This window comes from Rattus norvegicus, chromosome 8, assembly GCF_036323735.1.
Source record: "Rattus norvegicus strain BN/NHsdMcwi chromosome 8, GRCr8, whole genome shotgun sequence".
Classification (NCBI taxonomy): domain Eukaryota; kingdom Metazoa; phylum Chordata; class Mammalia; order Rodentia; family Muridae; genus Rattus; species Rattus norvegicus.
The window spans coordinates 3,052,561-3,124,649 of record NC_086026.1 but is presented as its reverse complement, the minus strand read 5'-3'; positions in this window follow the sequence as shown (position 1 = coordinate 3,124,649).

The window sequence follows — 72,089 nt, the reverse complement described above, 5'->3', positions numbered from 1 at the left end:
TGAATTCACAAAGAAATAGTGTTTCAGTTCGTTAAAACTTTGCTCAATCTTGAATAACAAGCTTATTACATGCGAATCCTAGTGGGAACCTACTTAATTCACCTTGATACTTAGATACCGTTCCTTCAAATTTTGCTCTATATTGAAAAGCACACTCATACAATCATTTCCCATTGGGAACTCACTGAATTCGCCCAGAAATTTTGATTCCATTCGTGAAAATTTTGCTATATCCTGAACAGTCCACTTACTATTACTGCGGCCTTATGGGAATTAAACCGATTTCACCATGTTACTCAGATTCGGCTCACAAAATTCTGATAAATCTTTAAAGTACACATATTAAAAGAGCCTGCTACTGGGAACTAACTGAATTCACAAAGAACAGTGTTTCAGTTCGTTAAAACGTTGCTCTATCTTGAATAACAAGCTTATTCCATGCGAATACTATTGGGAACCTACTAAATTCACCATGATACTTAAATTCCGTTCCTTAAAATGTTGCTATATATTGAAAAGCACACTCGTACAAGCATGTCCATTGTGAACCCACTGAATTCGACTAGAAATTTTGAATCCATTCGTGAAAATTTTTCTATATCCCGAACAGGCCTCTTATTACTACTGCGGATTTATGGGAGGTAACCGATTTCACATTGTTACTCAGATTCGGCTTACTAAATTCTGATAATCTTTAAAGTACACATATTACAAGAGCCTGTTACTGGGAACTAACTGAATTCACAAAGAAACAGTGTTTCAGTTCGTTAAAACGTTGCTCTATCTTGAATAACAAGCTTATTACAGGGGAATCCTATTGGGAGCCTACAAAATTCACCATGATACTTAGATTCCGTTCCTTAAAATGTTGCTCTATATTGAAAAGCCCACTCATACAAGCATATCCCATTGGTAACTATCTGAATTCGCATAGAAATTTTGATTCCATTCGTGAAATTTTTTATACCCGAACAGTCCACTTATTAGTACTACGGCCTATTGGGTACTAACCAAATGCACCATGTTACTCAGAATCGGCTCACCAAATTTTGATAAGTCTTTAAATTACACATATTACAAGAGCCTGCTACTGGGAACTAACTGAATTCACAAAGAAACAGTGTTTCAGTTTGTGAAAACGTTGCTCTATCTTGAAAAACTAGCTTATAACCTGGGAATCCTATTGGGAAACTACTGAATTCACGATGATACTTAGATTCCGTTCCTAAAAATGTTCTTCTATATTGAAAAGCAAACTCATACAAGCATGTCCCATTCGGAACTCACTGAATTCGCCTAGAAATTTTGATTCCATTCGTGAAAATTTTTCTATATCCCGAACAGTCCTCTTATTACTAATGCGGCCCATTGGGAACTAACCGAATTCACAATTTATTCAGATTCGGCTCAACATATTTTGATAAGTCGTTAAAAGTACACATATTGCAAGAGCAGGCTACTGGGAACTAACTGAATTCACAAAGAAACAGTGGTTCAGTTCGTTAAAACGTTGCTCTATCTTGAATAACAAGCTTATTACATGCGAATCCTATTCGGAACCTACTGAATTCACCATGATACTAAGGTTCCGTTCCTTAAAGTGTTGCTCTATATTGAAAAGAAAACTCATACAAGCATGTCCCATTGGGATATCACTGAATTCGCCTAGAAATTTGGATTCCATTCGTAAAAATTTTTCTATATCCCGAACAGTCCACTTATTACTACTGCGGCCCATTGGGAACTAACCGAATTCACCATGTTACTCAGATTCGGCTCAGGAAATTTTGATAAATCTTTAAAAGTACACATATTACTAGAGCCTGCTACTGGGAACTAACTAATTCACAAAGAAACAGTGTTTCAGTTCGTTAAAACGTTGCTCTATCTTGAATAACAAGCTTATTACATGTGAATCCTATTGGGAACATACTGAATTCACCATGATACTTAGATTCCTTTCTTTAAAATGTTGTTCTATATTGAAAAACACACTCATACAAGCATGTCCCATTGGGAACTATCTGAATTCGCCTAGAAATTTTGATTCCATTCGTGAAATTTTTTCTATATCCCGAGAAGTCCACTTATTAGTACTGCGGCCTACTGGGAACTAACCGAATGCACCATGTTACTCTGATTCGGCTCTCCAAATTTTGATAAATCTTTAAAAGTATACATATTACAAGAGCCTGCTCCTGGAACTAACTAATTCACAAAGAAACAATGTTTCAGTTCGTTAAAACGTTGCTCTATCGTGAATAACAAGGTTATTACATGCGAATCCTATTGGGAACAAAGTGAATTCACCATGATACTTAGATTCCTTTCTTTAAAATGTTGATCTGTATTGAAAAACACACTCATACAAGCATGTCCCATTGGGAACTCACTGAATTCGCCTGGAAATCTAGATTACATTCATGAAAATTTTTCTATATCCCGAGAAGTCCACTTATTAGTACTGCGGCCTATTGGGAACTAACCGAATTCACCAAGTTACTGAGATTCGGCTCTCCAAATTTTTATAAATCTTTAGAAGTACACATATTACAAGAGCCTGCTACTGGGAACAAACTGAATTCACAAAGAAACAGTGTTTCCGTTCGTTAAAACTTTGCTCTCTCTTGAATAACAAACTTATTACATGGGAATCATATTGGGAATCTACTGAATTTACCATGATACTTATATTCCGTTCCTTAAAATGATGCTCTTTATTGAAAAGCACACTCATACAAACATGTCCCATTGGGAACTCACTAAATTCGCCTAGAAATTTTGATTCCATTCGTGAAAATTTTTCTATATCCCGAACAGTCCACCTATTACTACTGCGGCCTATTTGGAACTAACCGAATTCACCATGTTACTCAGATTCAGCTCAAGAAATTTTGATAAATCTTTAAAAGTACACATATTACAAGAACCTGCTACTGGGAACTAACTGAATTCACAAAGAAACAGTGTTTCAGTTCGTTAAAACGTTACTCTATCATGAATAACAAGCTTATTACATGGGAATCCTTTTGGGAGTCTACTGAATTCACCATGATACTTAGATTCCATTCCTTAAAATGTTGCTCTATATAGAAAAGCACACTCATACAAGCATGTCCCATGGGGAACTATGTGAATTTGCCTAGATATTTTGATTCAATTCGTGAAATTTTTCTATATCCCGAACAGTCCAATTATTACTACTGCGGCCAATTTGGAAATAACCGAATTCACCATGTTACTAAGATTCGGCTCAGGATAATTTGATAAATCTTTAGAGTACGCATATTACAAGAGTCTGCTACTGGGAACTAACTGAATTCACAGAGAAACAGTGTTTCAGTACGTTAAAACGTTGCTCTATCTTGAATAACAAGCTTATTACATGGGAATCCTTTTGGGAAACTACTGAATTCACCATGATACTTTGATTCCCTTCCTTAAAATGTTCCTATATATTGAAAAGCACACTCAAACAAGCATGTCCCATTGGGAACTCACTGAATTCGCCTAGAAATTTTGAAACCATTCCTGAAACTTTTTCTATATCCCGAACACTTCACGTATACTTCTGCGGCCTATTGGGAACTAACCGAATTCACCAAGTTACTGAGATTTGGCTGACCAATATTGATAAATCTTTAAAAGTACACATATTACAAGAGCCTGCTACTGGGAACTAATTGAATTCACAGAGAAACAGTATTTCAGTACGTTAAAACGTTGCTCTATCTTGAATAACAAGCTTATTACATGCGAATCCTATTGGAAACCTACTGAATTCACCATGATACTTAGATTCCGTTCCTTAAAATGTTGCTCTACATTGAAAAGCACACTCATACATTCATGTCCCATTGGGACCTCACTGAATTCGCGTAGAAATTTTGATTCCATTCGTGAAAATTATTCTATATCCTGAACAGTCCACATATTACTACTGCGGCATATTGGGACTAACCGAATTCACCAAGTTACTGAGATTTGGCTTACCAAATTTTGATAAATCTTTAAAAGTACACATATTACAAGAGCGTGCTACTGGGAACTAACTGAATTCAGAAAGACACAGTGTTTCAGTTCGTTAAAACGTTGCTCTATCTTGAATAACAAGCTTATAACATGCGAATCCTATTGGGAACCTACTGAATTCACCATGATACTGAGATTCCGATCCTTAAAATGTTGCTAAATATTGAAAAGCACACTCATACAAGCATTTCCCACTGGGAACCCACTGAATTCGCCTAGAAATTTTGATTCCATTCGTGAAAATTTTTCTATATCCCGAACAGGCCTATTATTACTACTGCGGATTTATGGGAGGTAACCGATTTCACATTGTTGCTCAGATTCGGCTTACTAAATTCTGATAAATCTTTAAAGTACACATATTACAAGAGCCTGTTACTGGGAACTAACTGAATTCACAAAGAAACAGTGTTTCAGTTCGTTAAAACGTTGTTCTATCTTGAATAACAAGCTTATTACATGGTAATCCTACTGGGAGCTTACAAAATTCACGATGATACTTAGATTCCGTTCCTTAAATGTTGCTCTATATTGAAAAGCACAGTCATACAAGTATGTCCCATTGGGAATTATCTGAATTCGCCTAGAAATTTTGATTCCATTCGTGAAATTTTTTTATACCCGAACAGTCCACTTATTAGTACTACGGCCTATTGGGAACTAACCGAATGCACCATGTTACTAAGATTCGGCTCACCAAATTTTGATAAATCTTTAAATTACACATATTACAAGAGCCTGCTACTGGGAACTAACTGAATTCACAAAGAAACAGAGTTTCAGTTTGTGAAAGCGTTGCTCTATCTTGAATAACTAGCTAATAACATGAGAATCCTATTGGGAAACTACTGAATTCACGATGACACTTAGATTCCGTTCCTTAAAATGTTGCTCTATATTGAAAAGCAAACTCATACAAGCATGTCCCATTCGGAACTCACTGAATTCGCCTAGAAATTTTGATTCCATTCGTGAAAAATTTTATATATCCCGAACACTCCACGTATACTTCTGCGGCCTATTGGGAACTAAACGAATTCACCAAGTTACTGAGATTTGGCTGACCAATATTGAAAAATCTTTAAAAGTACACAAATTACAAGAGCCTGCTACTGGGAACTAACTGAATTCACAGAGAAACAGTATTTCAGTACGTTAAAACGTGGCTCTATCTTGAATAACAAGCTTATTACATGCGAATCCTATTGGAAACCTACTGAATTCACCATGATACTTAGATTCCGTTCCTTAAAATGTTGCTCTACATTGAAAAGCACACTCATACATTCATGTCCCATTGGGAACTCACTGAATTCGCATAGAAATTTTGATTCCATTCGTGAAAATTTTTCTATATCCCGAACAGTCAACGTATTACTACTGCGGCATATTGGGACCTAACCGAATTCACAAAGTTACTGAGATTCGGCTTACCAAATTTTGATAAATATTTAAATTACACGTATTCCAAGAGCCTGCTACTGGGAACTAACTGAATTCAGAAAGACACAGTGTTTCAGTTCGTTAAAACGTTGCTCTATCTTGAATAACAAGCTTATAACGTGCGAATCCTATTGGGAACCTACTGAATTCACCATGATACTTAGAATCCGATCCTTAAAATGTTGCTAAATATTGAAAAGCACACTCATACAAGCATTTCCCATTGGGAACCCACTGAATTCGCCTAGAAATTTTGATTCCATTAGTGAAAAATTTTCTATATCCCGAACAGGCCTCTTATTACTACTGAGGCCTATTGGGAACTAACCGAATTCACCATGTTACTCAGATTCGGCTCTGGAAATTTTGATAAATCTTTAAAAGTACACATATTAGAAGAGCCTGCTACTGGGAACTAACTGAATTCACAAAGAAACAGTGTTTCAGTTTGTGAAAACGTTGCTCTATCTTGAATAACAAGCTTATAACATGTGAAACCTATTGGGAAACTACTGATTTCACAATGATACTTAGATTCCATTCCTTAAAATGTTGCTCTATATTGAAAAGCAAACTCATACATGCATGTCCCATTGGGAATTCACTGAATTCGCCTAGAAATTTTGTTTCCATTCGTGAATATTTTCGATATCCCGAACAGTCCTCTTATTACTACTGCGGCCCATTCGGAACTAACCGAATTCACAATTTATAAAGATTCGGCTTAACAAATTTTGATAAATCGTTAAAAGTACACATATTACAAGAGCAGGCTACTGGGAACTAACTGAATTCATAAAGAAAGAGTGGGTCACTTCGTTAAAACGTTGCTCTATCTTGAATAACAAGCTTATTGCATGCGAATCCTATTGGGAACTTACTGAATTCACCATGATACTTAGATTCCTTTCTTTCAAATGTTGATCTATATTGAAAAACACACTCATACAAGCATGTCCCATTTGGAACTCACTGAATTCGCCTGGAAATCTTGATTACATTCATGAAAATTTTTTTATATCCCGAGAAGTCCACGTATTAGTACTGCGGCCTATTGGGAACTAACCGAATTCACAAAGTTACTGAGATTCGGATCTCCAAATTTTTATAAATCTTTAGAGTACGCATGTTACAAGAGCCTGCTACTGGGAACTAACTGAATTCACAGAGAAACAGTGTTTCAGTACGTTAAAACGTTGCTCTATCTTGAATAACAAGCTTATTACATGCGAATCCTATTGGAAACCTACTGAATTCACCATGATACTTAGATTCCGTTCCTTAAAATGTTGCTCTACATTGAAAGCACACTCATACGTTCATGTCCCATTGGGAACTCACTGAATTCGCCTAGAAATTTTGATTCCATTCGTGAAAATTATTCTATATCCCGAACAGTCCACATATTACTACTGGGGCATATTGGGACCTAACCGAATTCACCAAGTTACTGAGATTCGGCTTACCAAATTTTGAGAAATCTTTAAAAGTACACATATTACTAGAGCCTGCTACTGGGAAGTAACTGAATTCACAAAGAAACAGTGTTTCAGTTCGTTAAAACGTTGCTCTATCTTGAATAACAAGCTTATAACATGCGAATCCTATTGGGAACCCACTGAATTCACCATGACACTTAGATTCCGATCCTTAAAATGTTGCTAAATATTGAAAAGCACACTCATACAGCATTTCCCATTGGGAACCCACTGAATTCGCCTAGAAATTTTGATTCCATTCGTGAAATTTTTTCTATATCCCGAACAGGCCTCTTATTACTACTGCGGATTTATGGGAAGTAACCGATTTCACCATGTTACTCAGATTCGGCTCACTAAATTCTGATAAATCTTTAATGTACACATATTACAGGAGCCTGTTACTGGGAACTAACTGAATTCACAAAGAAACATTGTTTCAGTTCGTTAAAACGTTGCCCTATCTTGATTAACAAACTTATTACATGGGAATCCTATTGGGAGCATACACAATTCACCATGATACTTAGATTCCGTTGCTCTATATTGAAAAGCACACTCAAAGAAACATATTCCATTGGGATCTATCTGAATTCGCATAGAAATTTTGATTCCATTCGTGAATTTTTTTATACCCGAACAGTCCACTTATTAGTACTACGGCCTATTGGGAACTAACCGAATGCACCATGTTACTCAGATTCAGCTCACCAAATTTTGATAAATCTTTAAATTACACATATTACAAGAGCCTGCTACTGGGAACTAACTGAATTCACAAAGAAACAGTGTTTCAGTTGTGAAAACGTTGCTCTATCTTGAATAACAAGCTTATAACATGCGAATCCTATTGGGAACTACAGAATTGACGATGATACTTAGATTCCGTTCCTTAAAATGTTTCTCTATATTGAAAAGCAAACTCATACAAGCATGTCCCATTGGGAACTCACTGAATTCGCCTAGAAATTTTGATTTCATTCGTGAAAATTTTTCGATATCCCGAACAGTCCTCTTATTACTACTGCGGCCCATTCGGAACTAACCGAATTCACAATTTATTAAGATTCGGCTCAACAAATTTTGATAAATCGTTAAAAGTACACATATTACAAGAGCAGGCTACTGGGAACTAACTGAATTCACAAAGAAACAGTGGGTCAGTTCGTTAAAACGTTGCTCTATCTTGAATAACAAGTTTATTGCATGCGAATCCTACTGGGAACTTACTGAATTCACAATTATACTTAGATTCCGTTCTTTAAAATGATGCTCTTTATTGAAAAGCACACTCATACAAGCATGTCCCATTGGGAACTCACTAAATTCGCCTAGAAATTTTGATTCCATTCGTGAAAAATTTTCTATATCCCGTACAGTCCACTTATTACTACTGCGGCCTATTTGGAATTAACCGAATTCACGATGTTACTCAGATTCGCCTCAAGAAATTTTGGTAAATCTTTAAAAGTACACATATTACAAGAGCCTGCTACTGGGAACTAACTGAATTCACAAAGAAACAGTGTTTCAGTTCGTTAAAACGTTGCTCTATCATGAATAACAAGCTTATTACATGGGAATCCTATTGGGAGCCTACAAAATTCACCATGATACTTAGATTCCGTTCCTTAAAATGTTGCTCTATATTGAAAAGCACACTCAAACAAGCATATCCCATTGGGAACTATCTGAATTCGCATAGAAATTTTGATTCCATTCGTGAATTTTTTTATACCCGAACAGTCCACTTATTAGTACTACGGCCTATTGGGAACTAACCGAATGCACCATGTTACTCAGATTCAGCTCACCAAATTTTGATAAATCTTTAAATTACACATATTACAAGAGCCTGCTACTGGGAACTAACTGAATTCACAAAGAAACAGTGTTTCAGTTGTGAAAACGTTGCTCTATCTTGAATAACAAGCTTATAACATGCGAATCCTATTGGGAACTACAGAATTGACGATGATACTTAGATTCCGTTCCTTAAAATGTTTCTCTATATTGAAAAGCAAACTCATACAAGCATGTCCCATTGGGAACTCACTGAATTCGCCTAGAAATTTTGATTCCATTCGTGAAAATTTTTCGATATCCCGAACAGTCCTCTTATTACTACTGCGGCCCATTCGGAACTAACCGAATTCACAATTTATTAAGATTCGGCTCAACAAATTTTGATAAATCGTTAAAAGTACACATATTACAAGAGCAGGCTACTGGGAACTAACTGAATTCACAAAGAAACAGTGGGTCAGTTCGTTAAAACGTTGCTCTATCTTGAATAACAAGTTTATTGCATGCGAATCCTATTGGGAACTTACTGAATTCACAATTATACTTAGATTCCGTTCTTTAAAATGATGCTCTTTATTGAAAAGCACACTCATACAAGCATGTCCCATTGGGAACTCACTAAATTCGCCTAGAAATTTTGATTCCATTCGTGAAAAATTTTCTATATCCCGTACAGTCCACTTATTACTACTGCGGCCTATTTGGAATTAACCGAATTCACGATGTTACTCAGATTCGCCTCAAGAAATTTTGGTAAATCTTTAAAAGTACACATATTACAAGAGCCTGCTACTGGGAACTAACTGAATTCACAAAGAAACAGTGTTTCAGTTCGTTAAAACGTTGCTCTATCATGAATAACAAGCTTATTACATGGGAATCCTATTGGGAGCCTACAAAATTCACCATGATACTTAGATTCCGTTCCTTAAAATGTTGCTCTATATTGAAAAGCACACTCAAACAAGCATATCCCATTGGGAACTATCTGAATTCGCATAGAAATTTTGATTCCATTCGTGAATTTTTTTATACCCGAACAGTCCACTTATTAGTACTACGGCCTATTGGGAACTAACCGAATGCACCATGTTACTCAGATTCAGCTCACCAAATTTTGATAAATCTTTAAATTACACATATTACAAGAGCCTGCTACTGGGAACTAACTGAATTCACAAAGAAACAGTGTTTCAGTTGTGAAAACGTTGCTCTATCTTGAATAACAAGCTTATAACATGCGAATCCTATTGGGAACTACAGAATTGACGATGATACTTAGATTCCGTTCCTTAAAATGTTTCTCTATATTGAAAAGCAAACTCATACAAGCATGTCCCATTGGGAACTCACTGAATTCGCCTAGAAATTTTGATTCCATTCGTGAAAATTTTTCGATATCCCGAACAGTCCTCTTATTACTACTGCGGCCCATTCGGAACTAACCGAATTCACAATTTATTAAGATTCGGCTCAACAAATTTTGATAAATCGTTAAAAGTACACATATTACAAGAGCAGGCTACTGGGAACTAACTGAATTCACAAAGAAACAGTGGGTCAGCTCGTTAAAACGTTGCTCTATCTTGAATAACAAGCTTATTGCATGCGAATCCTATTGGGAACTTACTGAATTCACAATTATACTTAGATTCCGTTCTTTAAAATGATGCTCTTTATTGAAAAGCACACTCATACAAGCATGTCCCATTGGGAACTCACTAAATTCGCCTAGAAATTTTGATTCCATTCGTGAAAAATTTTCTATATCCCGAACAGTCCACTTATTACTACTGCGGCCTATTTGGAATTAACCGAATTCACGATGTTACTCAGATTCGCCTCAAGAAATTTTGGTAAATCTTTAAAAGTACACATATTACAAGAGCCTGCTACTGGGAACTAACTGAATTCACAAAGAAACAGTGTTTCAGTTCGTTAAAACGTTGCTCTATCATGAATAACAAGCTTATTACATGGGAATCCTATTGGGAGCCTACAAAATTCACCATGATACTTAGATTCCGTTCCTTAAAATGTTGCTCTATACTGAAAAGCACATTCAAACAAGCATATCCCATTGGGGACTATCTGAATTCGCATAGAAATTTTGATTCCATTCGTGAAATTTTTTTATACCCGAACAGTCCACTTATTAGTACTACGGCCTATTGGGAACTAACCGAATGCACCATGTTACTGAGATTCAGCTCACCAAATTTTGATAAATTTTAAATTACACATATTACAAGAGCCTGCTACTGTGAACTCGCTGAATTCTCAAAGAAACAGTGTTTCAGTTTGTGAAAACGTTGCTCTATCTTGAATAACAAGCTTATAACATGCGAATCCTATTGGGAAACTACTGAATTCACCATGATACTTTGATTCCCTTCCTTAAAATGTTCCTATATATTGAAATGCACACTCAAACAAGCATGTCCCATTGGGAACTCACTGAATTCGCCTAGAAATTTTGAAACCATTCGTGAAAATTTTTCTATATCCCGAACAGTCCACCTATTACTTCTGCGGCCTATTGGGAACTAACCGAATTCACCAAGTTACAGAGATTCGGCTGAACAATATTGATAAATCTTTAAAAGTATACATATTACAAGAGCCTGCTACTGGGAACTAACTGAATTCACAAAGAAACAGTGTTTCAGTTCTATAAAACGTTGCTCATTCGTGAATAAAAAGCTGATTACATGCGAATCCTATTGGGAACCTACTGAATTCACCATGATACTTAATTTCCGTTCCTTAAGATGATGCTCTATATTGAAAAGCACACTCATACAAGCATGTCCCATTGGCAACTCACTGAATTCGCCTAGAAATTTTGATTCCATTCGTGAAAATTTTTCTATATCCCGAACAGTCCACTTATTGCTACTGCGGCCCATTAGGAACTAACCGAATTCACAATTTATTCAGATTCGGCTCAACAAACTTTGATAAATCGTTAAAAGTACACTTATTACAAGAGCAGGCTACTGGGAACTAACTGAATTCACAAAGAAACAGTGGTTCAGTTCGTTAAAACATTGCAATATCTTGAATAACAAGCTTATTGCATGCGAATCCTATTGGGAACTTACTGAATTCACCATGATACTTAGATTCCGTTCCTTAAAATGATGCTCTTTATTGAAAAGCACACTCATACAAGCATGTCCCATTGGGAACTCACTAAATTCGCCTAGAAATTTTGATTCCATTCGTGAAAATTTTTCTATATCCCGAACAGTCCACTTATTACTACTGCGGCCTATTTGGAACTAACCGAATTCACGATGTTACTTAGATTCGGCTCAAGAAATTTTGATAAATCTTTAAATGTACACATATTACAAGAGCCTGCTACTGGGAACTAACTGAATTCACAAAGAAACAGTGTTTCAGTTCGTTAAAACGTTACTCTATCATGAATAACAAGGTTATACATGGGAATCATATTGGGAGCATACGGAATTCACCATGATACTTAGACTCTGTTCCTTAAAATGTTGCTCTATATTGAAAAGCACACTCATACAAGCATGTCCCATGGGGAACTATCTGAATTCGCCAAGATATTTTGATTCCATTCATGAAAATTTTTCTATATACCGAACAGTCCAATTATTACTACTGCGGCCAATTGGGAACTAACTAAATTCACCATGTTACAGAGATTCGGCTCAGTATAATTTGATAAATCTTTAGAGTACGCATATTACAAGAGCCCGCTACTGGGAACTAACTGAATTCACAGAGAAACAGTGTTTCAGTACGTTAAAACGTTGCTCTATCTTGAATAACAAGCTTATTACATGCGAATCCTATTGGAAACCTACTGAATTCACCATGATACTTAGATTACGTTCCTTAAAATGTTGCTCTACATTGAGAAGCACACTCATACATTCATGTCCCATTGGGAACTCACTGAATTCGCCTAGAAATTTTGATTACGTTAGTGAAAATTTTTCTATATCCCGAACAGTCCACATATTACTACAGCGGCATATTGGGACCTAACCGAATTCACCAAGTTACTGAGATTCGGCTTACCAAATTTTGATAAATCTTTAAAAGTACACATATTACATGAGCCTGCTAATGGGAACTAACTGAATTCACAAAGAAACAGTGTTGTAGTTCGTTAAAACGTTGCTCTATCTTGAATAACAAGCTTATTACATGCGAATCCTATTGGGAACCTACTGAATTCAACATGATACTTAGATTCCGATCTTTAAAATGTTGCTAAATATTGAAAAACACATTCATACAAGCATTTCCCATTGGGAACTATCTGAATTCGCATAGAAATTTTGATTCCATTCGCAAAATTTTTTATACCCGAACAGTCTACTTATTAGTACTACGGCCTATTGGGAACTAACCGAATGCACCATGTTACTCAGATTCGGCTCACCAAAGTTTTTTAAATCTTTAAAAGTACACATATTACAAGAGCCTTCTACGGGGAACTAATTGAATTCACAAAGAAAGCTTGTTTCGGTTCGTTAAAACGTTGCTCTATCTTGAATAACAAGCTTATAACATGTGAATCCTATGGGAACCTATTGAATTCAAAATGATACTTAGATTCCGTTCCTTAAAATGTTGCTCTGTATTGAAAAGCATACTCATACAAGCATGTCCCATTGGGAACTCACTGAATTCCCCTAGAAAATTTGATTCCATTCATGAAAATTTTTCTATACACGAAGAGTCCCCTTATTAGTTTGCGGCCTATTGGGAACTAACCGAATTCACCATGTTACTCAGATTCGGCTCACCAAAGTTTGTTAAATCTTTAAAAGTACACATATTACAAGAGCCTGCTACTGGAAACTAGCTGAATTCACAAGGAAACAGTGTTTCAGTTCGTTAAAAGTTTGCATAATCTTGAATAACAAGCTTATTACATGCGAATCTTATTGGGAACCTACTGAATTCATCATGATACTTAGATTCCGTTCCTTAAAATGTGGCTCTATATTGAAAAGCAAACTCATACAAGCATGCCCCATTGGGAACTCACTGAATTTGCCTAGAAATTTTGATTCCATTCGTGAAAATTTTTCTATATCCTGAACAGTCCACTTATTACTACTGCGGCCCATTGGGAACTAACCGAATTCACCATGTTACTCCGATTCGGCTCAGCAAATTTTGATAAAGCTTTAAAAGTACAATATTACAAGAGTAGGCTACAGGGAACTAACTGAATTCACAAAGAAACAGTGTTTCAGTTCGTTAAAACGTTGCTCTATCTTGAATAACAAGCTTATTACATGCGAATCCTATTGGAAACCTACTGAATTCACCATGATACTTAGATTCCGTTCCTTAAAATTTTGCTCTATATTGAAAAGCAAACTCATACAAGCATGTCCCACTGGGAACTCACTGAATTCGCCTAGAAATTTTGATTCCATTCGTGAAAATTTTTCTATATCCCGAACAGTCCACTTATTACCACTGCAGCCTATATGGAACTCACCTCATATACCGATTTACTCAGATCTGGCTCAGGAAAATTTGATAAATCTTTAAATTGCACATATTACAAGAGCCTGCTACTGGGAACTAACTGAATTCACGAAGATACACTGTTTCAGTTCGTTAAAACGTTGCTCTATCTTGAATAACAAGCTTATTACATGCGAATCCTATTGGGAACCTACTGAATTCACCATGATACTTAGATTCCGTTACTTAAAATGTTGCTATATATTGAAAAGCACACTCAAACAAGCATGTCCCAAAGGGAACTCCCTGAATTCGCCTAGAAATTCTGATCCCATTCGTGAAAATTTTTCTATATCCCGAAAGGCCTCTTATTACTACCGCGGCCTTATTGGAAGTAACCGATTTCACCAAATTACTCAGATTCGGCTCACTAAAATTGATAAATCTTTAAAGTACACATATTACATGAGCCTGCTTCTGGGTACTAACTGAATTCACAAAGAAATAGTCTTTCAGTTCGTTAAAAGGTGGCTCTATCTTGAATAACAAGCTTATTTTATGCGAATCCTAGTGGGAACCTACGTAATTCACCTTAATACTTAGATACCGTTCCTTAAAATTTTGCTCTATATTGAAAAGCATACTCATACAAGCATGTCCCATGGGAAACTCATTGAATTCGCCTAGAAATTTTGATTCCATTCTCAAAAATTTTTCTATATACCGAACAGTCCACTTATTAGTACTGCGGCCTATTGGGAACTATCCTAATTCACCAATTTACTGAGAATCGGCTCTCCAAATTTTTATAAATCTTTAGAAGTACACATATTACAAGAAGTTGCTACTGGGAACTAAAGAAACAGTGTTTCAGTTCGTTAAAACGTTGCTCTATCTTGACTAACAAACTTATTACACGCGAATCCTATTGGGAACCAAATGAATTCACCGTGATACTTAATTTCCGTCCCTTAAAATGATGCTCTATATTGAAAAGCACACTCATACAAGCATGTCCCATTGGCAACTCACTGAATTCGCCAAGAAATTTTGATTCCATTCGTGAAAATTTTTCTATATCCCGAACAGTCTACTTATTACTACTGCGTCCTATTGGGAAAGAACCGTATTCACAATGTTACTCAGATTCGGCTCAGGAAATTTTGATAAATCTTTAAAAGTACACATATTACAGGAGCCTGCTATTGGGAAGTAACTAATTCACAAAGAAACAGTTTTTCAGTTCTACAAAACGTTGCTCTATCTTGAATAAAAAGCTTATTACATGCGAATCCTCTTGGGAACCTACTGAATTCACCATCATACTTAGATTCCGTTCCTTAAAATGTTGCTCTATATTGATAATCACACTCATACATTCATGTCCCATTGGGAACTCACGGATTTCGCCTAGAAATTTTGATTCCATTCGTGAAAATTTTTCTATATCCCGAACAGTCTACTTATTACTACTGCGGCCTATTGGGACCTATCCGAATTCACCAAGTTACTGAGATTCGGCTTACCAAATTTTGATAAATCTTTAAAAGTACACATATTACAAGAGCCTGCTACTGGGAACTAACTGAATTCACAAAGAAACAGTGTTTCAGTTCGTTAAAACGTTGCTCTAATTTAAATAACAAGCTTATAGCATGCGAATCCTATTGGGAACCTACTGAATTCACCATGATACTTAGATTCCGATCCTTAAAATGTTGCTATATATTGAATAGCACACTCAAACAAGCATGTCCCATTGGGAACTCACTGAATTCGCCTAGAAATTTTGATTCCATTCGTGAAAATTGTTCTATATCCCGAACGGTCCACTTATTACTACTGCGGCCTATTGGAACTAAAGGATTTCACCAAGTTACTGAGGTTCGGATATCCACATTTTGATAAATCTATAAAAGTACACATATTACAAGAGTCTGTTACTGGGAACTAACTGCATTCACAAAGAAAAGGTGTTTCAGTTCGTTAAAACGTTGATCTATCTTAAATAACAAGCTTATTACATGCGAATCCTATTGGGAACCAACTGAATTCACCATGATACTTAGATTCTGATCCTAAAATGTTGCTATATATTGAAAAGCACACTCATACAAGAATGTTCCATTGGGAACTCACTGAATTCGCCTAGAAATTTTGACTGCATTCTTGACAATTTTTCTATATGCCGAACAGTCCACTTATTACTACTGCGACCTATTGGAACTAACCGATTTCACGAAGTTACTGAGATTTGGCTAAACAAATTTTGATAAATGTTTGAAAGTACACATATTACAAGAGCCTGCTACTGGGAAGTCACTGAATTCACAAAGAAACAGTGTTTCAGTTCGTTAAAACGTTGCTCTATCTTGAACAACAAACTTATTACATGCGAATCCTATTGGGCACCTACTGAATTCACCATGATACTTAGATTCCGTTCCTTAAAATGTTGCTATATATGAAAAGCACACTCATACTAGCATGTCCCATTGAAACTCATTGAATTCGCCTAGATATTTAGATTCCATTCGTGAAAATTTTACTATATCCTGAACAGTCCACTTATTACTACTGCGGCCTATTGGGAACTAACCGAATTCACCATGTTACTCAGATTCGGCTCACCAAATTTTGATAAATCTTTAAAAGTACACATATTACAAGAGCCTGCAACTGGGAACTAACTCAAGTCACAAAGATACAGTGTTTCGTTTCGTTAAAACGTGGCTCTATCTTGAATAACAAGCTTATTACATGCGAATTCTATTGGGAACCTTGAATTCACCATGATACTTAGATTCCGTTCCTTAAAATGTTGCTATATATTGAAAAATACACTCATACAAGCATGTCGCATTGGGAACTCCCTGAATTCGCCTAGAAATTTTGATTCCATTCGTGAAAATTTTTCGATATCCCGAACAGTTCACTTATTACTACTGCGGTCTATTGGGAACTAACAGAATTCACCAAGTTCCTGAGATCCGGCTCACCAAAATTTGATAATCTTTAAAAGTACACGTATCACAAGAGCCTGCTACTGGGAACTCACTGAATTCACAAAGAAACAGTGTTTCAGTTCGTTAAAACGTTGCTCTATCTTGAATAACAAGCTTATTACATGCGAATCCTACTGGGAACCTACTGAATTCACCATGATACTTAGATTCCATTCCTTAAATGTTGCTATATATTGAAAAGCACACTCACACAAGCATGTCCCATGGGAACTATATGAGTTCGCCTAGATATTTTGATTCCATTCATGAAAATTTTTCTATATCCCTAACAGTCCACTTATTACTACTGCGGTCTATTGGGAACTAACCGAATTCAACAAGTTACTGATATTCGGCTCTCCAAATTTTGATAAATCTTTAAAAGTACACATATTACAAGAGCCTGGTACTGGGAAGTAACTGAATTCACAAAGAAACAGTGTTTCAGTTCGTTAAAACGTTGCTCTATCTTGAACAACAAGCTTATTACATGCGAATCCTATTGGGAACCAACTGAATTCACCATGATACTTAGACTCCATTCCTAAAATGTTGCTATATATTGAAAAGCACACTAATACAAGCATGTCCCATGGGAAGTCACTGAATTCGCCTGGAAATTTTGATTCCATTCTTAAAAATTTTTTATATCACGAACAGTCCATTTATTACTACTGCGGCCCTTAGGGAACTAACCGAATTCACCAAGTTTCTGAGATTCGACTCAACAAGTTTTGATAAATCTTTAAAAGTACACATATTACAAGACCCTACTACGGGGAACTAACTGAATTCACAAATAAACAGTGTTTCAGTTCGTTAAAACTTTGCTCTATCTTGAATAACATGCATATTACATGCGAATCCTATTGGGAACCAACTGAATTCACCATGATACTTTGATTCCGTTCCTAAAATGTTGCTATATATTGAAAAGCACACTCATAGAAGAATGTTCCATTGGGAACTCACTGAATTCGCCTAGAAATTTTGATTCCATTCGTGAAAATTTTTCTATATCCCGAACAGTCCACTTATTACTACTGCGGTCTGTTGGGAACTAACAGAATTCACAAAGTTACTGAGATTCGGCTCACCAAATTTTGATAATCTTTAAAAGTACACGTATCACAAGAGTCTGCTACTGGGAACTCACTGAATTCACAAAGAAACGGTGTTTCAGTTCGTTAAAACGTTCCTCTATCTTGAACAACAAGCTAATTACATGCGAAACCTATTGGGAAACTACTGAATTCACCATGATACTTAGATTATGTTTCTTAAAATATTGCTATATATTGAAAAGCACACTCATACAAGCATGTCCCATGGGAACTCACTGAATTCGCCTAGAAATATTGATTCCATTCTTAAAAATTTTCTATATCCCGAACAGTCCACATATTACTACTGCGGCCCTTTGGGAACTAACCAAATTCACCAAGTTTCTGACATTCGACTCAACAAGTTTTGATAAATCTTTAAAAGTACACGTATTACAAGACCCTACTACTGGGAACTAACTGAATTCACAAAGGAACAGTGTTTCAGTTCGTTAAAACGTTGCTCTATCTTGAATAACAAGCTTATTTCTTGCGAATCCTATTGGGACCTATTGAATTCACCATTTTACTTAGATTCCGTTCCTTAAAATGTTGCTATATATTGAAAAGCACACTCATACAAGTATGTCCCATTGGGAACTCACTGAATTCGCCCAGATATTTTGATTCCATTCGTGAATATTTTTCTATATCCCGAACAGTCCACTTATTACTACTGCGGCCTATTGGGAACTAACAAAATTCACCAAGTTACTGAGAATTGGCTCACCAAATTTTGATAAATCATTAAAAGAACACATATTACAAGAGCCTGCTACTGGGAACTAACTGAATTCACAAAGATACAGTGTTTCAGTTCATTAAAACGTTGCTCTATATTGAATAACAAGCTTATAATATGCGCATCCTATTGGGAATCTACTGAATTCACCATGATACTTAGTTTCTGTTCCTTCAAATGTTGCTATATACGGAAAAGCACAATCATACAAGCATGTCCCATTGGGAACTCACTGAATTCGCCTAGAAATTTTGATTCCATTCGTGCAAATTTTTCTACATCCTGAACAGTCCACTTATTACTACTGCGACCTATAGATAACTAACCGAATTCACCAAGTTACTGAGATTCGGCTGACCAAATTTTGATAAATCTTTAAAAGTACAAATATTACAAGAGCCTGCTAGTGGGAACTCACTGAATTCACAAAGAAACAGTGTTTCAGTTCGTAAAAACTTTGCTCTATCTTGAATAACAAGCTTATTACATGCGAATCCTACTGGGAACCTACTGAATTCACCATGATACTTAGATTCCATTCCTTAAATGTTGCTATATATTGGAAAGCACACTCATACAAGCATGTCCCATGGGAACTATATGAGTTCGCCTAGATATTTTGATTCCATTCATGAAAATTTTTCTATATCCCGAACAGTCCACTTATTACTACTGCGGTCTATTGGGAACAAACCGAGTTCAAAAAGTTACTGATATTCGGCTCTCCAAATTTTGATAAATCTTTAAAAGTACACATATTACAAGAGCCTGGAACTGGGAAGTAACTGAATTCACAAAGAAACAGTGTTTCAGTTCGTTAAAACGTTGCTCTATCTTGAACAACAAGCTTATTACATGCGAATCCTATTGGGAACCAACTGAACTCACCATGACACTTAGACTCCATTCCTAAAATGTAGCTATATATTGAAAAGCACACTCATACAAGAATGTCCCATTGGGAACTCACCCAATTCGCCTAGAAATTTTGATTCCATTCGTGAAAAATTTTTCGATATCCCATACAGTCCACTTTATACTACTGTGGCCTATAGGGAACTAACCGAATTCACCAATTTACTGAGATTCGGCTCAATAAATTTGATAAATCTTTAAAAGTACACATATTACAAGAGTTTGCTACTGGGAACTAACTGAATTCATGAAGAAACAGTGTTTCAGTTCCTTAGAACGTTGCTGTATCTTAAATAACAAGCTTATTACATGCGAATCCTATTGGGAACCTACTGAATTCACCATGATACTTAGATTACGTTTCTTAAAATATTGCTATATATTGAAAAGCACACTCATACAAGCATGTCCCATGGGAAGTCACTGAATTCGCCTGGAAATTTTGATTCCATTCTTAAAAATTTTTTATATCACGAACAGTCCATTTATTACTACTGCGGCCCTTAGGGAACTAACCGAATTCACCAAGTTTCTGAGATTCGACTCAACAAGTTTTGATAAATCTTTAAAAGTACACATATTACAAGACCCTACTACGGGGAACTAACTGAATTCACAAATAAACAGTGTTTCAGTTCGTTAAACCGTTGCTCTATCTTGAATAACAAGCTTATTACATGTGAATCCTATTGGGAACAACTGAATTCACCATGATACTTAGATTCCGTTCCTTTAAATGTTGCAATATATTGAAAAGCACACTCATACAAGCATGTCCCATTGGGAACTCACTGAATTCGCCTAGAAATTTTGATTCCATTCGTGAAAATTTTTCTATATCCCGAACAGTCCACTTATTACTACTGCCCCCTATTGGAACTAACCGATTTCACCAAGTTACTGAGATTGGGCTAACCAAATTTTGATAAATCTTTAAAAGTGCACATATTACAAGAGCCTGGTACTGGGAACTAACTGCATTCACAAAGAAACAGTGTTTCAGTTCGTTAAAACTTTGCTCTATCTTGAATAACAAGCATATTACATGCGAATCCTATTGGGAACCAACTGAATTCACCATGATACTTAGATTCCGTTCCTAAAATGTTGCTATATATTGAAAAGCACACTCATAGAAGAATGTTCCATTGGGAACTCACTGAATTCGCCTAGAAATTTTGATTCCATTCGTGAAAATTTTTCTATATCCCGAACAGTCCACTTATTACTACTGCGGTCTATTGGGAACTAACAGAATTCACAAAGTTACTGAGATTCGGCTCACCAAATTTTGATAATCTTTAAAAGTACACGTATCACAAGAGTCTGCTACTGGGAACTCACTGAATTCACAAAGAAACGGTGTTTCAGTTCGTTAAAACGTTCCTCTATCTTGAACAACAAGCTAATTACATGCGAAACCTATTGGGAAACTACTGAATTCACCATGATACTTAGATTATGTTTCTTAAAATATTGCTATATATTGAAAAGCACACTCATACAAGCATGTCCCATGGGAACTCACTGAATTCGCCTAGAAATATTGATTCCATTCTTAAAAATTTTCTATATCCCGAACAGTCCACATATTACTACTGCGGCCCTTTGGGAACTAACCAAATTCACCAAGTTTCTGACATTCGACTCAACAAGTTTTGATAAATCTTTAAAAGTACACGTATTACAAGACCCTACTACTGGGAACTAACTGAATTCACAAAGGAACAGTGTTTCAGTTCGTTAAAACGTTGCTCTATCTTGAATAACAAGCTTATTTCTTGCGAATCCTATTGGGACCTATTGAATTCACCATTTTACTTAGATTCCGTTCCTTAAAATGTTGCTATATATTGAAAAGCACACTCATACAAGTATGTCCCATTGGGAACTCACTGAATTCGCCCAGATATTTTGATTCCATTCGTGAATATTTTTCTATATCCCGAACAGTCCACTTATTACTACTGCGGCCTATTGGGAACTAACAAAATTCACCAAGTTACTGAGAATTGGCTCACCAAATTTTGATAAATCATTAAAAGAACACATATTACAAGAGCCTGCTACTGGGAACTAACTGAATTCACAAAGATACAGTGTTTCAGTTCATTAAAACGTTGCTCTATATTGAATAACAAGCTTATAATATGCGCATCCTATTGGGAATCTACTGAATTCACCATGATACTTAGTTTCTGTTCCTTCAAATGTTGCTATATACGGAAAAGCACAATCATACAAGCATGTCCCATTGGGAACTCACTGAATTCGCCTAGAAATTTTGATTCCATTCGTGCAAATTTTTCTACATCCTGAACAGTCCACTTATTACTACTGCGACCTATAGATAACTAACCGAATTCACCAAGTTACTGAGATTCGGCTGACCAAATTTTGATAAATCTTTAAAAGTACAAATATTACAAGAGCCTGCTAGTGGGAACTCACTGAATTCACAAAGAAACAGTGTTTCAGTTCGTAAAAACTTTGCTCTATCTTGAATAACAAGCTTATTACATGCGAATCCTACTGGGAACCTACTGAATTCACCATGATACTTAGATTCCATTCCTTAAATGTTGCTATATATTGGAAAGCACACTCATACAAGCATGTCCCATGGGAACTATATGAGTTCGCCTAGATATTTTGATTCCATTCATGAAAATTTTTCTATATCCCGAACAGTCCACTTATTACTACTGCGGTCTATTGGGAACAAACCGAGTTCAAAAAGTTACTGATATTCGGCTCTCCAAATTTTGATAAATCTTTAAAAGTACACATATTACAAGAGCCTGGAACTGGGAAGTAACTGAATTCACAAAGAAACAGTGTTTCAGTTCGTTAAAACGTTGCTCTATCTTGAACAACAAGCTTATTACATGCGAATCCTATTGGGAACCAACTGAACTCACCATGACACTTAGACTCCATTCCTAAAATGTAGCTATATATTGAAAAGCACACTCATACAAGAATGTCCCATTGGGAACTCACCCAATTCGCCTAGAAATTTTGATTCCATTCGTGAAAAATTTTTCGATATCCCATACAGTCCACTTTATACTACTGTGGCCTATAGGGAACTAACCGAATTCACCAATTTACTGAGATTCGGCTCAATAAATTTGATAAATCTTTAAAAGTACACATATTACAAGAGTTTGCTACTGGGAACTAACTGAATTCATGAAGAAACAGTGTTTCAGTTCCTTAGAACGTTGCTGTATCTTAAATAACAAGCTTATTACATGCGAATCCTATTGGGAACCTACTGAATTCACCATGATACTTAGATTACGTTTCTTAAAATATTGCTATATATTGAAAAGCACACTCATACAAGCATGTCCCATGGGAAGTCACTGAATTGGCCTGGAAATTTTGATTCCATTCTTAAAAATTTTTTATATCCCGAACAGTCCACTTATTACTACTGCGGCCCTTAGGGAACTAAACGAATTCACCAAGTTTCTGAGATTCGACTCAACAAGTTTTGATAAATCTTTAAAAGTACACATATTAGAAGACCCTACTACTGGGAACTAACTGAATTCACAAAGAAACAGTGTTTCAGTTCGTTAAACCGTTGCTCTATCTTGAATAACAGGCTTATTACATGTGAATCCTATTGGGAACAACTGAATTCACCATGATACTTAGATTCCGTTCCTTTAAATGTTGCAATATATTGAAAAGCACCCTCATACAAGCATGTCCCATTGGGAACTCACTTAATTCGCCTAGAAATTTTGATTCCATTCGTGAAAATTTTTCTATATCCCGAACAGTCCATTTATTACTACGGCCCCCTATTGGAACTAAACGATTTCACCAAGTTACTGAGATTCGGCTAACCAAACTTTGATAAATCTTTAAAAGTGCATATATTACCAGAACCTGGTACTGGGAACTAACTGCATTCACAAAGCAACAGTGTTTCAGTTCGTTAAAACGTTGCTCTATCTTGAATAACAAGCATATTACATGCGAATCCTATTTTGAACCTACTGAATTCACCATGATACTTAGATTCCATTCCTAAAATGTTGCTGAATTCACCATGATACTTAGATTCTGTTCCTTCAAATGTTGCTATATACGGAAAAGCACAATCATACAAGCATGTCCCATTGGGAACTCACTGAATTCGCCTAGAATTTTTGATTCCATTCGTGCAAATTTTTCTACATCCTGAACAGTCCACTTATTACTACTGCGGCCTATAGATAATTAACCGAATTCACCAAGTTACTGTGATTCGGCTGACCAAATTTTGATAAATCTTTAAAAGTACAAATATAACAAGAGCCTGCTAGTGGGAACTCACTGAATTCACAAAGAAACAGTGTTTCAGTTCGTAAAAACTTTGCTCTATCTTGAATAACAAGCTTATTACATGCGAATCCTACTGGGAACCTACTGAATTCACCATGATACTTAGATTCCATTCCTTAAATGTTGCTATATATTGAAAAGCACACTCACACAAGGATGTCCCATGGGAACTATATGAGTTCGCCTAGATATTTTGATTCCATTCATGAAAATTTTTCTATATACCTAACAGTCCACTTATTACTACTGCGGTCTATTTTGAACTAACCGAATTCAACAAGTTACTGATATTCGGCTCTCCAAATTTTGATAAATCTTTAAAAGTACACATATTACAAGAGCCTGGTACTGGGAAGTAACTGAATTCACAAAGAAACAGTGTTTCAGTTCGTTAAAACGTTGCTCTATCTTGAACAACAAGCTTATTACATGCGAATCCTATTGGGAACCAACTGAATTCACCATGATACTTAGACTCCATTCCTAAAATGTTGCTATATATTTAAAAGCACACTCATACAAGAATGTCCCATTGGGAACTCACCCAATTCGCCTAGAAATTTTGATTCCATTCGTGAAAAATTTTTCGTTATCCCATACAGTCCACTTAATACTACTGTGGCCTATAAGGAACTAACCGAATTCACCAATTTACTGAGATTCGGCTCAACAAATTTGACAAATCTTTAAAAGTACACATATTACAAGAGCTTGCTACTGGGAACTAACTGAATTCACGAAGAAACAGTGTTTCAGTTCCTTAGAACGTTGCTGTATCTTAAATAACAAGCTTATTACATGCGAATCCTATTGGGAACCTACTGAATTCACCATGATACTTAGATTACGTTTCTTAAAATATTGCTATATATTGAAAAGCACACTCATACAAGCATGTCCCATGGGAAGTCACTGAATTGGCCTGGAAATTTTGATTCCATTCTTAAAAATTTTTTATATCAGGAACAGTCCACTTATTACTACTGCGGCCCTTAGGGAACTAACCGAATTCACCAAGTTTCTGAGATTCGACTCAACAAGTTTTGATAAATCTTTAAAAGTACACATATTACAAGACCCTACTACGGGGAACTAACTGAATTCACAAATAAACAGTGTTTCAGTTCGTTAAACCGTTGCTCTATCTTGAATAACAAGCTTATTACATGTGAATCCTATTGGGAACAACTGAATTCACCATGATACTTAGATTCCGTTCCTTTAAATGTTGCAATATATTGAAAAGCACACTCATACAAGCATGTCCCATTGGGAACTCACTGAATTCGCCTAGAAATTTTGATTCCATTCGTGAAAATTTTTCTATATCCCGAACAGTCCACTTATTACTACTGCCCCCTATTGGAACTAACCGATTTCACCAAGTTACTGAGATTGGGCTAACCAAATTTTGATAAATCTTTAAAAGTGCACATATTACAAGAGCCTGGTACTGGGAACTAACTGAATTCACAAAGAAACGGTGTTTCAGTTCGTTAAAACGTTCCTCTATCTTGAACAACAAGCTAATTACATGCGAAACCTATTGGGAAACTACTGAATTCACCATGATACTTAGATTATGTTTCTTAAAATATTGCTATATATTGAAAAGCACACTCATACAAGCATGTCCCATGGGAACTCACTGAATTCGCCTAGAAATATTGATTCCATTCTTAAAAATTTTCTATATCCCGAACAGTCCACATATTACTACTGCGGCCCTTTGGGAACTAACCAATTCACCAAGTTTCTGAGATTCGACTCAACAAGTTTTGATAAATCTTTAAAAGTACACGTATTACAAGACCCTACTACTGGGAACTAACTGAATTCACAAAGGAACAGTGTTTCAGTTCGTTAAAACGTTGCTCTATCTTGAATAACAAGCTTATTACATGTGAATCCTATTGGGAACAACTGAATTCACCATGATACTTAGATTCCGTTCCTTTAAATGTTGCAATATATTGAAAAGCACACTCATACAAGCATGTCCCATTGGGAACTCACTTAATTCGCCTAGAAATTTTGATTCCATTCGTGAAAATTTTTCTATATCCCGAACAGTCCATTTATTACTACGGCCCCCTATTGGAACTAAACGATTTCACCAAGTTACTGAGATTCGGCTAACCAAACTTTGATAAATCTTTAAAAGTGCATATATTACCAGAACCTGGTACTGGGAACTAACTGCATTCACAAAGCAACAGTGTTTCAGTTCGTTAAAACGTTGCTCTATCTTGAATAACAAGCATATTACATGCGAATACTATTTTGAACCTACTGAATTCACCATGATACTTAGATTCCATTCCTAAAATGTTGCTGAATTCACCATGATACTTAGATTCTGTTCCTTCAAATGTTGCTATATACGGAAAAGCACAATCATACAAGCATGTCCCATTGGGAACTCACTGAATTCGCCTAGAAATTTTGATTCCATTCGTGCAAATTTTTCTAAATCCTGAACAGTGCACATATTACTGCTGCGGCCCATAGATAATTTACCAAATTCACCAAGTTACTGAGATTCGGCTGACCAAATTTTGATAAATCTTTAAAAGTACAAATATTACAAGAGCCTGCTAGTGGGAACTCACTGAATTCACAAAGAAACAGTGTTTCAGTTCGTAAAAACTTTGCTCTATCTTGAATAACAAGCTTATTACATGCGAATCCTATTGGGAACTTATTGAATTCACCATGATACTTAGATTCCATTCCTAAAATGTTGCTATATATTGAAAAGCACACTCATACAAGCATGTCCCATGGGAACTCACTGAAGTCGCCTAGAAATTTTGATTCCATTCGTGAAAATTTTTCTATATCCCGAACAGTCCACTTATTACTACTGCGGTCTATTGGGAACTAACCGAATTCACCAAGAACCTGAGATTCGGCTCACCAAATTTTGATAAATATTTAAAAGTACACATATTACAAGAGCCGGCTACTGGGAACTAACTGAATTCAAAAAGAAACAGTGTTTCAGTACGTTACAACGTTGCTCTATCTTGAATAACAAGCTTATTACATGCGAATCCTATTGGGGACCTACTGAATTCACCATGATACTTAGATTCCGTTACCTAAAATGTTGCTATGTATTGAAACGCACATTCATACAAGCATGTCCCATTGGGAACGCACTGAATTCGCCTTGAAATTTTGAATCCATTCGTGAACATTTTTCTATATCCTGGACAGTCCACATATTACTACTGCGGCCTATTGGGAACTCACCGACTTCACCAAGTTACTCAGATTCGGCTCACCAAATTTTGATAAATCTTTAAAAGTACACATATTACAAGAGCCTGCTACTGGGAACTAACTGAATTCACAGAGAAACAGTGTTTCAGTTTGTTAAAACGTTGCTCTATCTTGAATAACAAGCTTATTACATGCGCATCCTATTGGGAACCTAATGAATTCACCATGATACTTTGATTCTGTTCCTTAAAATGTTGCTATATATTGAAAAGCACACTCATACAAGCATGTCCCATTGGGAACTCACTGAATTCGCCTAGAAATATTGATACCATTCGTGAAAATTTTTCTATATCCCGAACAGTCCACTTATTACTAGTGCCCCCTATTGGACCTAATCGAATTCACCAAGCTACTGTGATTCGGCTCAGCAAATTTTGATAAATCTTTCAAAGTACACATATTACAAGAGCCGGCTACTGGGATCTAACTGCATTCACATAGAAACAGTGTTTCAGTTCGTTAAAACGTTGCTCTGTCTTGAATAACAAACTTATTACATGCGAATCCTATTGGGTACCTACTGAATTCACCATGATACTTAGATTTCGTTCCTTAAAATGTTGTTCTATATTGAAAAGCACACTCATACAAGCTTGTCCCATTGGCAACTCACTGAATTCGCCTAGATATTTTGATTCCATTCGTGAATATTTTTCTATAACCCGAACAGTACACTTATTACTGCTGCGGCCTATTGGGAACTAACCGAAGTAACCAAGTTACTGAGATTCGGCTCACCAAATTTTGATAAATCTTTAAAAGTACACATATTACAAGAACAGGCTACTGGGAACTAACTGAATTAACAATGAAACAGGTTTTAGTTCGTTAAATGTTGCTCTATCTTGAATAACAAGCTTATTACATGCGAATCCTATTGGGAACCAACTGAATTCACCATGATACTTAGATTCTGTTCTTAAAATATTGCTATATATTGAAAAGCACACTCATACAAATATTTCCCATTGGGAACTCACTGAATTCGCCTAGATATTTTGCTTCCATTCGTGAAAACTTTTCTATATCCCGAACAGTCCACTTATTACTACTGTGGACAATTGGGAACTAACAAAATTCACCAAGTTACTGAGATTTGGCTCACCAAATTTTGATAAATCATTAAAAGAACACATGTTACAAGAGCCTGCTACTGGGAACTAACTGAATTCACAAAGAAACAGTGTTTCAGTTCATTAAAACGTTGCTCTATCTTGAATAAAAAGCGTCTTACATGCGAATCCTATTGGGAATCTACTGAATTCACCATGTTACTTAGATTCTGTTCCTTCAAATGTTGCTATATACGGAAAAGCACACTCATACAAGCATGTCCCATTGGAACTCACTGAATTCGCCTAGAATTTTTGATTCCATTCGTGCAAATTTTTCTACATCCTGAACAGTCCACTTATTACTACTGCGGCCTATAGATAATTAACCGAATTCACCAAGTTACTGTGATTCGGCTGACCAAATTTTGATAAATCTTTAAAAGTACAAATATAACAAGAGCCTGCTAGTGGGAACTCACTGAATTCACAAAGAAACAGTGTTTCAGTTCGTAAAAACTTTGCTCTATCTTGAATAACAAGCTTATTACATGCGAATCCTACTGGGAACCTACTGAATTCACCATGATACTTAGATTCCATTCCTTAAATGTTGCTATATATTGAAAAGCACACTCACACAAGGATGTCCCATGGGAACTATATGAGTTCGCCTAGATATTTTGATTCCATTCATGAAAATTTTTCTATATCCCTAACAGTCCACTTATTACTACTGCGGTCTATTTTGAACTAACCGAATTCAACAAGTTACTGATATTCGGCTCTCCAAATTTTGATAAATCTTTAAAAGTACACATATTACAAGAGCCTGGTACTGGGAAGTAACTGAATTCACAAAGAAACAGTGTTTCAGTTCGTTAAAACGTTGCTCTATCTTGAACAACAAGCTTATTACATGCGAATCCTATTGGGAACCAACTGAATTCACCATGATAATTAGACTCCATTCCTAAAATGTTGCTATATATTTAAAAGCACACTCATACAAGAATGTCCCATTGGGAACTCACCCAATTCGCCTAGAAATTTTGATTCCATTCGTGAAAAATTTTTCGTTATCCCATACAGTCCACTTAATACTACTGTGGCCTATAGGGAACTAACCAAATTCACCAATTTACTGAGATTCGGCTCAACAAATTTGATAAATCTTTAAAAGTACACATATTACAAGAGCTTGCTACTGGGAACTAACTGAATTCACGAAGAAACAGTGTTTCAGTTCCTTAGAACGTTGCTGTATCTTAAATAACAAGCTTATTACATGCGAATCCTATTGGGAACCTACTGAATTCACCATGATACTTAGATTACGTTTCTTAAAATATTGCTATATATTGAAAAGCACACTCATACAAGCATGTCCCATGGGAAGTCACTGAATTCGCCTGGAAATTTTGATTCCATTCTTAAAAATTTTTTATATCAGGAACAGTCCACTTATTACTACTGCGGCCCTTAGGGAACTAACCGAATTCACCAAGTTTCTGAGATTCGACTCAACAAGTTTTGATAAATCTTTAAAAGTACACATATTACAAGACCCTACTACGCGGAACTAACTGAATTCACAAATAAACAGTGTTTCAGTTCGTTAAACCGTTGCTCTATCTTGAATAACAAGCTTATTACATGTGAATCCTATTGGGAACAACTGAATTCACCATGATACTTAGATTCCGTTCCTTTAAATGTTGCAATATATTGAAAAGCACACTCATACAAGCATGTCCCATTGGGAACTCACTGAATTCGCCTAGAAATTTTGATTCCATTCGTGAAAATTTTTCTATATCCCGAACAGTCCACTTATTACTACTGCCCCCTATTGGAACTAACCGATTTCACCAAGTTACTGAGATTGGGCTAACCAAATTTTGATAAATCTTTAAAAGTGCACATATTACAAGAGCCTGGTACTGGGAACTAACTGCATTCACAAAGAAACAGTGTTTCAGTTCGTTAAAACTTTGCTCTATCTTGAATAACAAGCATATTACATGCGAATCCTATTGGGAACCAACTGAATTCACCATGATACTTAGATTCCGTTCCTAAAATGTTGCTATATATTGAAAAGCACACTCATAGAAGAATGTTCCATTGGGAACTCACTGAATTCGCCTAGAAATTTTGATTCCATTCGTGAAAATTTTTCTATATCCCGAACAGTCCACTTATTACTACTGCGGTCTATTGGGAACTAACAGAATTCACAAAGTTACTGAGATTCGGCTCACCAAATTTTGATAATCTCTAAAAGTACACGTATCACAAGAGCCTGCTACTGGGAACTCACTGAATTCACAAAGAAACGGTGTTTCAGTTCGTTAAAACGTTCCTCTATCTTGAACAACAAGCTAATTACATGCGAAACCTATTGGGAAACTACTGAATTCACCATGATACTTAGATTATGTTTCTTAAAATATTGCTATATATTGAAAAGCACACTCATACAAGCATGTCCCATGGGAACTCACTGAATTCGCCTAGAAATATTGATTCCATTCTTAAAAATTTTCTATATCCCGAACAGTCCACATATTACTACTGCGGCCCTTTGGGAACTAACCAATTCACCAAGTTTCTGACATTCGACTCAACACGTTTTGATAAATCTTTAAAAGTACACGTATTACAAGACCCTACTACTGGGAACTAACTGAATTCACAAAGGAACAGTGTTTCAGTTCGTTAAAACGTTGCTCTATCTTGAATAACAAGCTTATTTCTTGCGAATCCTATTGGGACCTATTGAATTCACCATTTTACTTAGATTCCGTTCCTTAAAATGTTGCTATATATTGAAAAGCACACTCATACAAGTATGTCCCATTGGGAACTCACTGAATTCGAACAGATATTTTGATTCCATTCGTGAATATTTTTCTATATCCCGAACAGTCCACTTATTACTACTGCGGCCTATTGGGAACTAACAAAAATCACCAAGTTACTGAGATTTGGCTCACCAAATTTTGATAAATCATTTAAAGAACACATATTACAAGAGCCTGCTACTGGGAACTAACTGAATTCACAAAGAAACAGTGTTTCATTTCATTAAAACGTTGCTCAATATTGAATAACAAGCTTATAACATGCGCATCCTATTGGGAATCTACTGAATTCACCATGATACTTAGATTCTGTTCCTTCAAATGTTGCTATATACGGAAAAGCACAATCATACAAGCATGTCCCATTGGGAACTCACTGAATTCGCCTAGAAATTTTGATTCCATTCGTGCAAATTTTTCTACATCCTGAACAGTCCACTTATTACTACTGCGACCTATAGATAACTAACCGAATTCACCAAGTTACTGAGATTCGGCTGACCAAATTTTGATAAATCTTTAAAAGTACAAATATTACAAGAGCCTGCTAGTGGGAACTCACTGAATTCACAAAGAAACAGTGTTTCAGTTCGTAAAAACTTTGCTCTATCTTGAATAACAAGCTTATTACATGCGAATCCTACTGGGAACCTACTGAATTCACAATGATACTTAGATTCCATTCCTTAAATGTTGCTATATATTGGAAAGCACACTCATACAAGCATGTCCCATGGGAACTATATGAGTTCGCCTAGATATTTTGATTCGATTCATGAAATTTTTTCTATATCCCGAACAGTCCACTTATTACTACTGCGGTCTATTGGGAACTAACCGAGTTCAAAAAGTTACTGATATTCGGCTCTCCAAATTTTGATAAATTTTTAAAAGTACACATATTACAAGAGCCTGTTACTGGGAAGTAACTGAATTCACAAAGAAACAGTGTTTCAGATCGTAAAAAATTTGCTCTATCTTGAACAACAAGCTTATTACATGCGAATCCTATTGGGAACCAACTGAACTCACCATGACACTTAGACTCCATTCCTAAAATGTTGCTATATATTGAAAAGCACACTCATTCAAGAATGTCCCACTGGGAACTCACCCAATTCGCCTAGAAATTTTGATTCCATTCGTGAAAAATTTTTCGATATCCCATACAGTCCACTTAATACTACTGTGGCCTATAGGGAACTAACCGAATTCACCAATTTACTGAGATTCGGCTCAATAAATTTGATAAATCTTTAAAAGTACACATATTACAAGAGTTTGCTACTGGGAACTAACTGAATTCATGAAGAAACAGTGTTTCAGTTCCATACAACGTTGCTGTATCTTAAATAACAAGCTTATTACATGCGAATCCTATTGGGAACCTACTGAATTCACCATGATACTTAGATTACGTTTCTTAAAATATTGCTATATATTGAAAAGCACACTCATACAAGCATGTCCCATGGGAACTCACTGAATTCGCCTAGAAATTTTGATTCCATTCTTAAAAATTTTTTATATCCCGAACAGTCCACTTATTACTACTGCGGCCCTTAGGGAACTAACCGAATTCACCAAGTTTCTGAGATTCGACTCAACAAGTTTTGATAAATCTTTAAAAGTACACATATTAGAAGACCCTACTACTGGGAACTAACTGAATTCACAAAGAAACAGTGTTTCAGTTCGTTAAACCGTTGCTCTATCTTGAATAACAAGCTTATTACATGTGAATCCTATTGGGAACAACTGAATTCACCATGATACTTAGATTCCGTTCCTTTAATTGTTGCAATATATTGAAAAGCACACTCATACAAGCATGTCCCATTGGGAACTCACTTAATTCGCCTAGAAATTTTGATTCCATTCGTGAAAATTTTTCTATATCCCGAACAGTCCATTTATTACTACGGCCCCCTATTGGAACTAAACGATTTCACCAAGTTACTGAGATTCGGCTAACCAAACTTTGATAAATCTTTAAAAGTGCATATATTACCAGAACCTGGTACTGGGAACTAACTGCATTCACAAAGCAACAGTGTTTCAGTTCGTTAAAACGTTGCTCTATCTTGAATAACAAGCATATTACATGCGAATCCTATTGGGAACCTACTGAATTCACCATGATACTTAGATTCCATTCCTAAAATGTTGCTGAATTCACCATGATACTTAGATTCTGTTCCTTCAAATGTTGCTACATACGGAAAAGCACAATCATACAAGCATGTCCCATTGGGAACTCACTGAATTCGCCTAGAAATTTTGATTCCATTCGTGCAAATTTTTCTACATCCTGAACAGTCCACATATTACTATTGCGTCCCATAGATAATTAACCGAATTCACCAAGTTACTGAGATTCGGCTGACCAAATTTTGAAAAATCTTTAAAAGTACAAATATTACAAGAGCCTGATGGTGGGAACTCACTGAATTCACAAAGAAACAGTGTTTCAGTTCGTAAAAACTTTGCTCTATCTTGAATAACAAGCTTATTACATGCGAATCCTATTGGGAACCTATTGAATTCACCATGATACTTAGATTCCATTCCTAAAATGATGCTATATATTGAAAAGCACACTCATACAAGCATGTCCCATGGGAACTCACTGAAGTCGCCTAGAAATTTTGATTCCATTCGTGCAAATTTTTCTACATCCTGAACAGTCCACATATTACTACTGCGGCCCATAGATAATTTACCAAATTCACCAAGTTACTGAGATTCGGCTGACCAAATTTTGATAAATCTTTAAAAGTACAAATATTACAAGAGCCTGCTAGTGGAAACTCACTGAATTCACAAAGAAACAGTGTTTCAGTTCGTAAAAACTTTGCTCTATCTTGAATAACAAGGTTATTACATGCGAATCCTATTGGGAACCTATTGAATTGACCATGATACTTAGATTCCATTCCTAAAATGATGCTATATATTGAAAAGCACACTCATACAAGCATGTCCCATGGGAACTCACTGAAGTCGCCTAGAAATTTTGATTCCATTCGGGAAATTTTTCTATATCCCGAACAGTCCATTTATTACTACGGCCCCCTATTGGAACTAAACGATTTCACCAAGTTACTGAGATTCGGCTGACCAAATTTTGATAAATCTTTAAAAGTACAAATATTACAAGAGCCTGCTAGTGGGAACTCACTGAATTCACAAAGAAACAGTGTTTCAGTTCGTAAAAACTTTGCTCTATCTTGAATAACAAGCTTATTACATGCGAATCCTACTGGGAACCTACTGAATTCACCATGATACTTAGATACCATTCCTTAAATGTTGCTATATATTGAAAAGCACACTCATACAGGATGTCCCATGGGAACTATATGAGTTCGCCTAGATATTTTGATTCCATTCATGAAAATTTTTCTATATCCCGAACAGTCCACTTATTACTACTGCGGTCTATTGGGAACTAACCGAATTCAACAAGTTACTGATATTCGGCTCTCCAAATTTTGATAAATCTTTAAAAGTACACATATTACAAGAGCCTGGTACTGGGAAGTAACTGAATTCACAAAGAAAGAGTGTTTCAGTTCGTTAAAACGTTGCTCTATCTTGAACAACAAGCTTATTACATGCGAATCCTATTGGGAACCAACTGAACTCACCATGATACTTAGACTCCATTCCTAAAATGTAGCTATATATTGAAAAGCACACTCATACAAGAATGTCCCATTGGGAACTCACCCAATTCGCCTAGAAATTTTGATTCCTTTCGTGAAAAATTTTTCGATATCCCATACAGTCCACTTAATACTACTGTGGCCTATAAGGAACTAACCGAATTCACCATTTTACTGAGATTCGGCTCAACAAATTTGACAAATCTTTAAAAGTACACATATTACAAGAGCTTGCTACTGGGAAGTAACTGAACTCACGAAGAAACAGTGTTTCAGTTCCTTAGAACGTTGCTGTATCTTAAATAACAAGCTTATTACATGCGAATCCTATGAGAACCTACTGAATTCACCATGATACTTAGATTACGTTTCTTAAAATATTGCTATATATTGAAAAGCACACTCATACAAGCATGTCCCATGGGAAGTCACTGAATTCGCCTAGAAATTTTGATTCCATTCTTAAAAATTTTTTATATCCCGAACAGTCCACTTATTACTACTGCGGCCCTTAGGGAACTAACCGAATTCACCAAGTTTCTGAGATTCGACTCAACAAGTTTTGATAAATCTTTAAAAGTACACATATTGCAAGACCCTACTACTGGGAACTAACTGAATTCACAAAGAAACAGTGTTTCAGTTCGTTAAACCGTTGCTCTATCTTGAATAACAAGCTTATTACATGTGAATCCTATTGGGAACAACTGAATTCACCATGATACTTAGATTCCGTTCCTTTAAATGTTGCTATATATTGAAAAGCACACTCATACAAGCATGTCCCATTGGGAACTCACTGAATCGCCTAGAAATTTTGATTCCATTCGTGAAAATTTTTCTATATCCCGAACAGTCCACTTATTACTACTGCCCCCTATTGGAACTAACCGATTTCACCAAGTTACTGAGATTCGGCTAATCAAATTTTGATAAAGCTTTAAAAGTGCATATATTACAAGAGCCTGGTACTGGGAACTAACCGCATTCACAAAGCAACAGTGTTTCAGTTCGTTAAAACGTTGCTCTATCTTGAATAACAAGCATATTACATGCGAATCCTATTGGGAACCTACTGAATTCACCATGATACTTAGATTCCATTCCTAAAATGTTGCTGAATTCACCATGATACTTAGATTCTGTTCCTTCAAATGTTGCTATATACGGAAAAGCACAATCATACAAGCATGTCCCATTGGGAACTCACTGAATTCGCCTAGAAATTTTGATTCCATTCGTGCAAATTTTTCTACATCCTGAACAGTCCACTTGTTACTACTGCGGCCCATAGATAATTAACCGAATTCACCAAGTTACTGAGATTCGGCTGACCAAATTTTGATAAATCTTTAAAAGTACAAATATTACAAGAGCCTGATGGTGGGAACTCACTGAATTCACAAAGAAACAGTGTTTCAGTTCGTAAAAACTTTGCTCTATCTTGAATAACAAGCTTATTACATGCGAATCCTATTGGGAACCTATTGAATTCACCATGATACTTAGATTCCATTCCTAAAATGTTGCTATATATTGAAAAGCACACTCATACAAGCATGTCCCATGGGAACTCACTGAAGTCGCCTAGAAATTTTGATTCCATTCGTGAAAATTTTTCGATATCCCGAACAGTTCACTTATTACTACTGCGGTCTATTGGGAACTAACAGAATTCACCAAGTTCCTGAGATCCGGCTCACCAAAATTTGATAATCTTTAAAAGTACACGTATCACAAGAGCCTGCTACTGGGAACTCACTGAATTCACAAAGAAACGGTGTTTCAGTTCGCTAAAACGTTCCTCTATCTTGAACAACAAGCTTATTACATGCGAATCCTATTGGGAACCTACTGAATTCACCATGATACTTAGATTACGTTTCTTAAAATATTGCTATATATTGAAAAGCACACTCATACAAGCATGTCCCATGGGAACTCACTGAATTCGCCTAGAAATTTTGATTCCATTCTTAAAAATTTTCTATATCCCGAACAGTCCACTTATTACTACTGAGGCCCTTTGGGAACTAACCAATTCACCAAGTTTCTGACATTCGACTCAACAAGTTTTGATAAATCTTTAAAAGTACACATATTACAAGACCCTACTACTGGGAACTAACTGAATTCACAAATAAACAGTGTTTCAGTTCGTTAAATCGTTGCTCTATCTTGAATAACAAGCTTATTACATGCGAATCCTATTGGGAACAACTGAATTCACCATGATACTTAGATTCCGTTCCTTTAAATGTTGCAATATAATGAAAAGCACACTCATACAAGCATGTCCCATTGGGAACTCACTTAATTCGCCTAGAAATTTTGATTCCATTCGTGAAAATTTTTCTATATCCCGAACAGTCCATTTATTACTACTGCCGCCTATTGGAACTAAACGATTTCACCAAGTTACTGAGATTCGGCTAACCAAACTTTGATAAATCTTTAAAAGTGCATATAATACCAGAACCTGGTACTGGGAACTAACTGCATTCACAAAGCAACAGAGTTTCAGTTCGTTAAAACGTTGCTCTATCTTGAATAAGAAGCATATTACATGCGAATCCTATTGGGAACCTACTGAATTCACCATGATACTTAGATTCCATTCCTAAAATGTTGCTGAATTCACCATGAATCTTAGATTCTGTTCCTTCAAATGTTGCTATATACGGAAAAGGACACTCATACAAGCATGTCCCATTGGGAACTCACTGAATTCGCCTAGAAATTTTCATTCCATTCGTGCAAATTTTTCTACATCCTGAACAGTCCACTTATTACTACTGCGGCCCATAGATAATTAACCGAATTCACCAAGTTACTGAGATTCGGCTGACCAAATTTTGATAAATCTTTAAAAGTACAAATATTACAAGAGCCTGCTAGTGGGAACTCACTGAATTCACAAAGAAACAGTGTTTCAGTTCGTAAAAACTTTGCTCTATCTTGAATAACAAGCTTATTACATGCGAATCCTATTGGGAACTTATTGAATTCACCATGATACTTAGATTCCATTCCTAAAATGTTGCTATATATTGAAAAGCACACTCATACAAGCATGTCCCATGGGAACTCACTGAAGTCGCCTAGAAATTTTGATTCCATTCGTGAAAATTTTTCTATATCCCGAACAGTCCACTTATTACTACTGCGGTCTATTGGGAACTAACCGAATTCACCAAGAACCTGAGATTCGGCTCACCAAATTTTGATAAATATTTAAAAGTACACATATTACAAGAGCCGGCTACTGGGAACTAACTGAATTCAAAAAGAAACAGTGTTTCAGTACGTTACAACGTTGCTCTATCTTGAATACCAAGCTTATTAGATGCGAATCCTATTGGGGACCTACTGAATTCACCATGATACTTAGATTCCGTTACCTAAAATATTGCTATGTATTGAAACGCACATTCATACAAGCATGTCCCATAGGGAACTCACTGAATTCGCCTTGAAATTTTGAATCCATTCGTGAACATTTTTCTATATCCTGGACAGTCCACATATTACTACTGCGGCCTATTGGGAACTCACCGACTTCACCAAGTTACTCAGATTCGGCTCACCAAATTTTGATAAATCTTTAAAAGTACACATATTACAAAGAGCCTGCTACTGGGAACTAACTGAATTCACAGAGAAACAGTGTTTCAGTTTGTTAAAACGTTGCTCTATCTTGAATAACAAGCTTATTACATGCGCATCCTATTGGGAACCTAATGAATTCACCATGATACTTTGATTCTGTTCCTTAAAATGTTGCTATATATTGAAAAGCACACTCATACAAGCATGTCCCATTGGGAACTCACTGAATTCGCCTAGAAATATTGATACCATTCGTGAAAATTTTTCTATATCCCGAACAGTCCACTTATTACTAGTGCCACCTATTGGACCTAATCGTATTCACCAAGCTACTGTAATTCGGCTCAGCAAATTTTGATAAATCTTTCAAAGTACACATATTACAAGAGCCGGCTACTGGGATCTAACTGCATTCACATAGAAACAGTGTTTCAGTTCGTTAAAACGTTGCTCTATCTTGAATAACAAGCTTATTACATGCGAATCCTATTGGGTACCTACTGAATTCACCATGATACTTAGATTTCGTTCCTTAAAATGTTGTTCTATATTGAAAAGCACACTTATACAAGCTTGTCCCATTGGCAACTCACTGAATTCGCCTAGATATTTTGATTCCATTCATGAATATTTTTCTATAACCCGACAGTACACTTATTACTGCTGCGGCCTATTGGGAACTAACCGAAGTAACCAAGTTACTGAGATTCGGCTCACCAAATTTTGATAAATCTTTAAAAGAACACATATTACAATAACAGGCTACTGGGAACTAACTGAATTCACAATGAAACAGGTTTTAGTTCGTTAAATGTTGCTCTATCTTGAATAACAAGCTTATTACATGCGAATCCTATTGGGAACCAACTGAATTCACCATGATACTTAGATTCGGTTCTTAAAATATTGCTATATATTGAAAAGCACACTCATACAAATATTTCCCATTGGGAACTCACTGAATTCGCCTAGATATTTTGCTTCCATTCGTGAAAATTTTTCTATATCCCGAGCAGTCCACTTATTACTACTGCGGACAATTGGGAACTAACAAAATTCACCAAGTTACTGAGATTTGGCTCACCAAATTTTGATAAATCATTAAAAGAACACATGTTACAAGAGCCTGCTACTGGAAACTAACTGAATTCACAAAGAAACAGTGTTTCAGTTCATTAAAACGTTGCTCTATCTTGAATAAAAAGCTTCTACATGCGAATCCTATTGGGAATCTACTGAATTCACCATGATACTTAGATTCTGTTCCTTCAAATGTTGCTATATACGGAAAAGCACAGTCATACAAGCATGTCCCATTGGGAACTCACTGAATTCGCCTAGAAATTTTGATTCCATTCGTGCAAATTTTTCTACATCCTGAACAGTCCACTTATTACTACTGCAGCCTATAGATAACTAACCGAATTCACCAAGTTACTGAGATTAGGCTGACCAAATTTTGATAAATCTTTAAAAGTACAAATATAACAAGAGCCTGCTAGTGGGAACTCACTGAATTCACAAAGAAACAGTGTTTCAGTTCGTAAAACTTTGCTCTATCTTGAATAACAAGCTTATTACATGCGAATCCTACTGGGAACCTACTGAATTCACCATGATACTTAGATTCCATTCCTTAAATGTTGCTATATATTGAAAAGCACACTCACACAAGCATGTCCCATGGGAACTATATGAGTTCGCCTAGATATTTTGATTCCATTCATGAAAATTTTTCTATATCCCTAACAGTCCACTTATTACTACTGCGGTCTATTGGGAACTAACCGAATTCAACAAGTTACTGATATTCAGCTCTCCAAATTTTGATAAATCTTTAAAAGTACACATATTACAAGAGCCTGGTACTGGGAAGTAACTGAATTCACAAAGAAACAGTGTTTCAGTTCGTTAAAACGTTGCTCTATCTTGAACAACAAGCTTATTACATGCGAATCCTATTGGGAACCAACTGAATTCACCATGATACTTAGACTCCATTCCTAAAATGTTGCTATATATTGAAAAGCACACTCATACAAGAATGTCCCATTGGGAACTCACCCAATTCGCCTAGAAATTTTGATTCCATTTGTGAAAAATTTTTCGATATCCCATACAGTCCACTTAATACTACTGTGGCCTATAGGGAACTAACCGAATTCACCAATTTACTGAGATTCGGCTCAACAAATTTGATAAATCTTTAAAAGTACACATATTACAAGAGCTTGCTACTGGGAACTAACTGAATTCACGAAGAAACAGTGTTTCAGTTCCTTAGAACGTTGCTGTATCTTAAATAACAAGCTTATTAAATGCTAATCCTATTGGGAACCTACTGAATTCACCATGATACTTAGATTACGTTTCTTAAAATATTGCTATATATTGAAAAGCACACTCATACAAGCATGTCCCATGGGAAGTCACTGAATTCGCCTGGAAATTTTGATTCCATTCTTAAAAATTTTTTATATCCCGAACAGTCCACTTATTACTACTGCGGCCCTTAGGGAACTAACCGAATTCACCAAGTTTATGAGATTCGACTCAACAAGTTTTGATAAATCTTTAAAAGTACACATATTACAAGAGCTTGCTACTGGGAACTAACTGAATTCACAAAGAAACAGTGTTTCAGTTCGTTAAACCGTTGCTCTATCTTGAATAACAAGCTTATTACATGTGAATCCTATTGGGAACAACTGAATTCACCATGATACTTAGATTCCGTTCCTTTAAATGTTGCAATATATTGAAAAGCACACTCATACAAGCATGTCCCATTGGGAACTCACTGAATTCGCCTAGAAATTTTGATTCCATTCGTGAAAATTGTTCTATATCCCGAAGAGTCCATTTATTACTACGGCCCCCTATTGGAACTAAACGATTTCACCAAGTTACTGAGATTCGGCTAACCAAACTTTGATAAATCTTTAAAAGTGCATATATTACCAGAACCTGGTACTGGGAACTAACTGCATTTACAAAGCAACAGTGTTTCAGTTCGTTAAAACGTTGCTCTATCTTGAATAACAAGCATATTACATGCGAATCCTATTGGGAACCTACTGAATTCACCATGATACTTAGATTCCATTCCTAAAATGTTGCTGAATTCACCATGATACTTAGATTCTGTTCCTTCAAATGTTGCTATATACGGAAAAGCACAATCATACAAGCATGTCCCATTGGGAACTCACTGAAGTCGCCTAGAAATTTTGATTCCATTCGTGCAAATTTTTCTACATCCTGAACAGTCCACATATTACTACTGCGGCCCATAGATAGTTTACCAAATTCACCAAGCTACTGAGATTCGGCTGACCATATTTTGATAAATCTTTAAAAGTACAAATATTACAAGAGCCTGCTAGTGGAAACTCACTGAATTCACAAAGAAACAGTGTTTCAGTTCGTAAAAACTTTGCTCTATCTTGAATAACAAGCTTATTACATGCGAATCCTATTGGGAACCTATTGAATTCACCATGATACTTAGATTCCATTCCTAAAATGATGCTATATATTGAAAAGCACAATCATACAAGCATGTCCCATGGGAACTCACTGAAGTCGCCTAGAAATTTTGATTCCCTTCGTGAAAATTTTTCTATATCCCGAAGAGTCCACTTATTACTACTGCGGTCTATTGGGAACTAACCGAATTCACCAAGTACCTGAGATTCGGCTCACCAAATTTTGATAAATATTTAAAAGTACACATATTACAAGAGCCAGCTACTGGGAAGTAACTGAATTCAAAACGAAACAGTGTTTCAGTACGTTAAAACGTTGCTCTATCTTGAATAACAAGCTTATTACATGCGAATCCTATTGGGGACCTACTGAATTCACCATGATACTTAGATTCCGTTACCTAAAATGTTGCTATGTATTGAAACGCACACTCATACAAGCATGTCCCATTGGGAACTCACTGAATTCGCCTTGAAATTTTGAATCCATTCGTGAAAATTTTTCTATATCCTGAACAGTCCACATATTACTACTGCAGCCTATTGGGAACTCACCGACTTCACCAAGTTACTCAGATTCGGCTCACCAAATTTTGATAAATCTTTAAAAGTACACATATTACAAGAGCCTGCTACTGGGAACTAAGTGAATTCACAGAGAAACAGTGTTTCAGTTTGTTAAAACGTTGCTCTATCTTGAATAAGAAGCTTATTACATGCGAATCCTATTGGGTACCTACTGAATTCACCATGATACTTAGATTCCGTTCCTTAAAATGTTGTTCTATATTGAAAAGCACACTCATACAAGCTTGTCCCATTGGCAACTCACTGAATTCGCCTAGATATTTTGATTCCATTCGTGAATATTTTTCTATAACCCGAACAGTACACTTATTACTACTGCGGCCTATTGGGAACTAATCGAAGTAACCAAGTTACTGAGATTCGGCTCACCAGACTTTGATAAATCTTTAAAAGAACACATATTACAAGAACAGGCTACTGGGAACTAACTGAATTCACAAAGAAACAGAGTTTCAGTTCATTAATACGTTGCTGTATCTTGAATAACAAGCTTATTACATGCGAATCCTATTGGGAATCTACTGAATTCACCATGATACTTAGATTCTGTTCCTTCAAATGTTGCTATATACGGAAAAGCACACTCATACAAGCATGTCTCATTGGGAACTCACTGAATTCGCCTAGAAATTTTGATTCCATTCGTGCAAATTTTTCTACATCTTGAACAGTCCACTTATTACTACTGCGGCCTATAGATAACTAACCGAATTCACCAAGTTACTGAGATTCGGCTGACCAAATTTTGATAAATCTTTAAAAGTACAAATATTACAAGAGCCTGCTAGTGGGAACTCACTGAATTCACAAAGAAACAGTGTTTCAGTTCGTAAAAACTTTGCTCTATCTTGAATAACAAGCTTATTACATGCGAATCCTACTGGGAACCTACTGAATTCACCATGATACTTAGATTCCATTCCTTAAATGTTGCTATATATTGAAAAGCACACTCATACAGGATGTCCCATGGGAACTATATGAGTTCGCCTAGATATTTTGATTCCATTCATGAAAATTTTTCTATATCCCGAACAGTCCACTTATTACTACTGCGGTCTATTGGGAACTAACCGAATTCAACAAGTTACTGATATTCGGCTCTCCAAATTTTGATAAATCTTTAAAAGTACACATATTACAAGAGCCTGGTACTGGGAAGTAACTGAATTCACAAAGAAAGAGTGTTTCAGTTCGTTAAGACGTTGCTCTATCTTGAACAACAAGCTTATTACATGCGAATCCTATTGGGAACCAACTGAACTCACCATGATACTTAGACTCCATTCCTAAAATGTTGCTATATATTGAAAAGCACACTCATACAAGAATGTCCCATTGGGAACTCACCCAATTCGCCTAGAAATTTTGATTCCTTTCGTGAAAAATTTTTCGATATCCCATACAGTCCACTTAATACTACTGTGGCCTATAAGGAACTAACCGAATTCACCAATTTACTGAGATTCGGCTCAACAAATTTGACAAATCTTTAAAAGTACACATATTACAAGAGCTTGCTACTGGGAAGTAACTGAACTCACGAAGAAACAGTGTTTCAGTTCCTTAGAACGTTGCTGTATCTTAAATAACAAGCTTATTACATGCGAATCCTATTGGGAACCTACTGAATTCACCATGATACTTAGATTACGTTTCTTAAAATATTGCTATATATTGAAAAGTACACTCATACAAGCATGTCCCATGGGAAGTCACTGAATTCGCCTAGAAATTTTGATTCCATTCTTTAAAATTTTTTATATCCCGAACAGTCCATTTATTACTACTGCGGCCCTTAGGGAACTAACCGAATTCACCAAGTTTCTGAGATTCGACTCAACAAGTTTTGATAAATCTTTAAAAGTACACATATTACAAGACCCTACTACGGGGAACTAACTGAATTCACAGAGAAACAGTGTTTCAGTTCGTTAAACCGTTGCTCTATCTTGAATAACAAGCTTATTACATGTGAATCCTATTGGGAACAACTGAATTCACCATGAAACTTAGATTCCGTTCCTTTAAATGTTCCTATATATTGAAAAGCACACTCATACAAGCATGTCCCATTGGGAACTCACTGAATCGCCTAGAAATTTTGATTCCATTCGTGAAAATTTTTCTATATCCCGAACAGTCCACTTATTACTACTGCCCCCTATTGGAACTAACCGATTTCACCAAGTTACTGAGATTCGGCTAATCAAATTTTGATAAATCTTTAAAAGTGCATATATTACAAGAGCCTGGTACTGGGAACTAACTGCATTCACAAAGCAACAGTGTTTCAGTTCGTTAAAACGTTGCTCTATCTTGAATAACAAGCATATTACATGCGAATCCTATTGGGAACCTACTGAATTCACCATGATACTTAGATTCCATTCCTAAAATGTTGCTGAATTCACCATGATACTTAGATTCTGTTCCTTCAAATGTTGCTATATACGGAAAAGCACAATCGTACAAGCATGTCCCATTGGGAACTCACTGAATTCGCCTAGAAATTTTGATTCCATTCGTGCAAATTTTTCTACATCCTGAACAGTCCACTTGTTACTACTGCGGCCCATAGATAATTAACCGAATTCACCAAGTTACTGAGATTCGGCTGACCAAATTTTGATAAATCTTTAAAAGTACAAATATTACAAGAGCCTGCTGGTGGGAACTCACTGAATTCACAAAAAAACAGTGTTTCAGTTCGTAAAAACTTTGCTCTATCTTGAATAACAAGCTTATTACATGCGAATCCTATTGGGTACCTACTGAATTCACCATGATACTTAGATTTCGTTCCTTAAAATGTTGTTCTATATTGAAAAGCACACTCATACAAGCTTGTCCCATTGGCAACTCACTGAATTCGCCTAGAAATTGTGATTCCATTCGTGAATATTTTTCTATAACCCGAACAGTACACTTATTACTGCTGCGGCATATTGGGAACTAACCGAAGTAACCAAGTTACTGAGATTCGGCTCACCAAATTTTGATAAATCTTTAAAAGAACACATATTACAAGAACAGGCTACTGGGAACTAACTGAATTCACAAAGAAACAGGTTTTAGTTCGTTAAACGTTGCTCTATCTTGAATAACAAGCTTATTGCATGCGAATCCTATTGGGAACCAACTGAATTCACCATGATACTTAGATTCCGTTCTTAAAATATTGCTATATATTGAAAAGCACACTCATACAAGTATGTCCCATTGGGAACTCACTGAATTCGCCTAGAAATTTTGATTCCATTCGTGAAAATTTTTCTATATCCCGAACAGTCCACTTATTACTACTGCCCCCTATTGGAACTAACCGATTTCACCAAGTTACTGAGATTCGGCTAACCAAATTTTGATAAATCTTTAAAAGTACAAATATTACAAGAGCCTGCTAGTGGGAACTCACTGAATTCACAAAGAAACAGTGTTTCAGTTCGTAAAAACTTTGCTCTATCTTGAATAACAAGCTTATTACATGCGAATCCTACTGGGAACCTACTGAATTCACCATGATACTTAGATTCCATTCCTTTAATGTTGCTATATATTGAAAAGCACACTCATACAGGATGTCCCATGGGAACTATATGAGTTCGCCTAGATATTTTGATTCCATTCATGAAAATTTTTGTATATCCCGAACAGTCCACTTATTACTACTGCGGTCTATTGGGAACTAACCGAATTCAACAAGTTACTGATATTCGGCTCTCCAAATTTTGATAAATCTTTAAAAGTACACATATTACAAGAGCCTGGTACTGGGAAGTAACTGAATTCACAAAGAAACAGTGTTTCAGTTCGTTAAAACGTTGCTCTATCTTGAACAACAAGCTTATTACATGCGAATCCTATTGGGAACCAACTGAACTCACCATGATACTTAGACTCCATTCCTAAAATGTTGCTATATATTGAAAAGCACACTCATACAAGAATGTCCCATTGGGAACTCACCCTATTCGCCCTGAAATTTTGATTCCTTTCGTGAAAAATTTTTCGATATCCCATACGGTCCACTTAATACTACTGTGGCCTATAAGGAACTAACCGAATTCACCAATTTACTGAGATTCGGCTCAACAAATTTGACAAATCTTTAAAAGTACACATATTACAAGAGCTTGCTACTGGGAAGTAACTGAACTCACGAAGAAACAGTGTTTCAGTTCCTTAGAACGTTGCTGTATCTTAAATAACAAGCTTATTACATGCGAATCCTATTGGGAACCTACTGAATTCACCATGATACTTAGATTACGTTTCTTAAAATATTGCTATATATTGAAAAGCACACTCATACAAGCATGTCCCATGGGAAGTCACTGAATTCGCCTAGATATTTTGATTCCATTCGTGAAAATTTTTCTATATCCCGAACAGTCCACTTATTACTACTGCATCCTATTGGGAACTAACAAAATTCACCAAGTTACTGAGATTTGGCTCACCAAATTTTGATAAATCATTAAAAGAACACATGTTACAAGAGCCTGCTACTTGGAACTAACTGAATTCACAAAGAAACAGTGTTTCAGTTCATTAAAACGTTGGTCTATCTTGAATAACAAGCTTATTACATGCGAATCCTATTGGGTACCTACTGAATTCACCATGATACTTAGATTCCGTTCCTTAAAATGTTGTTCTATATTGAAAAGCACACTCATACAAGCTTGTCCCATTGGCAACTCACTGAATTCGCCTAGATATTTTGATTCCATTCGTGAATATTTTTCTATAACCCGATCAGTACACTTATTACTACTGCGGCCTATTGGGAACTAACCGAAGTAACCAAGTTACTGAGATTCGGCTCACCAAATTTTGATAAATCTTTAAAAGAACACATATTACAAGAACAGGCTACTGGGAACTAACTGAATTCACAAAGAAACAGGTTTTAGTTCGTTAAACGTTGCTCTATCTTGAATAACAAGCTTATTGCATGCGAATCCTATTGGGAACCAACTGAATTCACCATGATACTTAGATTCCGTTCTTAAAATATTGCTATATATTGAAAAGCACACTCATACAAGTATGTCCCATTGGGAACTCACTGAATTCGCCTAGAAATTTTGATTCCATTCGTGAAAATTTTTCTATATCCCGAACAGTCCACTTATTACTACTGCCCCCTACTGGAACTAACCGATTTCACCAAGTTACTGAGATTCGGCTAACCAAATTTTGATAAATCTTTAAAAGTACAAATATTACAAGAGCCTGCCAGTGGAAACTCACTGAATTCACAAAGAAACAGTGTTTCAGTTCGTAAAAACTTTGCTCTATCTTGAATAACAAGCTTATTACATGCGAATCCTATTGGGAACCTATTGAATTCACCATGATACTTAGATTCCATTCCTAAAATGTTGCTATATATTGAAAAGCACACTCATAAAAGCATGTCCCATGGGAACTCACTGAAGTCGCCTAGAAATTTTGATTACATTCGTGAAAATTTTTCTATATCCCGAAGAGTCCACTTATTACTACTGCGGTCTATTGGGAACTAACCGAATTCACCAAGTACCTGAGATTCGGCTCACCAAATTTTGATAAATATTTAAAAGTACACATATTACAAGAGCGGGCTACTGGGAACTAACTGAATTCAAAAAGAAACAGTGTTTCAGTACGTTAAAACGTTGCTCTATCTTGAATAACAAGCTTATTACATGCGAATCCTATTGGGGACCTACTGAATTCACCATGATACTTAGATTTCGTTACCTAAAATGTTGCTATGTATTGAAACGCACACTCATACAAGCATGTCCCATTGGGAACTCACTGAATTCGCCTTGAAATTTTGAATCCATTCGTGAAAATTTTTCTATATCCTGAACAGTCCACATATTACTACTGCGGCCTATTGGGAACTTACCAACTTCACCAAGTTACTCAGATTCGGCTCACCAAATTTTGATAAATCTTTAAAAGTACACATATTACAAGAGCCTGCTACTGGGAACTAACTGAATTCACAGAAAAACAGTGTTTCAGTTTGTTAAAACGTTGCTCTATCTTGAATAACAAGCTTATTACATGCGAATCCTATTGGGTACCTACTGAATTCACCATGATACTTAGATTCCGTTCCTTAAAATGTTGTTCTATATTGAAAAGCACACTCATACAAGCTTGTCCCACTGGCAACTCACTGAATTCGCCTAGATATTTTGATTCCATTCGTGAAAATTTTTCTATATCCCGAACAGTCCACTTATTACTAGTGCCCCCTATTGGACCTAATCGAATTCACCAAGTTACTGAGATTCGGCTAACCAAATTTTTATAAATCTTTAAAAGTACAAATATTACAAGAGCCTGCTAGTGGGAACTCACTGAATTCACAGAGAAACAGTGTTTCAGTTCGTAAAAACTTTGCTCTATCTTGAATAACAAGCTTATTACATGCGAATCCTACTGGGAACCTACTGAATTCACCATGATACTTAGATTCCATTCCTTAAATGTTGCTCTATATTGAAAAGCACACTCATACAGGATGTCCCATGGGAACTATATGAGTTCGCCTAGATATTTTGATTCCATTCATGAAAATTTTTCTATATCCCGAACAGTCCACTTATTACTACTGCGGTCTATTGGGAACTAACCGAATTCAACAAGTTACTGATATTTGGCTCAGCAAATATTGATAAATCTTTCAAAGAACACATATTACAAGAGCCTGGTACTGGGAAGTAACTGAATTCACAAAGAAACAGTGTTTCAGTTCGTTAAAACGTTGCTCTATCTTGAACAACAAGCTTATTACATGCGAATCCTATTGGGAACCAACTGAACTCACCATGATACTTAGACTCCATTCCTAAAATGTTGCTATATATTGAAAAGCACACTCATACAAGAATGTCCCATTGGGAACTCACCCAATTCGCCTAGAAATTTTGATTCCTTTCGTGAAAAATTTTTCGATATCCCATACAGTCCACTTAATACTACTGTGGCCTATAAGGAACTAACCGAATTCACCAATTTACTGAGATTCGGCTCAACAAATTTGACAAATCTTTAAAAGTACACATATTACAAGAGCTTGCTACTGGGAACTAACTGAACTCACGAAGAAACAGTGTTTCAGTTCCTTAGAACGTTGCTGTATCTTAAATAACAAGCTTATTACATGCGAATCCTATTGGGAACCTACTGAATTCAACATGATACTTAGATTACGTTTCTTAAAATATTGCTATATATTGAAAAGCACACTCATACAAGCATGTCCCATGGGAAGTCACTGAATTCGCCTAGAAATTTTGATTCCATTCTTAAAAATTTTTTATATCCCGAACAGTCCACTTATTACTACTGCGGCCCTTAGGGAACTAACCGAATTCACCAAGTTTCTGAGATTCGACTCAACAAGTTTTGATAAATCTATAAAAGTACACATATGAGAAGACCCTACTACTGGGAACTAACTGAATTCACAAAGAAACAGTGTTTCAGTTCGTTAAACCGTTGCTCTATCTTGAATAACAAGCTTATTACATGTGAATCCTATTGGGAACAACTGAAATCACCATGATACTTAGATTCCGTTCCTTTAAATGTTGCTATATATTGAAAAGCACACTCATACAAGCATGTCCCATTGGGAACTCACTGAATCGCCTAGAAATTTTGATTCCATTCGTGAAAATTTTTCTATATCCCGAACAGTCCACTTATTACTACTGCCCCCTATTGGAACTAACCGATTTCACCAAGTTACTGAGATTCGGCTAATCAAATTTTGATAAATCTTTAAAAGTGCATATATTACAAGAGCCTGGAACTGGGAACTAACTGCATTCACAAAGCAACAGTGTTTCAGTTCGTTAAAACGTTGCTCTATCTTGAATAACAAGCATATTACATGCGAATCCTATTGGGAACCTACTGAATTCACCATGATACTTAGATTCCATTCCTAAAATATTGCTGAATTCACCATGATACTTAGATTCTGTTCCTTCAAATGTTGCTATATACGGAAAAGTACAATCATACAAGCATGTCCCATTGGGAACTCACTGAATTCGCCTAGAAATTTTGATTCCATTCGTGCAAATTTTTCTACATCCTGAACAGTCCACTTATTACTACTGCGGCCCATAGATAATTAACCGAATTCACCAAGTTACTGAGATTCGGCTGACCAAATTTTGATAAATCTTTAAAAGTACAAATATTTCAAGAGACTTCCAGTGGAAACTCACTGAATTCACAAAGAAACAGTGTTTCAGTTCGTAAAAACTTTGCTCTATCTTGAATAACAAGCTTATTACATGCGAATCCTATTGGGAACCTATTGATTTCACCATGATACTTAGATTCCATTCCCAAAATGTTGCTATATATTGAAAAGCACACTCATACAAGCATGTCCCATGGGAACTCACTGAAGTGGCCTAGACATTTTGATTCCATTCGTGAAAATTTTTCTATATCCCGAAGAGTCCACATATTACTACTGCGGTCTATTGGGAACTAACCGAATTCACCAAGTACCTGAGATTCGGCTCACCAAATTTTGATAAATATTTAAAAGTACAAATATTACAAGAGCCTGCTACTGGGAACTAACTGAATTCACAAAGAAACAGTGTTTCAGTTCGTTAAAACGTTGAACTATCTTGAATAACAAGCTTATTACATGCGAATCCTATAGGGTACCTACTGAATTCACCATGATACTGAGATTCCGTTCCTTAAAATGTTGCTATATATTGCAAAGCACACTCATACAAGCATGTCCCATTGGGAACTCACTGAATTCGACTAGAAAATTAGATTTCATTCGTGAAAATTTTTCTATATCCCGAACAGTCCACTTATTACTACTGCGGATTATAGGGAACTAACCGAATTCACCAATTTACTCAGATTCGGCTCACCAAATTTTGATAAATCTTTAAAAGTACACATATTACAAGAGCCGGCTACTGGGAACTAACTTCATTCACAAAGAAACAGTCATTCAGTTCGATAAAACGTTGCTCTATCTTGAATAACAAGCTTATTACATGCGAATCCTATTGGGTACCTACTGAATTCACCATGATACTTAGATCGTTCCTTAAAATGTTGTTATATATTGAAAAGCACACTCATACAAGCTTGTCCCATTGGGAACTCACTGAATTCGCCTAGATATTTTGATTCCATTTGTGAATATTGTTCTATAACCCGAACAGTCCACTTATTACTACTACGGCCTATTGGGAACTAACAGAAGTAACCAAGTTACTGAGATTCGGCTCACCAAATTTTGATAAATCTTTAAAAGAACACATATTACAAGAACAGGCTACTGGGAACTAACTGAATTCACAAAGAAACAGTGTTTCAGTTCGTTAAAACGTTGCTCTATCTTGAAAAACAAGCTTATTACATGCGAATCCTATAGGGAATCTACTGAATTCACCATGATACTTAGATTCTGTTCATTCAGATGATGCTATATACGAAAAAGCACACTCATACAAGCTTATCCCATTGGGAACTCACTGAATTCGCCTAGAAATTGTGATTCCATTCGTACATATTTTTCTATATCCTGAACAGTCCACTTAATACTACTGCGGGCTATAGGGAACTTACCGAATTCACCATGTTACTGAGATTCGGATGAATAAATTTTGATAAATCTTTAAAAGTACAAATATTACAAGAGCCTGCTACTGGGAACTAACTGAATTCACAAAGAAACAGTGTTTCAGTTCATTAAAACGTTGATCTATCTTGAATAACATGCTTATTACATGCGAATCCTATAGGGTACCTACTGAATTCACCATGATACTGAGATTCCGTTCCTTAAAATGTTGCTATATATTGCAAAGCACACTCATACAAGCATGTCCCATTGGGAACTCACTGAATTCGACTAGAAAATTAGATTTCATTCGTGAAAATTTTTCTATATCCCGAACAGTCCACTTATTACTACTGCGGATTATAGGGAACTAACCGAATTCACCAATTTACTCAGATTCGGCTCACCAAATTTTGATAAATCTTTAAAAGTACACATATTACAAGAGCCGGCTACTGGGAACTAACTTCATTCACAAAGAAACAGTCATTCAGTTCGATAAAACGTTGCTCTATCTTGAATAACAAGCTTATTACATGCGAATCCTATTGGGTACCTACTGAATTCACCATGATACTTAGATCGTTCCTTAAAATGTTGTTATATATTGAAAAGCACACTCATACAAGCTTGTCCCATTGGGAACTCACTGAATTCGCCTAGATATTTTGATTCCATTTGTGAATATTGTTCTATAACCCGAACAGTACACTTATTACTACTACGGCCTATTGGGAACTAACAGAAGTAACCAAGTTACTGAGATTCGGCTCACCAAATTTTGATAAATCTTTAAAAGAACACATATTACAAGAACAGGCTACTGGGAACTAACTGAATTCACAAAGAAACAGTGTTTCAGTTCGTTAAAACGTTGCTCTATCTTGAAAAACAAGCTTATTACATGCGAATCCTATAGGGAATCTACAGAATTCACCATGACACTTAGATTCTGTTCATTCAGATGATGCTATATACGAAAAAGCACACTCATACAAGCTTATCCCATTGGGAACTCACTGAATTCGCCTAGAAATTGTGATTCCATTCGTACATATTTTTCTATATCCTGAACAGTCCACTTAATACTACTGCGGGCTATAGGGAACTAACCGAATTCACCAATTTACTCAGATTCGGCTCAACAAATTTTGATAATTCTTTAAAAGAACACATATTACAAGAACAGGCTACTGGGAACTAACTGAATTCACAAAGAAACAGTGTTTCAGTTCGTTAAAACGTTGCTCTATCTTGAATAACAAGCTTATTACATGCGAATCCTATTGGGAACCTACTGAATTCAGCATGATACTTAGATTCCGTTCCTTAAAATGTTGCTATATATTGAAAAGCACTCTCATACAAGCATGTCCCATTGGGAACTCACTTAATTCGTCTAGAAATTTTGATTCCATTCGTGCAAATTTTTCTATATCCCTAACAGTCCACTTATTATTACTGTGGCCTATTGGGAACTAACCGAATTCACCAAGTTACTCAGATTCGGCTCACCAAATTTTGATAAATTTTTAAAAGTACACATATTACAAGAGCCTGCTGTTGGGAACTAACTGAATTCACAAAGAAACAGTGTTTCAGTTCGTTAAAACGTTGCTCTATCTTGAATAACAAGCTTATTACATGCGAATCCTATTGGGATCCTACTGAATTGACCATGATACTTATATTCCATTCCTTAAATGTTGCTATATATTGAAATGCACACTCATACAAGCATGTCCCATGGGAACTCACTGAATTCGCCTTGAAATTTTGATTTCATTCGTGAAAATTTTTCTATATCCCGAACAGTTCACTTATTACTACTGCGGCCTATTGGGAACTAACAGAATTCACCAAGTTCCTGAGATTCGGCTCACCAAATTTTGATAAACATATAAAAGTACACATATTACAAGAGCCGGCTACTGGGAACTAAATTAATTCACAAAGAAAGAGTGTTTCAGTACGTTAAAACGTGCTCTATCTTGAATAACAAGCTTATTACATGCGAATCCTATTGGGATCCTACTGAATTGACCATGATACTTATAATCCGTTCATTAAATGTTGCTATATATTGAAAAGTACACTCATACAAGCATGTCCCATTGGGACTCAATGAATTCGCCTAGAAATTTTGATTCCATTCGTGAAAACTTTTCTATATCCCGAACAGTCCACTAATTACTACTGCGGTCTATTGGGAACTAACCGAATTCACCAAGTTACTGAGATTCTGCTCAGGAAATTTTGATAAATCTTTAAAAGTACCCATATTACAAGAGCCTGCTACTGGGAAATGACTGAATTCACAAAGAAACAGTGTTTCACTTCGTTAAAACGGTGCTCTATTTTGAATAACATGCTTATTACATGCGAATCCTAGTGGGGACCTACTCTATTCACCGTGATACTTAGATTCCGTTCCTTAAAATGTTGCTATATATTGAAACTGACACTCATACAATCATGTCCCATGGGAACTCACTGAATTCCCCTAGAAATTTTGATTCCATTCGTGAAAATTTTTCTATATCCCGAACAGTCCCCTTATTACTACTGCGGCCTATTGGGAACTAACCGAATTCCCCAAGTTCCTGAGATTAGGCTCACCAAATTTTGATAATTCTTTAAAAGTACACATATTAGAAGAGCCTGCTACTGGGAACTAAATGAATTCACAAAGATACAGTGTTTCAGTATGTTAATACGTTGCTCTATCTTGAATAACAAGCTTATTACATGCGAATCCTATTGGCAACCTACTGAATTCACCATGATACTTAGATTCCGTTCCTTAAATGCTGCTTTATATTGAAAAGCACACTCAAACAAACAAGTCCCATTGGGAACTCACTGAAATCACCTAGAATATTTGACTCCATTCGTGAAAATTTTTCTATATCCGGAACAGTCCACTTATTTCTTCTGTGGTCTATTGGGAACTAACCGAATTCAACAAGTTACTGAGATTCGGCTCACCAAATTTTGATAAATATTTAAAAGTACACATATTACAAGAGCCTGCTACTGGGAACTAACTGAATTCACAAAGAAACAGTGTTTCAGTTCATTAATACGTTGCTCTATCTTGAAAAACAAGCTTATTACATGCGAATCTTATTGGTAACGAACTGAATTCACCATGATACTTAGATTCTGTTCCTTAAAATATTGCAATATATTGAAAAGCACACTCAAACAAACAAGTCCCAATGGGAACTCACTGAAATCACCTAGAAATTTTGATACCATTCGTGCAAATTTTTCCATATCCTGAACAGTCCACTTACGACTACTGCGGCCTATTGGGAACTAACCGAATTTACCAAGTTACTGAGATTCGGCTCACTAAATTTTCATAAATCTTTGAATGTACACATATTACAAGAGCCTGCTACGGGGAACTAACTGAATTCACAAAGAAACAGTGTTTCATTTCGTTAAATCGTTGCACTATCTTGAATAACAAGCTTATTACATGCGAATCCTATTGGGAACCTACTGAATTCACCATGATACTTAGATTTCGTTCCTTAAATTGTTGCTATATATTGAAAAGCACACTCATACAAGCATGTCCCATTGGGAACTCACTGAATTCGCCTAGAAATTTTGATTCCATTGGTGAAAATTTTTCTATATCCCGAACAGTCCACTTATTACTACTGCGGCCTATTGGAACTAACCGAATTCACCAAGTTACTGAGATTCGGCTCACCAAATTTTGATAAATCTTTAAAAGTACACCTATTACAAGAGCCTGCTACTGGGAACTAACTGAATTCACAAAGAAACAGTGTTTCAGTTCCTTAAAACGTTGCTCATTCTTGAACAACCAAATTATTACATGCGAATCCTATTGGGAACCTACTGAATTCACCATGATACTTAGATTCAGTTCCTTATAGTGTTGCTATATATTGAAAAGCACACTCATACAAGCATGTCAAATTGGGAATTCACTGAGTTGCCTAGAAATTTTGATTACATTCTTGAAAATTTTTCTATATCCTGAACAGTCCACTTATTACTACTGTGGCCTATTGGGAACTAACCGAATTCACAAATTTACTGAGATTCGACTCACCAAATTTTGATAAATCTTTAAAAGTACACGTAATACAAGAGTCTGCTACTGGGAACTAACTGAATTCACAAAGAAACAGTGTTTCAGTTCGTTAAAACGTTGCTCTATCTTGAATAACATGCTTATTACATCCGAATCCTATTGGGAACCTACTGAATTCACAATGATACTTATATTCAATTCCTTAAATGTTGCTATATATTGAAATGCACACTCATACAAGAATGTCCCTTCGGAACTCACTGAATTCGCCTTGAAATTTTGATTCCATTCGTGAAAATTTTTCTATATCCCGAAAAGTCCACTTATTACTACTGCGGCCTATTGGGAACTAACAGAATTCACCAAGTTCCTGAGATTCGGCTCACCAAATTTTGATAAATATTTAAAAGTACACATATTACAAGAGCCGGCTACTGGGAACTAACTGAATTCACAAAGAAACAGTGTTTCAGTACGTTAAAACGTGCTCTATCTTGAATAACAAGCTTATTACATGCGAATCTTATTTGGGACCTACTGAATTCACCATGATATTTAGATCCCGTTCATTAAATGTTGCTATATATTGAAAAGCACACTATACAAGCATGTCCCATTGGGAAATCACTGAATTCGCCTAGAAATTTTAATTCCATTCGTGAAAATTTTTCTGTATCCCGAACAGTCCACTTATTACTACTGCGGCCCTTTGGGAACTAACCGAATTCCCCATGTTACTCAGATTTGGCTGACCAAGTTTTGATAAATCTGTAAAAGTACACTTATCATAAGAGACTGCTACTGGAACTACCTGAATTCACAAAGAAACAGTGTTTCAGTTCGTTAAAACGTTGCTCTATCTTGAATAACAAGCTTATTACATGCGAATCCTATTGGGAACCTACGGAATTCACCATGATACTTAGATTCCATTCTTTAAAATGTTTTTCTATATTGAAAAGCAAACTCATACAAGCATGTCCCATTGGGAACTCACTGAATTCGCCTAGAAATTCTGATACCATTCGTGAAAATTTTCCTATATCACGAACAGTCCGCTTATTACTACTGCGGACTATCGGGAACTAAAGGATTTTACCGATTTACTCAGATACGGCTCTGGAAATTTTGATAAATCTTTAAATGTACACACATTACAAGAGTCTGCTACTGGTAACTAACTCAATTCACAAAAAACCGTGTTTCAGTTCCTTAAAACGTGGCTCCATCTTGAATAACAAACTTATTACATGCGAATCCTATTGGGAACCTACTGAATTCACCTTGATACTTAGATTCCGTTCCTTAAAATGTTGCTCTATATTGAAAAACAAACTCATACAAGAATATCCCATTGGGAAATCACTGAATTCGTGTACAAATTTATTCCATTCGTGAAAATTTTCCTATATCCCGAACAGTCCACTTATTACTACAGCGGCCTATTGCGAACTAACAGAATTCACCATGTTCCTCAGCTCCGGTTCACCAAATTTTGATAAATCTTTAAAAGTACACATATTACATGCGCAGGCTACTGGGAATTTACTGAATTCACAAAGTAACAGTGTTTCAATTCGTTAAAACGTTGCTCTATCTTGAATAACAAGCTTATTACATGCGAATCCTTTGGGAACCTACTGAATTCACCATAATACTTAGATTCCGTTCATTAAATGTTTCTATATATTTGAAAAGCACACTCATACAAGCATGGCCCATTGGGACTCACTGAATTCGCCTAGAAATTTTGATTACATTCGTGAAAATTTTTCTATATCCTGAACAGTCCACATATTACTACTGCGGCCTATTGGGAACTACCCGACTACAACTAGTTTCTCAGATTCGGCTCACCATTTTGATAAATCTTGAAAAGGACACATATTACAATAACCTGCTACTTGGAACTAAATGAATTCACAAAGAAACAGTGTTTCAGTTTGTTAAAACCTTGCTCTCTCTTGAATAACAAGGTTATTACATGTGAATCCTATTAAGAACCGACTGAATTCACCATGATACTTAATTTCTGTTCCATAAAATGTTGCTATATATTGAAAAGCACACTCACACAAGAATGTCCCATTGGGAACTCACTGAATTCGCGTTGAAATTTTGATTCCATTCGTGAAAATTTTCCTATATCCACAACAGTCCTCTAATTACTACTGCGGCCTATTGGGAACTACCCGAATTCACCAAGTTATTCAGATTAGGCTCAGGAAATTTTGATTAATCTTTAAAAGTACACATATCACAGAGGCTGCTACTGGGAACTAACGGAATTCACAAAGAAACAGTGTTTCATTTCGTTAAAACCTTGTTCTATATTGAATGACCAGCTTATTACATGCTAATCCTACAGGGAACCTACTGAATTCACCATGATACGCAGATTCCGTTCCTTAAAATGTTGATATATATTGAAAGCACACTCATACAAGAATGTCCCATTGGGAACTCACTGAATTCGCCTAGAAATTTTGATTCCATTCTTGAAAATTTTTCTATATCCCGAACAGTCCACTAATTACTACTGCGGCCTATTGAGAACTAACCGAATTCACCAAGTTAATGAGATTCTGCTCAGGAAATTTTGATAAATCTTTAAAAGTACACATATTACAATAGCCTGCTACTGGGAACTGACTGAATTCACAAAGAAACAGTGTTTCAGTTCGTAAAAACGATGCTCTATTTTGAATAACAAGCTTATTAAATGCGAATCCTAGTGGGGACCTACTCTATTCACCGTGATACTTAGATTCCGTTCATTAAAATGTTGCTATATATTGAAATTGACACTCATACTATCATGTCCCATGAGAACTCACTGAATTCGCCTAGAAATTTTGATTCCATTCGTGAAAATTTTTCTATATCCCGAACAGTCCACTTATTACTACTGCGGCCTATTGGGAACTAACCGAATTCACCAAGTTACTGAGATACGGCTCAGGAAATTTTGATAAATCTTTAAAGTACACATATTACACGAGCCTGCCACTGGGAACTAACTGAATTCACAAAGAAACAGTGTTTCAGTTCGTTAAAACGTTGCTCTATCTTGAATAACAAGCTTATTACATGCGAATCCTATTGGGAACCTACTTAATTCACCATGATACTTAGATTCCGTTCCTTTAAATGTTGCTATATATTGAATAGTACACTCATACAAGCATGTCCCATTGGGAAGAGCCTGAATTCGCCAAGAAATTTTGATTCCATTCTTGAAAAATTCTGTCTCCCAAACAGTCCACTTATTACTACTGCGTCCTATTGGGAACTAATCGAATTCACCAAGTTACTGAGATTCGGCTCATCAGATTTTCATAAATCTTTACAAATACACATATTACAAGAGCCTGCTACTGGGAACTAACGGAATTCACAAAGAAACAGTGTTTCAGTTCGTTAAAACGTTGCTCTATCTTGAATAACAAGCTTAATACGTGCGAATACTATTGGGAACCTAATGAATTCACCATGCTACTTAGATTCCGTTCCTTAAAATGTTGCTCTATATTGAAAGCAAACTCATACAATCATGTCCCATTGGGAACTCACTGAATTTTCCTAGAAATTTTGATTCCATTCGTGAAAATTTTTCTATAACCCGTACAGTCCACTTATTACTACTTCGGCCTATTGGGAACTAACTGAATTCACAATGTTACTCAGATTCGGCTCACCAAATTTTGATAAATCTTTAAAAGTACACATATTACAAGAGCAGGCTACTGGGAACTAACTGAGTTCACAAAGAAACAGTATTTCAGTTCGTTAAAACCTTGCTCTATCTTGAATAACAAGCTTATTACCGGCGAATCCTATTGGGAACCTACGGAATTCACCATGATACTTAGATTCCGTTCCTTAAAATGTTTCTCTGTATTGAAAAGCAAACTCATACAAGCATGTCCCATTGGGAAATCACTGAATTCGCGTAGAAATTTTGATTCCATTTGTGAAAATTTTTCTATATCCCGAACAGTCCACTTATTACTACAGCGGCCTAATGGGAACTAACAGAATTCACCATGTTCCTCAGCTCCGGTTCACCAAATTTTGATAAATCTTTAAAAGTACACATATTACATGAGCAGGCTACTGGGAATTAACTGAATTCACAAAGAAACAGTGTTTCAATGTGTTAAAACTTTGCTCTCTCTTGAATAACCAGGTTATTACATTCGAATCCTATTGGGAACCTACTGAATTCACCATGATACTTAGATTCCGTTCCATAAAATGTTGCTATATATTGAAAAGCACACACATACAAGAATGTCCTATTGGGGACTCACTGAATTCGCGTTGAAATTTTGATTCCATTCGTGAAAATTGTCCTATATCCCCAACAGTCCTCTAATTACTACTGCGGCCTATTGGGAACTAAGCGAATTCAACAATTTATTCAGATTAGGCTCAGGAAATTTTGATTAATCTTTAAAAGTACACATATCACAGAGGCTGCTACTGGGAACTAACGGAATTCACAAAGAAACAGTGTTTCAGTTCGTTAGAACCTTGTTCTATATTGAATTACCAGCTTATTACATGCGAATCCTACTGGGAACCTACTGAATTCACCATGATACGCAGATTCCGTTCCTTAAAATGTTGATATATATTGAAAAGCACACTCAAACAAGCATGTCCCATTGGGAACTCACTGAATTCGCCTAGAAATTTTGATTCCATTCGTGAAAATTTTTCTATATCCCGAACATTCCACTAATTACTACTGCGGCCTATTGGGCACTAACCGAATTCACCAAGTTAATGAGATTCTGCTCAGGAAATTTTGATAAATTCTTTAAAAGTACACATATTACAAGAGGTTGCTACTGGGAACTGACTGAATTCACAAAGAAACAGTGTTTCAGTTCGTAAAAACGATGCTCTATGTTGAATAACAAGCTTATTACATGTGAATCCTAGGGGGACCTAGTCTATTCACCGTGATACTTAGATACCGTTCCTAAAAATGTTGCTATATATTGAAATTGACACTCATACAATCATATCCCATGGGAACTCACTGAATTCGCCTTGAAATTTTGATTCCATTCGTGAAAATTTTTCTATATCCGGAACAGTCCACTTATTACTACTGCGGCCTATTGGGAACTAACCGAATTCCCCAAGTTCCTGAGATTAGGCTCACCAAATTTTCATAATGCTTTAAAAGTACACATATTACAAGAGCCTGCTACTGGGAACTAAATGAATTCACAAAGAAACAGTGTTTCAGTATGTTAATACGTTGCTCTATCTTGAATAACAAGCTTATTACATGCGAATCCTATTGGGAACCTACTGTATTCACCATGATACTTAGATTCCGTTCTTTAAGTGTTGCTATATATTGAAAAGCACACTCAAACAAACAAGTCCCATTGGGAACTCACTGAAATCACCTAGAAATTTTGACTCCATTCGTTAAAATTTTTCTATATCCGGAACAGTCCACTTATTACTTCTGTGGTCTATTGGGAACTAACCGAATTCAACAATTACTGAGATTCGGCTCACCAAATTTTGTAAATCTTAAAAGTACACATATTACAAGAGCAGACTACTGGGAACTAACTGAATTCACAAAGAAACTGGGTTTCAGTTCGTTAAAATGTTGATCTATCTTGAATAACAAGCTTATTACATGTGAATCCTATTCGGAACCTACTGAATTCACCATGATACTTAGATTCCGATCCTTAATGTTGCTATGTATTGAAAAGCACACTCATACAAGCATGTCCCACTGGGAAGTCACTTAACAGCTAGAAATTTTGATTCCATTCGTGAAAATTGTTCTATACACCGAACGGTTCACTTATTACTACTGCGGCCTATTTGGAACTAACCGAATTCACCATGTTACTCAGATTCGGCTCACCAAATTTTGATAAATCTTTAAAAGTACACATATTGCAAGAGCCTGCTACTAGGAACTAACTGAATTCACAAAGAAACAGTGTTTCAGTTCCTTAAAACGTTGCTCTATCTTGAATAACAAGCTTATTACATGTGAATCCTATTCGGAACCTACTGAATTCACCATGATACTTAGATTCCGTTCCTTAAAATGTTGCTATATATGGAAAAGCACACTCATACAAGCATGTCCCATTGGGAACTCACTGAATTCGCCTAGAAATTTTGATTCAATTCGTGCAAATTTTTGTTTATCACGAACAGTCCACTTATTACTACTGCGGCCTATTGGGAACTAACCGAATTCACCAAGTTACTGAGATCGGCTCACAAAATTTTCATAATTCTTTAAAAGTACACATATTACAAGAGCCTGCTACTGGGAACTAACTGAATTCACAAAGAAACAGTGTTTCCGTTCGTTAATACGTTGCTCTGTCTCGAAAAACAAGCTTATTATGCGAATCTTACTGGTAACGAACTGAATTCACCATGATACTTAGATTCTGTTCCTTAAAATGTTGCAATATATTGAAAAGCACACTCAAACAAGCATGTCCCATTGGGAACTCACTGAATTCGCCTAGAAATTTTGATTCCATTCGTGAAAATTTTTCTATAACCCGTACAGTCCACTTATTACTACTGCGGCCTATTGGGAACTAACTGAATTCACAATGTTACTCAGATTCGGCTCACCAAATTTTGATAAATCTTTAAAAGTACACATATTACAAGAGCAGGCTACTGGGAACTAACTGAGTTCACAAAGAAACAGTATTTCAGTTCGTTAAAACCTTGCTCTATCTTGAATAACAAGCTTATTACCGGCGAATCCTATTGGGAACCTACGGAATTCACCATGATACTTAGATTCCGTTCCTTAAAATGTTTCTCTGTATTGAAAAGCAAACTCATACAAGCATGTCCCATTGGGAAATCACTGAATTCGCGTAGAAATTTTGATTCCATTTGTGAAAATTTTTCTATATCCCGAACAGTCCACTTATTACTACAGCGGCCTAATGGGAACTAACAGAATTCACCATGTTCCTCAGCTCCGGTTCACCAAATTTTGATAAATCTTTAAAAGTACACATATTACATGAGCAGGCTACTGGGAATTAACTGAATTCACAAAGAAACAGTGTTTCAATGTGTTAAAACTTTGCTCTCTCTTGAATAACCAGGTTATTACATTCGAATCCTATTGGGAACCTACTGAATTCACCATGATACTTAGATTCCGTTCCATAAAATGTTGCTATATATTGAAAAGCACACACATACAAGAATGTCCTATTGGGGACTCACTGAATTCGCGTTGAAATTTTGATTCCATTCGTGAAAATTGTCCTATATCCCCAACAGTCCTCTAATTACTACTGCGGCCTATTGGGAACTAAGCGAATTCAACAATTTATTCAGATTAGGCTCAGGAAATTTTGATTAATCTTTAAAAGTACACATATCACAGAGGCTGCTACTGGGAACTAACGGAATTCACAAAGAAACAGTGTTTCAGTTCGTTAGAACCTTGTTCTATATTGAATTACCAGCTTATTACATGCGAATCCTACTGGGAACCTACTGAATTCACCATGATACGCAGATTCCGTTCCTTAAAATGTTGATATATATTGAAAAGCACACTCAAACAAGCATGTCCCATTGGGAACTCACTGAATTCGCCTAGAAATTTTGATTCCATTCGTGAAAATTTTTCTATATCCCGAACATTCCACTAATTACTACTGCGGCCTATTGGGCACTAACCGAATTCACCAAGTTAATGAGATTCTGCTCAGGAAATTTTGATAAATTCTTTAAAAGTACACATATTACAAGAGGTTGCTACTGGGAACTGACTGAATTCACAAAGAAACAGTGTTTCAGTTCGTAAAAACGATGCTCTATGTTGAATAACAAGCTTATTACATGTGAATCCTAGGGGGACCTAGTCTATTCACCGTGATACTTAGATACCGTTCCTAAAAATGTTGCTATATATTGAAATTGACACTCATACAATCATATCCCATGGGAACTCACTGAATTCGCCTTGAAATTTTGATTCCATTCGTGAAAATTTTTCTATATCCGGAACAGTCCACTTATTACTACTGCGGCCTATTGGGAACTAACCGAATTCCCCAAGTTCCTGAGATTAGGCTCACCAAATTTTCATAATGCTTTAAAAGTACACATATTACAAGAGCCTGCTACTGGGAACTAAATGAATTCACAAAGAAACAGTGTTTCAGTATGTTAATACGTTGCTCTATCTTGAATAACAAGCTTATTACATGCGAATCCTATTGGGAACCTACTGTATTCACCATGATACTTAGATTCCGTTCTTTAAGTGTTGCTATATATTGAAAAGCACACTCAAACAAACAAGTCCCATTGGGAACTCACTGAAATCACCTAGAAATTTTGACTCCATTCGTTAAAATTTTTCTATATCCGGAACAGTCCACTTATTACTTCTGTGGTCTATTGGGAACTAACCGAATTCAACAATTACTGAGATTCGGCTCACCAAATTTTGTAAATCTTAAAAGTACACATATTACAAGAGCAGACTACTGGGAACTAACTGAATTCACAAAGAAACTGGGTTTCAGTTCGTTAAAATGTTGATCTATCTTGAATAACAAGCTTATTACATGTGAATCCTATTCGGAACCTACTGAATTCACCATGATACTTAGATTCCGATCCTTAATGTTGCTATGTATTGAAAAGCACACTCATACAAGCATGTCCCACTGGGAAGTCACTTAACAGCTAGAAATTTTGATTCCATTCGTGAAAATTGTTCTATACACCGAACGGTTCACTTATTACTACTGCGGCCTATTTGGAACTAACCGAATTCACCATGTTACTCAGATTCGGCTCACCAAATTTTGATAAATCTTTAAAAGTACACATATTGCAAGAGCCTGCTGCTAGGAACTAACTGAATTCACAAAGAAACAGTGTTTCAGTTCCTTAAAACGTTGCTCTATCTTGAATAACAAGCTTATTACATGTGAATCCTATTCGGAACCTACTGAATTCACCATGATACTTAGATTCCGTTCCTTAAAATGTTGCTATATATGGAAAAGCACACTCATACAAGCATGTCCCATTGGGAACTCACTGAATTCGCCTAGAAATTTTGATTCAATTCGTGCAAATTTTTGTATATCACGAACAGTCCACTTATTACTACTGCGGCCTATTGGGAACTAACCGAATTCACCAAGTTACTGAGATCGGCTCACAAAATTTTCATAATTCTTTAAAAGTACACATATTACAAGAGCCTGCTACTGGGAACTAACTGAATTCACAAAGAAACAGTGTTTCCGTTCGTTAATACGTTGCTCTGTCTCGAAAAAAAAGCTTATTATGCGAATCTTACTGGTAACGAACTGAATTCACCATGATACTTAGATTCTGTTCCTTAAAATGTTGCAATATATTGAAAAGCACACTCAAACAAACAAGTCCCATTGGGAAATCACTGTAATCACCTAGAAATTTTGAGTCCATTCGTGCAAATTTTTCTATATCCCGAACACTCCACTTATTACTACTGCGGCCTATTGTGAACTAACCGAATTCACCAAGTTACTGAGATTCGGCTAAACAAATTTTGATAAATCTTTAAAAGTACACATATTACAGGAGCCTGCTACTGGGAACTAACTGAATTCACAAAGAAACAGTGTTTCAGTTCATTAAAACGTTGCTCATTCTTGAATAACCAAATTATTACATGCGAATCCTATTGGGAACCTAGTGAATTCACCATGATACTTAGATTCCGTTCCTTATAGTGTTGCTATATATTGAAAAGCACACTCATACAAGCATGTCAAATTGGGAATTCACTGAATTTGCCTAGAAATTTTTATTCCATTCGTGAAAATTTTTTATACCCCCATAAGTCCACTTATTACAACTGCAGCATATTGGGAACTAACCGAAACCACTACGTTACTGAGATTCGGCTCAACAAATTTTGATAAATCTTTAAAAGTACACATATTCCAACAGCTTGCTACTGGGAACTAACTGAATTCACAAAGAAACACCGTTTCAGTTCGTTAGAACGTTGCTCTATCTTGAATAACAAGCTTATTACATGCAAATCCTATTGGGAACCTACTGAATTCACCATGATACTTAGATTCCGTTCCTTCAAATGTTGCTCTATATTGAAAAGCAAACTCATACAAGCATGTCCCATTGGGAACTCACTGAATTCGCCTAGATATTTTGATTGCATTCGTGAAATTTTTTCTATATCCCGAACAGTCCACTTATTACTACTGCGGCCAATGGGAACTAACTGAATTCACCAAGTTACTGAGATTCGGCTCACCAAATTTTGATGAATCTTTAAAAGTACACTATTACAAGGGCAGGCTACTGGGAACTAACTGAATTCACAAAGAAACAGTATTTCAGTTCGTTAAGACGTTGCTCTATCTTGAAAAGCATGCTTATTACATGCGAATCCTATTGGGAACCTACGGAATTCACCATGATACTTAGATTCCGTTCCTTACAATGTTTCTCCATATTGAAAAGCAAACTCATACAAGCATGTCCCATTGGGAACTCACTGAATTCGCCTAGAAATCTGATTCCATTCGTGAAATTTTTTCTATATCCCGAACAGTCCACTTATTACTACTGCGGCCAATGGGAACTAACTGAATTCACCAAGTTACTGAGATTCGGCTCACCAAATTTTGATGAATCTTTAAAAGTACACTATTACAAGGGCAGGCTACTGGGAACTAACTGAATTCACAAAGAAACAGTGTTTCAGTTCGTTAAGACGTTGCTCTATCTTGAAAAGCATGCTTATTACATGCGAATCCTATTGGAAACCTACGGAATTCACCATGATACTTAGATTCCGTTCCTTACAATGTTTCTCCATATTGAAAAGCAAACTCATACAAGCATGTCCCATTGGGAACTCACTGAATTCGCCTAGAAATCTGATTCCATTCGTGAAATTTTTTCTATATCCTGAACAGTCCACTTATTACTACTGCGGCCAATGGGAACTAACTGAATTCACCAAGTTACTGAGATTCGGCTCACCAAATTTTGATGAATCTTTAAAAGTACACTATTACAAGGGCAGGCTACTGGGAACTCACTGAATTCACAAAGAAACAGTATTTTAGTTCGTTAAGACGTTGCTCTATCTTGAAAAGCATTCTTATTACATGCGAATCCTATTGGGAACCTACGGAATTCACCATGATACTTAGATTCCGTTCCTTACAATGTTTCTCCATATTGAAAAGCAAACTCATACAAGCATGTCTCATTGGGAACTCATTGAATTCGCCTAGAAATTCTGATTCCATTCGTGAAAATTTTCCTATATCACGAACAGTCCACTTATTACTTCTGTGGTCTATTGGGAACTAAACGAATTCAACAATTACTGAGATTCGGCTCACCAAATTTTGTAAATCTTTAAAAGTACACATATTACAAGAGCAGGCTACTGGGATCTAACTGAATTCACAAAGAAACAGGGTTTCAGTTCGTTAAAACGTTGCTCTATCTTGAATAACAAGCTTATTACATGTGAATCCTATTCGGAACCTACTGAATTCACCATGATACTTAGATTCCGTTCCTTAATGTTGCTATGTATTGAAAAGCACACTCATACAAGCATGTCCCACTGGGAAGTCACTTAAGTCAGCTAGAAATTTTGATTCCATTCGTGAAAATTTTTCTATACACCGAACAGTCCACTTATTACTACAACGGCCTATTTGGAACTAACCGAATTCACCATGTTACTCAGATTCGGCTCACCAAATTTTGATAAATCTTTAAAAGTACACATATTGCAAGAGCCTGCTACTGGGAACTAACTGAATTCACAAAGAAACAGTGTTTCAGTTCGTTAAAACGTTGCTCTATCTTGAATAACAAGCTTATTACATCCGAATCCTATTGGGAAACTAATGAATTCACCATGATACTTAGATTCTGTTCCTTAAAATGTTGCAATATATTGAAAAGCACACTCATACAAGCATGTCCCATTGGGAACTCACTGAATTCGCCTAGAAATTTTGATTAAATTCGTGCAAATTTTTCTATATCACGAACAGTCCACTTATTACTACTGCGGCCTATTGGGAACTAACCGAATTCACCAAGTTACTGAGATCAGTTCACAAAATTTTCATAATTCTTTAAAAGTACACATATTACAGGAGCCTGCTACTGGGAACTAACTGAATTCACAATGAAACAGTGTTTCAGTTCATTAAAAGGTTGCTCATTCTTGAATAACCAAATTATTACATCCGAATCCTATTGGGAACCTACTGAATTCACCATGATACTTAGATTCCATTCCTTATAGTGTTGCTATATATTGAAAATCACTCTCATACAAGCATGTCAAATTGGGAATTCACTGAATTTGCCTAGAAATTTTTATTCCATTCGTGAAAATTTTTTATACCCCCATAATTCCACTTATTACAACTGCAGCATATTGGGAACTAACCGAAACCACTACGTTACTGAGATTCGGCTCAACAAATTTTGATAAATCTTTAAAAGTACACATATTCCAACAGCTTGCTACTGGGAACTAACTGAATTCACAAAGAAACACCGTTTCAGTTCGTTAGAACGTTGCTCTATCTTGAATAACAAGCTTATTACATGCAAATCCTATTGGGAACCTACTGAATTCACCATGATACTTAGATTCCGTTCCTTCAAATGTTGCTCTATATTGAAAAGCAAACTCATACAAGCATGTCCCATTGGGAACTCACTGAATTCGCCTAGATATTTTGATTCAATTCGTGAAATTTTTTCTATATCCCGAACCGTCCACTTATTACTACTGCCGCCTATTGGGAACTAACTGAATTCACCAAGTTACTGAGATTCGGCTCACCAAATTTTGATGAATCTTTAAAAGAACACTATTACAAGGGCAGGCTACTGGGAACTAACTGCATTCACAAAGAAACAGTGTTTCAGTTCGTTAAAACGTTGCTCTATCTTGAATAACAAGCCTATTACATGTGAATCCTATTGGGGACCTACTGAATTCACCATGATACTTAGATTCCGTTCCTTTATATGTTGCTCTATATTGAAAAGCAAATTCATACAAGCATGTCCCATTGGTAACTCACTGATTTCGCCTAGAAATTTTATTCCATTCGTGAAAATTTTTCTATATCCCGAAGAGTCCACTTATTACTACTGCGGCCTATTGGGAACTAACCGAATTCACCATGTTACTCAGATTCGGCTCACCAAATTTTGATAAATCTTTAAAAGTACACATAGTACAAGAGCAGGCTACTGGGAACTAACTGAATTCACAAAGAAACAGTGTTCCAGTTCGTTAAAACGTTGCTGTATCTTGAATAACAAGCTTATTACATGCGCATCCTATTGGGAACCTACTGAATTCACCGTGATGATTAGGTTCCGTTCCTTAAAATGTTTCTCTATATTGAAAAGTACACTCATACAAGCATGTTCCATTGGGAACTCACTGAATTCGCCTAAAACTTTTGATTCCATTTGTGAAATTTTTTCTATATCCCGAACAGTCCACTTATTACAACTGCGGCCTATTGGGAACTAACCGAATTCACCATGTTACTCAGACTCGGCTCACCAAATTTTGATAAATCTTTAAAAGTACACATATTACAAGAGCAGGCTACTGGGAACTAACTGAATTCACAAAGAAACAGTGTTTCAGTTCGTTAAAACGTTGCACTATCTTGAATAACAAGCTTATTACATGCGAATCCCATTGGGAACCTACTGAATACACCATGATACTTAGATTCCGTTCCTTAAAATGTTGCTCTATATTGAAAAGCAACCTCATATAAGCATGTCCTATTGGGAACTCACTGAATTTGCCTAGAAATTTTGATTCCATTCGTGAAAATTTTTCTTTTTCTTTTTTTTTTTTTTTTTTTTTTTTTCGGAGCTGGGGACCGAACCCAGGGCCTTGCGCTTGCTAGGCAAGCGCTCTACCACTGGGCTAAATCCCCAACCCCGTGAAAATTTTTCTATATCCCGAACAGTCCACTTATTACTACTGCGGTCTATTGGGAACTAACTGAATTCACCATGTTACTCAGATTCGGCTCACCAAATTTTGATAAATCTTTAAAAGTACACATATTACAAGAGCAGGCTACTGGGAACTAACTGAATTCACAAAGAAACAGTATTTCAGTTCGTTAAGACGTTGCTCTATCTTGAATAGCATGCTTATTACATGCGAATCCTATTGGGAACCTACGGAATTCACCATGATACTTAGATTCCGTTCCTTACAATGTTTCTCTATATTGAAAAGCAAACTCATACAAGCATGTCCCATTGGGAACTCACTGAATTCGCCTAGAAATTCTGATTCCATTCGTGAAAATTTTCCTATATCACGAACAGTCCACTTATTACTACTGCGGCCTATTGGGAACTAAAGGAATTTACCGATTTACTCAGATACGGCTCTGGAAATTTTGATAAATCTTTAAAAGTACACATATTACAAGAGTCTGCTACTGGTAACTAACTCAATTCACAAAGAAAAAGTGTTACAGTTCCTTAAAACGTTGCTCTATCTTGAATAACAAGCTTATTACATGCGAATCCTATTGGGAACCTACTGAATTCACCTTGATACTTAGATTCCGTTCCTTAAAATGTTGCTCTATATTGAAAAACAAACTCATACAAGCATATCCCATTGGGATATCAGTGAATTCGCGTAGAAATTTTGATTCCATTCGTGAAAATTTTTCTATATCCCGAACAGTCCACTTATTACTACAGCGACCTATTGGGAACTAACCGAATTCACCATGTTCCTCAGCTCCGGTTCACCAAATTTTGATAAATCTTTAAAAGTACACATATTACATGAGCAGGCTACTGGGAACTAACTGAATTCACAAAGAAACAGTGTACCAGTTTGTTAAAACGTTGCTCTATCTTCAATAACAAGCTATTACAGGCGAATCCTATTGGGAACCTACTGAATTCACCATGATACTTAGATTCCGTTCCTTAAAATGTTGCTCTATATTGAAAAGCAAAGTCATAGAGCATGTCCCATTGGGAACTCACTGATATTCGCCTAGAAATTTTGATTCCATTTTGAAAATTTTCCTCTATCCCGAACAGTCCACTTATTACTACTGCAGCCTATCTGGAACTAAACGAATTTACCCATTTACTCAGATACGGCTCAGGAAATTTTGATAAACCTTTAAAAGTACACATATTACAAGAGTCTGCTACTGGTAACTAACTGAATTCACAAAGAAACAGTGTTTCAGTTCGTTAAAATGTTGCTCTATCTTGATTAGCAAGCTTATTTCATGAGAATCCTATTGGGAACCTACTGTATTCACCATGATACTTAGATTCCGTTCCTAAAATGTTGCTATATATTGAAAAGCACACTCATACAAGCATGTCCCATTGGGAACT